At 36.6% G+C, this 72,089-nt stretch overlaps 3 protein-coding genes, 1 long non-coding RNA gene and 1 pseudogene across 5 annotated transcripts; 2 read left to right on the top strand and 3 right to left on the bottom strand.

The window, feature by feature from the left end:
* The first annotated feature begins 19,350 nt into the window (after positions 1-19,350).
* LOC120143527 (calmodulin-like protein 3) lies at positions 19,351-19,831 on the top strand. Its single transcript, XM_039157831.1, has one exon. The coding sequence runs from the start codon at positions 19,351-19,353 to the stop codon at positions 19,810-19,812; it is 462 nt and encodes a 153-aa protein (XP_039013762.1). The 3' UTR covers positions 19,813-19,831.
* A 6,135-nt stretch (positions 19,832-25,966) lies between these two features.
* LOC120143489 lies at positions 25,967-29,098 on the top strand (annotated as a pseudogene).
* Positions 29,099-29,431: 333 nt separating this feature from the next.
* Positions 29,432-31,251, bottom strand: LOC120143509 (protein FAR1-RELATED SEQUENCE 5-like). 2 transcript variants are annotated; one of them, XM_039157816.1, is made up of 3 exons: positions 31,198-31,251; positions 30,029-30,623; positions 29,432-29,755 (listed from the first exon to the last, which is right to left on the bottom strand). In XM_039157816.1, the coding sequence occupies exons 2-3, from the start codon at positions 30,581-30,583 to the stop codon at positions 29,564-29,566; spliced, it is 747 nt and encodes a 248-aa protein (XP_039013747.1). In that variant the 5' UTR covers positions 30,584-30,623; positions 31,198-31,251; the 3' UTR covers positions 29,432-29,563. The 2 variants fall into 2 exon arrangements, with proteins under 2 accessions (XP_039013747.1, XP_039013748.1); XM_039157817.1 differs by lacking the exon at positions 31,198-31,251 and having other exon boundaries at positions 30,029-30,640.
* Positions 31,252-58,890: 27,639 nt separating this feature from the next.
* On the bottom strand, positions 58,891-62,759 carry LOC120143546. Its single transcript, XR_005517952.1, has 3 exons — positions 62,678-62,759; positions 61,270-61,274; positions 58,891-59,094 (listed from the first exon to the last, which is right to left on the bottom strand). It is a non-coding gene; the product is annotated as an uncharacterized LOC120143546 (long non-coding RNA).
* Positions 62,760-63,083: 324 nt separating this feature from the next.
* LOC120143498 (putative pentatricopeptide repeat-containing protein At5g59200, chloroplastic) lies at positions 63,084-64,993 on the bottom strand. Its single transcript, XM_039157803.1, has one exon. It carries the CDS (start codon positions 64,991-64,993, stop codon positions 63,092-63,094), a length of 1,902 nt encoding a protein of 633 aa, XP_039013734.1. The 3' UTR covers positions 63,084-63,091.
* Between the last annotated feature and the right edge of the window lie 7,096 nt (positions 64,994-72,089).

Here is a 72,089-nt window from a genome sequence, read left to right as displayed (position 1 = left end):
TTCCTTAGCAAACTTAGTTGATGTATAATTGGTTATATTGAACAATGTTTTAGGTAGTGTCGTAACCGTCTTTCGGTTGGACCCGAAATTGGGCTTCGACTTAAAAAATGTGGATTGGAGTCGCCACCGATAATTTATTTAAAAATAAATGGGTTGATCGGATACCCTATTTCTTACCTGATCTACGTCTTTCCAAAGATGTGTCGGGTTCGGGAGTCGGTTACGGTTAAGGAAGGATTAACACCCTTGAACCGTCCTTTCGGTACTACGTACTTTCCAGTTGTCTTTGATTAAGAAAATTGCATTTTAAATTAAAAGGTAAAATAGCGATCCAAAACTTACCTTTTGACAGATTTAAATCATGCCTTTTAAAGAAAATCAGAAAATGTTAGATGAAAAGTAAGGAATAAATGAATAAAATAAATAAACCCAAGCAAGAAGGAAGATAGAATTAGTAAAAAAAAAGCTAAGATAAATAAATAAATAAGATAATAAATAAAATAAAAGCAAACACATAATCAATAAATTAATAAAACAAGTTAGAAAAACTAAGCGAAAGTAAAAAATACGAATACAAATACAGAAAAAGAAAAAAATGGATAGAATAAAAAAATAGTAATAAAATATGAGAAACTAAAAATGATAATATATATAACTATTAAGTAATAATAATAATAAATAGGAAAAAAACGCCACTCCACCGAAAATAGAAAAAGGGATACGAACTTAAAAAAAGGATACAGATTAAAAAAGGATAAATGTTTGGTCATCTAAAAGAGGGGGTAGGGCCTAAAGGAGTGATAATTCAAAATGTTAGGTTATATATATAATATAATATGTACATAATAATAATAAGATATGGTTTTTTAATACAAAGCAAATGAGAATGATGAAACGTGTATACATATAATACTAGAGAAACAATAAAAGCATATATATATATATATATATATATATATATATAGTTAAAATAAAATAAAACTAGAAAGCTAATGATTTAAAAAGTTTATATATATATTAATGTATATAAAAAGAATAGAATAAAATATAATAAAAGAAAATAATAGTATATAAATAAATAAAATATAAAAAAATATACATATAAATAAAATAAAACAAATAGATGAAACAATAACAATTAAAACTTAAATACATGGGACCGAATTGAATGAAAAACAGAAGTGTGTATCGATTTTAGGAGAAAATGGGGGCGACAATAGAAGAACTAAAGAACGGAGGACCAAAACTGTGGTTTACCCTATTTAAACGAAAACACGTGGGTCGTATGGCGCTGGGTCGGTTCAGTTGGCTCCACGGTTTGGTTAAATGGGAATTATAAAAGTTAATTAAAAAATTTTTTAATTTTAGAAGGCTTCATTTCTTCTTCTCTCTCGCGAAGAGCTTCCCCGTCCCTTTGAAAACACTCTCAAGTGTTCATCAACCAGATGAACAACGGCCGTGGATCCCAGAGTTCGGCCGCCTTGTCTTGTCGACGCTGCCGTCCACTGGAAGTGGAAAAAAAAAGTTTCCATTTTTCTAAAAGATCTCCCCCCATGTTCTGAAAATCCAGGTTGGTTCCTTTTTTTTTTTAAAATCGCCTCGGGGAGCCGTGGATCTAAAGGAGAAGATCTTGGCTTATCCCCTATTTTCATCAGCCAGGAACCCTTTTCTGGGTTTTATTCGAATCAAAATCAGTGGAATAACTATGCATGCAAGACGAAAAAAAGAAAGGTATGATTTTTGTACCCTTTTATTTCTTCACAAAATGATTACAAAATGCTTGTGTTTACCCCGAATGGCTTCTGATCTCTCTCGATGTTCCCGTGTGAAAGCTGTGTAATTGTCTATCTGTCTCTCGTATGATTTTGTGGGTAATCTCCCTCTGTAAAAACCTCCCCCTTATCGTGAGAATTACATGTTTATTTATAATCAAAAACTACACTTAGAATCCTATTTTAACTAGAATCCCAATCCTTGTTGTCTTCTCTTGTGATTTGTTATTGCTTTCTGCGTGACGTTGGTGAGGTTGAGGAATTCACGGCGCTGAGAAAACCGGATGAGGGAAACGTGGGTGGCGAGGACTCGTGAGGCAAGGATTGCGCCGCTAAAGAGGGAAGCTGCTAGGGTTTCTGGAAACCCTAGCTCCAGCTGGGTTGCGTGCGTGGGCTTGCTATTGTATTTGGGCACCAATTGGGCCTGAAAAATGTAAATAAATGTATTAGATATAAATGGATATATAATATAATTTATAATATAAATCTATATTATATAATATAATGAATGATGAAATTTAGTGTCTTCAGCTGCCCCTCTTTGCTCATTATCGTGTAACGAAAATAAAGCAAAGATTAAAAGACATAAATTTCGTCCCTATCGAATATCCTTTGTCGTAGAGTTGAAATTCGATGTTAAGACTGGTTTTTTAAAACACGAGATGACTCCCTCGTCGTGAGGTTGAGTTAAAACTGGAAGATTCTAAGCCTGAATCCTTCGTCGTGAAATTGAAATCGAACTCGTGAAGTTGAAATCGAACTCAGAGTTCTGGAGGTAGCTCATGGATCGTCTTCTAGCCAAAGATACTTCGTTGTGAAGCTGAAATTGGGAAATTGTTTATTGACAACCAGCGGTCCCTTCGTTGTGAAGTTGAACTTGCGTTGTTTGGAGTCCAATATCCTTCGTTGTGAAGTTGAAATTGGCTCTGAAATTGAGAAGTTGACAGTCAGCGGTCCCTTCGTCGTGAAGTTGAACTTGTACTGTCTTGAGTCCAATATCCTTCGTTGTGAAGTTGAAATCAAACTTGTTTATTGACAACCAGCGGTCCCTTCGTCGTAAAGTTGAACTTGCGTTGTCTGGAGTCCAATATCCTTCGTTGTGAAGTTGAGATTGGCTCCGAATTTGAGAAATGTTTGTTGACAACCAGCGGTCCCTTCGTCGTGAAGTTGAACTTGCGTTGTCTGGAGTCCAATATCCTTCGTTGTGAAGTTGAAATTGGTTCTGAATTTGAGAAATGTTTGTTGACAACCAGCGGTCCCTTCGTCGTGAAGTTGAACTTGCGTTGTCTGGAGTCCAATATCCTTCGTTGTGAAGTTGAAATTGGCTCTGAATTTGAGCAATGTTTGTTGACAACCAGCGGTCCCTTCGTCGTGAAGTTGAACTTGCGTTGTCTGGAGTCCAATATCCTTCGTTGTGAAGTTGAAATTGGCTCTGAATTTGAGCAATGTTTGTTGACAACCAGCGGTCCCTTCGTCGTGAAGTTGAACTTGCATTGTCTGGAGTCCAATATCCTTCGTTGTGAAGTTGAAATTGACTCTGAATCTGAGAAATGTTTGTTGACAACCAGCGGTCCCTTCGTCGTGAAGTTGAACTTGCGTTGTCTGGAGTCCAATATCCTTCGTTGTGAAGTTGAAATTGGCTCTGAAATTGAGAAATGTTTGTTGACAACCAGCGGTCCCTTCGTCGTGAAGTTGAACTTGCGTTGTCTGGAGTCCAATATCCTTCGTTGTGAAGTTGAAATTGGCTATGGGTATAACCTGCAAAAATATGCACATATGTGATGTTATGGATGTCATGCTCTTAGGTATGCCTAAAATGCATATGCAACATATGTTATTCTGAGCTCTGGAGAGTAATCTCGATCTCCGGTGGCCTGTCGTTATTGACTCTTGATTTTTGAAAGCTTGAAGTTCCAATCTTTGATCTTGAATTCTTCAAATGTTTGATGATTTTTTTTTTGAAGATGCTTCTCAACTATCTCAAGCATGTGCATGAGCCTTGATCGGCTTCTGGGTACCTGTACTTTTCAATCAATCTTTGTACAGTAATATGCGATTATCTTTCATAAAAAATAAACAAACCATTAGGTTTAAATCTAATTCAAGATGCTCAAAAGGAATTGGAGGAAAGATGGTCTTTATTCATATGGGAGGAGAAGAACAAATAACACATGGCAAACATTCTAGAAAACGAATACGCGATGATGTGTAAATGAACATCTTAGATCTTGATAATGTGGGCACTTCTGAGCTGAAAAGCCGTTTGATGATTTTGAATGCAGCCTTTGCCGAAGGATTTTTGAAAATGCGACAACGTTTGGGAGAGTGCGACATTTCTCCGATTTGTTGAGTTCGTAGAAGATTCATGTGCCGGGATGTTTCCACCGTTAATATCCAAATCGCCCTTTCCGGGTTTTCGACTTGGACCCATCCTTGGTTGCAAGACGCCCTTTGCGGGTTTTCATCTTGAACCCACCTTATTTTCTCCCTAAACGTTTTTCTCTTTTTGTTTTTTTTTGTTTTTGTTTTTTTTGTTTTTTTTGTTTTTTTTTCAACTTAGGACGCCCTCTCAGGTTTTCATCCTAAGCGAAGTATTTCTTGACTGCGTCCGAGTTAATGGGATGTGGCAGCTCAGGTTCGTCCATTTCAGCCAGGATAAGGGCTCCTCCGGAGAAAGCCTTCTTCACGACATAAGGTCCTTCCCAATTTGGCGTCCATTTTCCTCGGAAATCTTTCTGGACTGGCCAAATTCTTTTTAGCACTAGATCCCCTTCACGGAATATTCTCGGGCGCACCTTTTTGTCATGTGCTCGGATCATTCGTTTCTGATAGATTTGACCATGATGAATGGCTTTCAGTCTTTTTTCATCTATCAGATTAAGCTGATCATATCTGGATTGTGCCCACTCTGCATCATCCAGTTTGACTTCTGACAAGACCCTGAGAGACGGAATTTCGACTTCAATGGGTAGCACTGCTTCCATTCCATAGGCTAGTGAAAATGGAGTTGCCCCAGTTGAAGTTCGTACCGAGGTTCGATAAGCGAACAAAGCAAAAGACAACTTCTCATGCCAGTCTTTGTAAGTTTCAGTTGTTTTTTTCCACTATCTTCTTAATATTTTTGTTTGCTGCTTCTACTGCTCCGTTCATCTTTGGTCTGTAAGCAGTGGAATTGTGATGTTTTATGTTGAACTGTTCGCAAGCAGCACTCATCATCTTGTTGTTTAAGTTTGTTGCGTTATCGGTGATAATCCTTTCAGGTAGACCATACCGACATATAATTTCTTTCTTTAGAAACTTACAAATGGTGGATTGAGTGACACTGGCGTATGACGCAGCCTCTACCCATTTCGTGAAATAGTCAATTGCTACGAGAATGAAACGGTGACCATTCGAAGCCTTCGGATGGATTTGCCCGATAACGTCCATGCCCCACACAGAGAAAGGCCATGGAGACGTCATTACATGAAGCGGATGGGGTGGAACATTTATCTTGTCTCCATAAATCTGACATTTATGACATCTCCTAGCATAGTTGATGCAATCACTTTCCAGTGTGGACCAAAAATATCCGCATCTCATTATTTGTCTTGACATCATATGCCCATTTGCATGTGCTCCACAAACCCCATCATGTACTTCTTCCACTATCATTTTTGCCTCTTCAGCATCGACGCACCTTAACAGAACTTGGTTATGGCTTTTCTTGTGTAAAACCTCTCTGTCAAGGACATATCCAGCTGCCAACCTTCTAAGGGTTCTCTTCTCGATTTCAGTGGTTTTTTCTGGATAACTCCGATGCTTGATATACTGCAGAATGTCGTAGTACCAAGGCTTAGTGTCTTTCACTTCTTCAATTTGGTAACAATGAGCTGGGTACTCATACGACTGCATGTTAATTGGCATCATTTCAGACTCCCCGCCAGCCTTGAATGTGGCTGCCAAGGTAGCTAGAGCGTCAGCCATTTGATTTTCTTCTCTAGGCACGTAGTGGAAGGTGACTTTGTCGAACTCTTCGAGCAGATCCAACACTAGTTTTCGGTACTCTAACAGCTTTATATCCTTGGTTTCCCACTCTCCTCGGAGCTGATAGATTACTAAGGCTGAGTCTCCATACACCCGTAAAGTCTTTATATTTTTCCCCAGTGCAGCCCGAATTCCCAAGACACAGGCTTCATATTCTGCCATGTTATTGGTACAATCAAAGTTCAGTCTGCTGGTAAATGGGTAGTGACTCCCTTCTGGGGAGACTAGAATTGCCCCGATGCCATGTCCTAGTGCATTTGATGCCCCATCGAAGTGCATTCTCCAGGAACCGTCCGTTGAAATGCTTGCTTCCTCTAAAGATATGGCCATTAAGTCCTCGTCTGGGAAATCAAATTCCAGCGGCTCATAGCTCTCATCAGTTCTGCTTGCCAAAAAATCGGATATGGCGCTGCCTTTTACCGCTTTTTGGCTCACGTATTCGATGTCAAATTCAGACAAAAGCATCTGCCATCGGGCTAACCTTCCGGATAGAGCAGGTACACCCATCATGTATTTTAGTGGGTCTAACTTGGAAATCAGCCAAGTGGTGTGGTACAACATCTATTGTTGAAGTCTTTTTGTAGCCCATACCAGGGCACAACAAACCTTCTCAATAGGAGGATATCGGACCTCGCAATCGGTAAACTTCTTGCTTAAGTAGTAGATGGCTCTTTCCTTCTTCCCAGACTCGTCGTGTTGACCCAGAACACACCCCATGGAGTTCTCGAATATGGAGAGATACAAAAACAGAGGTTTTCCTGGGATAGGGGACATCAGGACAGGAGTGTGAGACAAGTACTCTTTTACCTTCTCAAATACAATGTGACAGTTTTTATCCCATGCTCCAGGGCTATTCTTTCGGAGGAGACGAAAGATGGGGTCACATTTGTCGGTTAACTGAGAGATGAACCGAGCTATGTAGTTTAGTCTGCCCAGAAAACCTCGGACTTCTTTTTGGGTTCGTGGTGGAGGTAGATTCTGGATAGCCTTAACCTTATCAGGATCGACCTGTATGCCTCTCCTGCTGACTATAAAGCCTAGTAGTTTTCCAGATGTTACCCCGAAGGTGCACTTGCTAGGGTTTAGTCTCAGTTGGAACTTTCTCAATCTCTGGAAGAGCTTCCTCAGATTCTTGACATGTTCACTCTCGGTCTGTGCCTTGACAATCATGTCGTCGACATAAACCTCGATTTCTTTGTGCATCATGTCGTGGAACAGGGTCACTATAGCTCTCTGATATGTTGCCCCAGCATTCTTTAATCCGAAAGGCATCACTTTGTAACAGAAAGTTCCCCACATTGTGACGAAAGTGGTCTTTTCCATGTCTTCGGGATGCATCTTGATCTGATTGTACCCCGAAAATCCATCCATGAATGAAAAGTAGGCGTTCCCGGTCGTGTTGTCCACCAGAGTGTCTATGTGTGGCAGAGGAAAGTTGTCCTTGGGACTGGCCTTATTAAGGTCCCGGTAATCGACACGCATGCGTATTTTCCCGTCATTCTTCGGCACAGGCACTATGTTGGCCACCCACTCAGGGTATTTGGCCACTTGGAGAAAACCGACGTCAAATTGCTTATTGACTTCTTCCTTGATCTTAAGGAGCATTTCTGGTCGCATTCTTCTCAGTTTTTGCTGCACAGGTTTGAATTCTGGTTTGATTGGCAGTTTGTGAACTACCACATCTGTGTCTAGTCCCGACATGTCTTGATACGACCAAGCAAACACATCTTCGTACTCCTGAAGTAAGGCTATCAGGTTTTTTCTTGCTTCAGTCGAAAGAGTTGTGCCGATTTTAACCTCCTTTCGATCTTCCTCAGTGCCCAAATTTAAGATTTCGATCGCCTCCTCATGTGGCAGTATTTGCTTTTCTTCTTTTTCTATCATTCTCAACAATTCGGTAGGCAAGTTGTACTCTTCTTCATTATCGCATTCTTCAAATTCCCCAAGACAAATGGTTGATTCAAAATCCACCTCCGGATCAGGGTCATTAGTGCCCACACTATCGTTATCTGGGAACCTGAAAGGAGGAAGATGTGTATGTGTGAGAGGATAATATCCCACACGGAATGGTCAAGAACTAACTTTGAGAGTAACTGGAAATGAAGTACTGGAATGAAGGAGATAGATAATGAATAAAAGAAAACTTTGTTTGCCATGGAAAAGAAAAATGCATCCTTTATTAAATTTAAACAAAACATTTATTCACCCTTACAAAAGATCACCTATTGCCCCGGGTATAGGCAAATAGGGATAGTTCGAATATTACTCTGAAAGATTCTTGTAAACCACAGGTAGTTCTTCCACCGACCAACTGCTAGGCACGAACCCATGCGGCAGAAGGCATATCCCGGATCTATCTCTGTTGTCAACATCTTCTGTGGTCACGGCATTAACGTTCAGATCTTCCAGAGCCGTTTCTAACTCGGATATGGTGGTCTCAAACACGTAACCACCTGACTTGAATGTTCTGAAAAGCGGCGGGAATGTCATGGGCTTCCATTGAAATTCGTTCCCAGTCAATCTGGCCAATCTTCTCTCCCGGTTCTTTTGGATCTCCTTTCTCTTTTCCTGATAACTGGGCTGAAAACCGAGCCCAAATTGGTCTAGTTTTGGGATAGGACGGGCAGGATTGATCATTCCTTGCAAATATTTCCCAAAACCTCTCCCGGTTCTGGCACCTCGGCCTAGGGTTTGCTTGATCTCCATCCTTGTACATTTGGAGAGTCGAGGTCTTGGGATTCTCTTTCCTTCCGCCACAAATGTGGCATTCACAAACTCCAAAGAGCGGAACGAACATTCTACCGCTTCCTCGTCTACTTCGATGTATGGAGCCTCCGTGGTCACGCTTGCCACGATATCTTCCTCAGCGTTGATAGTTACTAAGGCTCCGTCAATAACAAATTTAACCTTTTGGTGCAACGTGGAGGGTACTGCACCTGCTTGATGAATCCATGGCCTTCCCAAAAGACAGCTATAAGACGGCATGATATCCATCACAAGGAACTCAACATCATAGGTGGTTGGTCCGATGGTCAATGGTACCTCGATCTTTCCGATTACCTCTCTTTTGGTCCCATCAAATGCCCGGACCACATTCTGACAAGTTCTTATATGAGAGGTATCGATTGGTAGCCTCTTCAATGTAATTGAAGGCATCACGTTCAGGGCTGAACCATTATCGATTAAGACACTTGGTAAAGCGTGCCTCTTACAGTAGGTAGTAATGTGTAACGCCTTTGTTCGGCCTCTTCCTCCGGATGGAATCTCATCATCTGAAAACGAGATGAGATTATCAGCTTGAATATTGTTCACCAGTCGATCCATCTTGCTGACTGGTATGTCTTGTGGTACGAATGTTTGATTAAGGACATTCAACAGCGCTTCTCGGTGTGCTTCCGAACTTAAAAATAGTGCTAGCATTGAAGTACGTGTAGGTAAGTTGTGGAGCTGTTCTACAATTTTGTACTCGCTGTGCTTCAAGATCTTGAGGAACTCTTTAGCTTCTTCCTCCTTTATAGGTTCATTGACAACTAGTACATCTCCTTTGAACGGCTCCAGTGGTCTTTGCCCCACTTTACTATTACCTCCTCCGGAAGTACTCACCTGACACTCGTACTTCCATGGCACTTGCCGATTGTCCTTATATTGAAAAGGCCGAGGTGTGGAGATTACCACCTTGGCTGGTGTTGTCACTGTCATGCTTGCCTTAGGGGTAATTATCAAAGGACTACCCCTACCAAATTTTCTATCTGATGATTCTCCGGTGGCACCAACATCTGCTTCCAAAGAATCTTGAATTTCTTCGTAAAACTCCAGCTCTTTCTGGTTCATCATGAGTTGGACTAACGATCTGAACTCTGGGCAATCTTGTACTTTATGTCATTCTTTGTTGTGGTAACAACAATGGTTACCCTCTTCATTTTCTGTCGTATCTAGATATGGTGCAAGAAGCCCTGCCTTCACCATTTGGCTCCATACCCAGGCCAAAGGAGATTTGATCTCTGAAACACTCGATTTAACCTTCCTGTCCCCTTCGGTAGTAACAGCATTGATTCCTGTCTCCTGATGATGGGGCAAGGGATTCTGGGCAACGTTTGGTGCTCCGGAGTTAAAAGTGATCCAATTTTTGTTTCGCATTCGTTGCACAAGTCTTTTGAATGCGAGACAACTTTCAATCGAATGCCCCTGCACACCGCCATGGTATTCGCAGTGAGCGCTCTCGTCATACCATTTCGGGTAAGGGGGATTTATTGGATTCATAGGATAAGGCGACACTGCATGAGTGTCGAAGAGCTGTTGGTATAATTCTTTATACGACATGGGAATGGGGTCAAACTGCTCCCTTTCCCTTTCTCTTCTTGGTTCTCTCTGGTTCTGTCTAGAAGTACCGGATGGTACAGCTGCTGTGGAATTTGAGCTTGAGATCGTAACCCCCTTGCTGACACTGTAGGTGTTTACATTGTTGATCTCTCGCTCTTTGTTCTTCATGGGAGGTTTTTTACTGGAGTCTCCTCCCTCAATCTTTCCTTGTTTAATGGCCAACTCGATCATTTCGCCGGCCATGACTAAATCTGAGAAACTTCCCGACGTTATTGCTACCAAGTGCCCGAAGTAAGGTGCCTTCAAGGTCTGTACAAACAGCTTTCTTGTTTCCTTTTCATCCAAGGGTGGATGAACTTGCACAGATAAATCCCTCCATCTCTGTGCGTACTGTCGGAAACTCTCATTGTGTTTCTTCTCTAGGCTTTGTAACATGACCCGGTCTGGTCTCATATCGTTGATATGCTTATACTGCTCCAAGAAAGACTTGGCTAAGTCTTTCCACGTCTTGATATGAGTTCGACTAAGCTGGTTGTACCACCGAATAGCTGAACCGGACAAGCTCTCTTGAAAACAATGGATCAGGAGTTGGTCATTCCCGCCATATCCTGTCATCTTTCGACAGAACATAGTAATATGGGCTGAAGGGCAACTGTTCCCGTCGAACTTCTCAAACTCAGGAACTTTAAACTTTGGTGGAAGCACCAAGTCTGGAACTAGGCTTAGCTCCATTGCGTCCACTCCATAATAATCATGGTCTCCCTGGACCATCTTTATTTGATCTTCTAATATTTTTATCTTTTCTTCCATCTTTTTAGCTTTATCTTCCTCGTCAAAGTCTGGGACATGATAATCATCCGGATGATCATCAGGTATGATTGTAGAAGTTTGTATTTTCACAGCAGGTGCAACTTTCGCTTTGGTAACGAATGAGTCCCCGGGTAGTGCTGCTTTCCCTTTAGTAGCAGATGCGTCCCCGGGTAATATTCCGGGTGAGAGAACCACTTGCGGGGTTGGTGGTATGGCCACCCCCTCGGAAGAGATGCCCCCTGATGCACTAGCTTGCTGTAGACCCGACAACTTGCCTACGATTTGGTCGACCAAGGACTCCTGATTTTTCTTGATGGACTCAAGAGTACTTTCACTGTTCTGAGCCATCTTATCTTCTAGTTCCTTTTGAAGTCTTGCCATGTGCTCTTCGATTTTCTCCATTCTGGCTTCCATTTGTCTCTTTTTTGCTCGAGTATTGTGCGGGTGATGTGTATCTGATGCTTGTGGTGGTAAGCTCGGTGTCTGAGACATGTTCTGTTAGTTAATACGAATGTAAAAACATGGAAAAACATAAAATAAACAGACATGAAATATAAAATGCAAGACATGCAATGCATGATGTATGCAATTGGAGGCATTGATCCAGAAAAGTGTTCATTATTATAAATAACCCTTGTTCAGACAAAAATGTCTTATCTTTTAAGAGACATTAAAAACAGATTAAAGGTACATTTGGACTAAATCCTCTAGACCCCGAACAGCTTCCAGCAGGTTGACAAGTCTTCTGCCTTCATCTGTCACTGGTTGAATGCCTTGTCGAACCACACCCGCTTCCCTTGCTAGGCCGTGAAGATGACGGGCTGCTTTTTGCACTTGATCCAGGAAATCTCGGATGGTTGCGTCTCGGGCCCTCACCCTTCGCTGTGCTTGTTCCCAACGGAAACGCCATTGTAATCCTCCGTCGAAAGGCACAATCTGAAGCTCGTTTGCTTGCCTCTTGAACCCATCTACAATAGCCTCTAACTCAGCTATTGTCTTGCTATCTTTCTCATGTTGTTTTTTTAAGTCAGCTACCCGAACTCTCAAGCGCTGGTTCTGATATTGACTATCTGCCAAACGTCTTTGGGCAGTCTTCATCTGTTCCTTCCAAGCTTTCTCATCAGGCCCTTCAAACTTCCTTTTCAGGCTATGAGCCTCGTCTTTCCAGTATTCAGAGGTTACCTTCAACTTGGAGTTATCCTTGACCTTATCTTGATACCCCTTTCTCAAGTCTTCGAGCTCAAAACGGACTTTTTTTTGTTCTTTTTCCAATCTTTCTGCCCGATCTTTCTGAGAGTCAGCATCAAGCTTCCACTGATAACGTTCAGCTTCAAGTTCTTTTATCCTTTGCTTCAGCTCATTATTCACGGCTTCAAACTCGGTCTTGGCTATCTCGAGTTCAGAAGGGACATGCCTGAGATGTTCTTCCATGGTTCGGGTGTCATCACAGTTTGGCACAGGGATGTTGTCATTCTTTCTCAATCTTCGCCACTCCACATAATCCGGAGTGAGTATGCTTCTGGCAGCTACAACATCCATCCGGAATACTTTCCTCCACGAATCGGCTGTTTCTTTGATCATCTTCTTATAGCTGTCGCCGTGGTACTCAAACTCTGACCTAGCCAACCCGCATGTTGCTGGGACAAACTGACGTGCTCCATACTGTCTAAGTGCTAATAACGGAGCATACCCGACTGCTCCCCAAAGTCCAAGTAAGGTCACAGTGTCAGAGTCACCACATCGGAAAAGAACGTCACTGAGAAATAGCCAGGGGGCTCTCCAGACAATATCCTGGTTCTGAAGATGCGTAAAGACCTTCATCCATTTTTCCTTCGAGGCGCCTTCATGCCATTTTAAGGTGATAAATTCACCTAAAGGTGAATAGGTGGTGCTGAAACGGCGGTAGGCAACCCCGTTAGTCTTCCAGAAGTGGCTGTGAATCCAAACCTGAAGGAGCTGAATGCACCCGGTAAATCTTCCTCCGCCAGTTCTTCGGCAATGGTTGAGAGATCGAAAGGTCTCGGCCAAGATGGCTGGTGCTGGGTTAACTCGTTTAGAAAGTTGCTCAAATAGTTCCACCACGACAGCGTCAATGCACCCCAAAGCATTCGGAAATATGATCAAACCGTACAGACCCAGTGCAAAAAGGTCTATAGTCTTCCACTCATCAGGGTGGTTTTTCATTAGTTGCTTTATGTGAATCCATTCAATTCCCTCTCCATTGCCTCTACGCTGAGTCCGATCGATTACCCATTTCTCATCTACTCCCGCAACTTTGGCCAGTGCATTCTTGAAGGGCTGACTTTTGATGTGTTTAATGTAGGCTCGCTCAAGCTTGATGCTTTCACAATGCAGCAGTGTAGTGTATTCTTCGATGGTGGGCACCATGTCCTCTTGGTTAAAAGTGAAGCAACTATATCCCGGGTTCCAGAATTGAATCATAGCTCTGATTAAGGGCTCATCAGTCTTAACATGAAGCAAGAGTGCAATGTCACCGTACCGTTGGCTGAACTTCTGTCTCCGATCATTCTTCCAACTATCCCAGATATCTCGAAGCTCTTGTACATTGTTCTGTTTTAGGCTGATAGGGGTGTAACGAACCAACTCTGACACATAGCTTCCTTGAAGACTGTCTCCCTTTTCACTTTGAGTCTTCTCGGACCATAGTCGTGCCTCAGCGTTTTCAATCTCTTGTATTACAACACCTTTGTCCATGAATTCAGATTATTTGAGTTTTAATAAACACCTTTTTAGGGATCAATGGCCTCTTATTACGATGCAAATGCTAAAAACAAACACAAAGGCAAAAAGGTTAGTAAAATAGAGAAAAAAATAAAAATAAATAAAAAATAAATGGTAACAGAAAAAATCATAAGGATACGAAAAAAGGTTAGGAAAGAAATGTCCTAGGTTTTGGAATGTGGTTTTGGGGTAGGCTCTATTTATTCAAAGTCTCCCAGTTTAGGTTCTAAAAACGGTACTCGAGTTCTCCTTGCTGGCGCCCCCTTGGACCGACCAGACCCTTAGTCCGAAACCCATCACAGGCTTGTGTGGACTAAGTTAAACTCGAGAGGACACATTCCCTTATGCCCATACGGAGAATAAATTCACACGAAGGCATAAGGTATATGAATCCCGAAGGTTACTTGCTAGGCCCATACGGTGAATAAATTCACACGAAGGCGTCGCTTTCACCCCTACTTAAATAGGGTTCGGAGCTCGGGTATAGAGCCTTAGATGAAAAAAGACTTTAAGGGCTGAAATCATTGAGAAAACGGTTAGTACAACTATTTACTCGAAAAAATATAATCAAAAGTAAGCAATAAGGATCGAAAGGTTACCTTAAAATTTAAACTTACCCTTTTCGTTAAAAAGACAACTGGAAATTACCTTAGCCTGACTCACTTACCTGTGTCCCCAGCAGAGTCGCCAAGCTGTCGTAACCGTCTTTCGGTTGGACCCGGAATTGGGCTTCGACTTAAAAAATGTGGATTGGAGTCGCCACCGATCATTTATTTAAAAAATAAATGGGTTGATCGGATACCCTATTTCTTACCTGATCTACGTCTTTCCAAAGATGTGTCGGGTTCGGGAGTCGGTTACGGTTAAGGAAGGATTAACACCCTTGAACCGTCCTTTCGGTACTACGTACTTTCCAGTTGTCTTTGATTAAGAAAATTGCATTTTAAATTAAAAGGTAAAATAGCGATCCAAAACTTACCTTTTGACAGATTTAAATCATGCCTTTTAAAGAAAATCAGAAAATGTTAGATGAAAAGTAAGGAATAAATGAATAAAATAAATAAACCCAAGCAAGAAGGAAGATAGAATTAGTAAAAAAAAAAAGCTAAGATAAATAAATAAATAAGATAATAAATAAAATAAAAGCAAACACATAATCAATAAATTAATAAAACAAGTTAGAAAAACTAAGCGAAAGTAAAAAATACGAATACAAATACAGAAAAAGAAAAAAATGGATAGAATAAAAAAATAGTAATAAAATATGAGAAACTAAAAATGATAATATATATAACTATTAAGTAATAATAATAATAAATAGGAAAAAAACGCAACTCCACCGAAAATAGAAAAAGGGATACGAACTTAAAAAAAAGGATACATATTAAAAAAGGATAAAGGTTTGGTCATCTAAAAGAGGGGGTAGGGCCTAAAGGAGTGATAATTCAAAATGTTAGGTTATATATATAATATAATATGTACATAATAATAATAAGATATGGTTTTTTAATACAAAGCAAATGAGAATGATGAAACGTGTATACATATAATACTAGAGAAACAATAAAAACATATATATATATATATATAGTTAAAATAAAATAAAACTAGAAAAGCTAATGATTTAAAAAGTTTATATATATATATTAATGTATATAAAAAGAATAGAAATAAAATATAAATAAAAGAAAATAATAGTAATATAAATAAATAAAATATAAAAAAAATATACATATAAATAAAATAAAACAAATAGATGAAACAATAACAATTAAAACTTAAATACATGGGACCGAATTGAATGAAAAACAGAAGTGTGTATCGATTTTAGGAGAAAATGGGGGCGACAATAGAAGAACTAAAGAACGGAGGACCAAAACTGTGGTTTACCCTATTTAAACGAAAACACGTGGGTCGTATGGCGCTGGGTCGGTTCAGTTGGCTCCACGGTTTGGTTAAATGGGAATTATAAAAGTTAATTAAAAATTTTTTAATTTTAGAAGGCTTCATTTCTTCTTCTCTCTCGCAAAGAGCTTCCCCGTCCCTTTGAAAACACTCTCAAGTGTTCATCAACCAGATGAACAACGGCCGTGGATCCCAGAGTTCGGCCGCCTTGTCTTGTCGACGCTGCCGTCCACTGGAAGTGGAAAAAAAAAAGTTTCCATTTTTCTAAAAGATCTCCCCCCATGTTCTGAAAATCCAAGTTGGTTCCTTTTTTTTTTTAAATCGCCTCGGGGAGCCGTGGATCTAAAGGAGAAGATCTTGGCTTACCCCCTATTTTCATCGGCCAGGAACCCTTTTCTGGGTTTTATTCGAATCAAAATCAGTGGAATAACTATGCATGCAAGACGAAAAAAGAAAGGTATGATTTTTGTACCCTTTTATTTCTTCACAAAATGATTACAAAATGCTTGTGTTTACCCCGAATGGCTTCTGATCTCTCTCGATGTTCCCGTGTGAAAGCTGTGTAATTGTCTATCTGTCTCTCGTATGATTTTGTGGGTAATCTCCCTCTGTAAAATCCTCCCCCTTATCGTGAGAATTACATGTTTATTTATAATCAAAAACTACACTTAGAATCCTATTTTAACTAGAATCATAATCCTTGTTGTCTTCTCTTGTGATTTGTTATTGCTTTCTGCGTGACGTTGGTGAGGTTGAGGAATTCACGGCGCTGAGAAAACCGGATGAGGGAAACGTGGGTGGCGAGGACTCGTGAGGCAAGGATTGCGCCGCTAAAGAGGGAAGCTGCTAGGGTTTCTGGAAACCCTAGCTCCAGCTGGGTTGCGTGCGTGGGCTTGCTATTGTATTTGGGCACCAATTGGGCCTGAAAAATGTAAATAAATGTATTAGATATAAATGGATATATAATATAATTTATAATATAAATCTATATTATATAATATAATGAATGATGAAATTTAGTGTCTTCAGGCAGTCCAGTGAGCAAAGGGAGTGTTTTTATGTAGTTGGTAAATACATCGGATCAGTACAGAATGGAGTGCTGAAATTATGACTTTTTTGAGCTAATACAAAGATCACGTTGTCAGTAATTGCATTTTGATTTTACTTGATGGGATATTGGATTTCTTAGGAACATAGATTATAGGGTATTCTTCCAAAACAGTTTGTCTGATGCTAATCTTAATTAAGTTGTTCACAATTAGTTTAAGCCACAAAGATACAGGGAATAGCTTAATTATATCTGATGGGTTCAAATAGTATAACTTACAAACAAAAGCTCCTAAATAAGTTGAATTGCTTGGACATTCCAAGTTGAAGACCATTTAGATGCACTTTAATTCCAATTCATACTTTGTACTTGTAATGTTAATATGGATTTCTATTCCCTGTAAAAGTGGATTATCTTTTACAAGTTACATTAGGTTTAATTTCTTTAGTTAATTTAGTGGATGCTATACTGACTTTGTCCCCAAATTAGACTCATGCTTTAACGAATGTATACCTTTCCTGTGATTGTGAAGTGCATCTTAACATGCCTTTCATTATGTGATGACAAAGTCGTATCCTTCAGTATTGTCTCGATTCTAGTGTGTTAGCTTTGACTATAATATATGGTTTAATCTTATAGTCGATAAAAATAATGGAGGAAAATTGTTTTTCTTAGGCAATAATGGTTTGGAACTTTGGAGTTAGAATGTGTCTCATTCATAACTTTCTTGATACATTTTATGGGAAGTAAAAAGTGTGAAATGATGGAGCATAATCATATACTTTGGTTCCAGAAAGCTTTGTTTACAATAATGAAATTGTTGAAATCCACTCATAGTAGTATAGTACACAAGAATCTCATGTTATTATCTCCTATATTCAGTAATTATATTAGTCATTTACATTGTTGGCTGAGTGATGCCTGCACCACAGGAGTTCCACATTTGCTGATTTCTGATGTTCTAATGGTATATAAATTTTGCATAAATCTTGAATATCATTAACCATTCAATTTGTGGAGGAGCTTTAGTACAAAGTTAGAGAAGTTGGAGCATGGACTGAATGCCCTCCCATATTATTATCATGATTATATTTCAGATGGGAAATCAATTAATTTTCCCCTTGTTAGAAAAACACAGTGGTTTTACTAGTGTCATTTTTATTGTACCTTAGTGGAGCATTTCAATTCAACCTGTATTCCTTGACCTTGTGTTCACTCTACTACCATACTGTAGTTGGCCGAGCCTAAGCTATAAGAAATTCGATCCACCCACGTTTTTAATGCTCAGTTTGAGATAAAATCTGACCATCTTATTCTATTCTTACACATTCATTGATAACCAAGTATATTATTAAATATATTAGTAACAGCATACCCAGATTAAATGTGCTACTACCGAATCAATGTTCAACTTCCCTTAACCTCCTTAATTGGTGAATCAAATATATTTCTCTTTGCATAAACTATAATATGAACAAATATTATCTTATAATCATCTCATATTATCAAAAAAGAAGAAGAGGAAGAAAACTAAAATCATTCGGTATAATATAAGCTATAATATTAATTAATATTACATCATTAATTAATGTTATAATTATTATATTTTCATAAAATAAATGTAACTAAATATTAATGTCAATTTAACCTTAAAATTATTTATTCTCAATTATGTAACAAACACCTAATTGTTGAAAAAATACACATCTAATAAGTATTTACATAAATAACATCCAAAAAAAAGTTTATTTAGGAAAATAGCAACACCCTTTTGATAAATACATATCATGTAGGTTATGTGTTTTTTTTTAAAAAAAAAAAGGGATTTGTAGGACACATCTTTACTAACATGACATGTATTTGCATGAGCACGAGCCAATCAGACAACAACAACGACGTTAGCATATAGGTCTTGTCTTCAATTACTCATGAGTGTATGTTTAAAAAAACTACATTAAATACTTAAAAAATACATATATAAACAATATGATATTTGTGAATCTCATGACTAAAACTTACTGATTTTGAGTTGTGCATGTCTTGAACTTGATCAAACTTATATCAATACGACAATCAAAGAAAGTTGTTGTCTTCTGAAAATATCCAAAACTATCTTTGGCTATGGTACTGATAGGAGTCTGATCAAGTTCAAGACACGTACTCATTCAGTGATTGAAAACATAGATATAACTTTTGATTATGAGAATTTCATATCTCACATTATTTTAATATAAGTTTGTTTAAGCGTTTAAATATAATCTTTTAAACATGTATTCATTCCGTTATTAAAAGCATATGTCGTTGTTGTATGTCCCATTTGTATTCATGCAAATACATGTCTTCGACACGTACCACTTGTATTTCTTCTTTTTAAACATAATTCACACACACGTTAATTTACCTTTTTGTTTATAAGTTATAATTTAATATATTTTAATTTATAAAAAATAGTTATATATATTAAGTACTATAATATTCTGTTAAATTCTTAGCCGATAAACAACGTACTTACCCCAACAAGACTCTAATTTTAGATCTAAACTAATAACCATTAATTATTATTCAACGTTTTTTTTTTTTACTTTTTCTAGTGTGGAATTTGAATGCTTAAAATCCCATTTCTTTTACCTCCACCGCCAACTTATTCTTGTTTTTGCTCATATCATTATTTTTCAATTTTCTCCTCCTAATTTGCAAACTTTTTTTATAATCAAAATTAATTCTTCCATGGAAGGACCAGAACCAACTGAAATTGTTCGTATGTTTCAAATGTTTGATAAGAATGGAGACGGAAAGATCACAAAAAAGGAGCTTAGCGATTCATTATCAACTCTGGGTATTTTTATCGACGATAAAGAATTAAATCAAATGGTTGATAAAATCGATGTGAACGGAGATGGTTTTGTAGATATCGAAGAATTCGGGGCGTTGTATCAAACAATAATGAACGAGAGGGACGAGGAAGAGGACATGAAAGAGGCATTTAACGTGTTCGATCAAAACATAGACGGGTTCATAACGGAAGAGGAGTTGAGATCAGTGCTGGCATCGTTGGGGCTAAAGCAAGGAAGAACAATCGAAGATTGCAAGCAGATGATAAAGAAAGTGGATGTGGATGGAGATGGAATGGTTAATTTCAAGGAATTTAAGCAGATGATGAAAGGTGGTGGATTTGCCGCTTTGAGTTAAGTTGATAGATGATGGAAAACAAAATTTTTAAGGGGAAAAACAAAAGAAGATGATGGAAAATTGCAATGTTTTCTCTCTATATTATTATTGGTTTTATTTTGTAATTTGATCACAATTTTTTATTCCATTTGTTTGATTAAATGCTCATGTAAATATTTGTAGCACTTTTCATTGGATGTCTGTGAAGATAACGTGTCTCGTTAAAATCTTACTAAGATAAAAATCTTATGGAGAAAAAAATCTTAATTGATGAAAAATAGTACGCATATCTCTAATACGCATAACATGTTGTCTCATTAACAATCTTACTAGAAAATCTAGTGGGACAAAACTTTGGTTAAGGAGAAAAAAATACATTTACTCCTTCATAATAATATCACATAAGGCCCTTGAGTCTTTACAATCCAACCCTGAATATAATCTTCAAATTTTGAAATAGATTATGCACTGGAGAAACTTTAGGGAAATATGTTTCCTTTGATTTATATTATTTATTGAGTTATATATTCTGCATTATCTTTGTACAAGATAATTGACATCTTATCACCTGGAAGCGAATCACATATCTTCTGAATATTTATCTTAAGAGCATTCTCGATTTACCTCAAGCATAGTAATAATTTCTACATGATTTGTATAGACATCAAATAATGTTTGAAGATATAAAGATAATAATCTTGTAGCACTTAGATAGTACCTTCTGGACCAACTAAGATGTGGTGCTTTTGAACCAACTAAGATACAATGGTTATGGACTAACAAATATATGGTGCTTCCAGAACAAGAATTTCTTTTCTTTCTTTAAAGATAAAAATTATCTTTATCACATTTTTGCAATCTTACATTTTTCTTATATTAATTATGCCATGAGATATATAAAATATATTGAAATCAATCTAACAGATTTTTTTTTGAAACTAATGGGCCTCATTAAAACCCCTTCTAAACTTAGTAAGGGGAAAAGAGTGCCCAAATTATATTAATCAAAGATCAATGACATCTTTTTTAACATTCTGAACAATGATGTTGGGAAAACCGACTCAAAAACAAAGAATCACCTGAATTTAAAGCCCAGTTGGCTTATGCATGAGCAGTCTGATTACACTCTCTAGGAGTATACAAAATACAAAAACGAGGATGATCCTGAAAAATAGTACGAGCCTCTTGAACATACACCATGAGGGTGGAAATATCTGTAGAAGTTCGTGTAATCTTATGGACAAGCATCAAGGAATCAATTTCAAACTGAACATCAGATCATCTCATATCACAAGCCATTCTAAGACCAACGAGTAAAGCAGATAGTTCCACAAAACCCGCCTCAAAACATCCAACAGAAGACTGGGCCAAACCACCACAAACCTGTCCACACTTATCACCGGCAACAACTCTAATTACAGACAGTCGACACTTCGCAACAAAGGCACCATCAACATTCACTTTGATAACTCACTCCAAAGGTGGAGTCCATCGTATAGTTGTATTTGTAGACCGTTGTTTATTCATCCCCACAATAATATCCCTTAAATAGTCCTGATGTAGTATCTTTGCATTAGTCACCAAGAGCCACGTCAGTTGCAACCTGTCAGAATGAACAAAGGAGTTTCGATTATTCTAGACATTCCACAGAATTATAAAAAAAACAACAAAAACATCAATTCCTAGAATATAGAATACTTCCTCCATCCATAATAAAGGACTATCCATAGTACTTAAAAATATAGAAGGAGGCAGATATGCTAGACGTAAAGTCTCCAAAGTTACATGACAATCCCTCATGGCATGTATAATCGTCTCCTCCCCATTAGAACACATAGGACAAATTCCATCACCAAAACCAGTACTTTTAAGCTGACTACCCACAAGTAATGCATTCCGGGCAACCCGTCAAGCAAACACACGTATCTTAGGAAGAATTTTCAATTTAACCATAACTGACCACAATTTAGACTTTCTCTTATCATCATGATGCCGTTTCTGTAACCACAAATAACTAGATCTAACTGAGTAGATACCTGAATCATGGTTAGCCCAAACAATAACATCTTCAGCACAAGGTATAATAGGATCCGAAAGAATCTGCATAGTATCTTCCTTAGAAAACAACCTATAAATCAAAGATTCATTCCAAACATTAAAACCATCAATCATAAGATCAGAATAATAAAGAGTATTAAGATCAGAGTTAGAATAACTCCCTATGAGAGAAACAACATTTGAACCACCCCAGATATCATGGTGAACCCGTTTATTACTTCGTATACCAATACGCCAAAAAAGACCCCCACACATCTCTTGCAATGTATGGTATAAACCTTTCCAAACAAAAGAACTTCTATCATTTAGAGTAGCATGCAACAGATCACCATGGGGAAAATATTTAGCACGAAATACTCGAGCTACCAAACTCTCTGGATCCTTAATAAAGCACCATAATTGTTTGCCTAATAAAGCCAAATTGAAACTATACAAATCCCAAAATCCCATCCCATCTTCTCTTTTGGGTTTGCACATTGTTTTCCAAGCAACCATTGGCCAACCACGCCTATTAGCATCACCTGACCACCAGAAAATGACTCATATTACTCACTAAATCCTGAACTAAACAATCAGGAATCCGATAGCAAGACATAATATATTGTGGAAGAGCTTGGGCTACAGCTTTAAGAAATACCTCACGACCTCCAAATGAAAAAAGATGTTTCATCCACCCGTCAATTCTATTAGAAACCTTCTCTTTCAAATAACCAAATGTATTTGTCTTATTCTTTCCAATGTGAAGAGGCATACCAAGGTAGTGTCCCAAATCAGACACTTCACTAATACCCAAGATACTCGAAATCTGATCACGACATTCTTGTCTCGTAATTGGACTAAAATATAATGTTGATTTCTCAAGATTCACCTTTTAACCAGAAGCGGCTTCATAAGCACCAAGAGCATCGTGAATAATAGAAGCCTCCTGTAAAGAGTTCTTAATGAAGATAAGGCTATCATCAACAAAAAATAAATGAGTTACCTTAGGCCCATTCTGACTTGCCTCTATTCCACGAATCTTTCTTTGAGCCTATAAACGGTTAAAATAGAGCGGATAACCCCTGAGTGCAGAAAAAAATAAAAATAGAGATAAAGGATTGCCTTGTCGTAACCATCGATTTGACCTAAACTCCTTAGTGAGACTACCATTGATACGAACAGAGAAAGAGACGGTTTCCACACATCTCATAATAAGATTAACCCAATCAGTACAAAAACCTAGCTTTAACATAACCTTTCTCAGAAAAGACCATTCTACTCTATCTTACGCTTTCTCCATATCCAATTTAATAGCAGCACCCTTATTCGGACCATTTTTTGAAGAGTTAATATAATGAATAAGCTCATGTGCTACCAATATGTTATCCGAGATTTGGCGTCCAAGAAGAAAGGCAGCTTGTGTTTCATGACTGCAACTCGCCATAAGCCCCTTAAGTCGTCGAACCAGAACCTTGGAAACAATTTTATAAATTACAGTACAAAGACTGATTGGGCGAAGATGCTTCATCTGTTGAGGATCAGATATTTTTGGAATAAGAACAATCACTGTCTTATTAACCAAACTCATGTCTAACGTACCTTGTAACAATTGTAAGCACAAATGGACCACATCTGCCCCAACAATATCCCAATGCAATCAATAGAAACTCGCCGGAAGACCATCAATGCTAGGTGCCTTCCGCAGATGAATATCAAGAAAAGCTACAATGATTTCATCAGTAGTAAAATCCGCACAAAGTGCACCATTCATTTCATCAGTAATGACCATATCAATAGCACCAATAATAGAATCATCAAAGACAGTACTCGCAGAAGAAAATAAATCCTTAAAATAGTTAACCGCAATATCCTTAATATCCTGCTTACCTTCCTTACAGATGCCATTTTTATCCAATAAGCCCTGAACATAATTTTTCTTACGACAACGCATGAGCATGAAAATAAGAAGTATTTCTATCTCCATTAGCCAACCATTGAACTCGAGACCTTTGCATCCAATACACCTCCTCCTTATTAAGCAGAAGATGCAATTCCTCTTTATCTCTTTTGAGATTCTGCAATTCTGCCTCCGAAGTATGACGGCTGAAAGAAGAATTAATTTTATTTCGAAGAACTTGAATTCTGCCACGAGAGGTAGCCAAACGAACCTTTTGCCAAGAACTAAGTTTTGACCCAACCTTAGCAATTTTATCCAGAATATCATAATAAGGTAGATCCTAAGCGGCCTTAACTAATATTCTACAAGCTTCCTCAGAAGCCCAACATTGTTCGGAACGAAAATAATCATCACCTCGATCCCTGGATAAAGGTTGAACCCAAGCAGTATCTATTAATAAATAACAATGATCAGAAGTTTCAGCAAACTCAGTAAATACCTTACCATTTGGAAATGCTTGTAGCCAACTTTGGGAAGCAACAAAATGATCAATATGTTCCTTAGTAGCATGATTCGCCCACGTAAACCAACCTCTAGCAGGCTTAACATCAAATAAACCATTATTGGCAAGCACCATACGAAACTCATCAATTTGAACTCTTGATTTCCTTCGCCCACCTTATTTTCAGAATCATGAAGGATTGCATTAAGATCCCCACCCAATAACCATGGAAAATTAGAAGCATTTCGTAAAGAATAAATTGTGGACCAAACCTCAATCTTAAGATTATCATGGTGACTTGCATATAAACCTGAGAAATGAAATTTGCTAATGTCATTATCAATGATAGAATCAATATGAAACCGGGAGTACGATAAAATCGAGGCATTAATATTATTATTCCACAAGAGCATTAGCCCAGTACAATCATTGTTTTTGTCTACAACGAAACAATTATCCATACCAAGCTTGCAACGTATATAGTTACTCTTGTTTAGTCTCGCTTAAGAAAACAACATTTGCACTCTTAAGACCGATATATCGGCCAATCGCACGAACTATCGTAGCGTTGTTTAGACCACGACAGTTCCAACACAAGACAATCATTGATCACGGTGGGGTTAAGCCTCAACCGCTGCCACAAAGTTTTTAGAGCCGCTCATCCCATCATCATTTGTTGAAGTATGTGCAAGTCTTGTTCGCTTAGACAGAATTGGGTTAATAACCTCGTATTTGCCCTGTAAACCACGCTTAGACAAATGATTTGTTAAAATATATGGACCAACATTACCAATTTTAACCATTATAACTTGAGTATTTGAATATTCAGTATCCTCCAAAACTACAGTTTTATTGGACATATCTCCTGCTGAAGGTTTGTCGACCACCACATCTGTACTTGTATTCTCCACAATTTGACTAGTTTCGGTCGGCGATAATGGACTCAATCCATTATTTTCAATGGGAACCACAACTTCGACCTCCTTGTTAACTTGTGCACCATCAACAACATGTGAGGAACCTTCCACCAAATTTGGTCGCTTACCACGATCAACCATAAGAGCACCTGGACAAGTCAATGGAGTTGATTCCATAACAGAAATATATTCAACACCCTTCTTCACACTAGTAGGCCGAGTAGTTTTTGGAAGTGGCATACATATTATCATTTGAATGAATGATTAAATTTATTAAAATAATTTAGAATCAGGAACAATTTGATAGAATATATAAGTAATAAGAATTGAATGTGTAGTTATACCAATTTTTTAACTACGATGTCAGCTATTCCGTTAAGTATCAACGATATGTGATTTGATTGATATTATTTAAATAATTAAGTAGTCTAATAGACAAAATTAAATTAGTATAAAATAATTAAAATAATATTTTTAAAAGACACAAATCGTAATCTACGTCTTCCTCTTTCATCCAACAAAAAGGATTAACCTAACAAATCACGTCGCGTAGGATAAAAACTTTTCCTATTAAAAACGAAATGATTTTAACTGAAAACACCTTTACCTTTATACTATAAGGTTAAAATAAATATCATATATATTGATAATCTTTTTAAAGTGTTATTTCTATAATTAATTTTTAAAAGATATATTCACCTAACAATTCTATAGCAACAGTGAATCTTGGACTCTTTGGTTATCCTGCCGTGCGTGTGGGCCGGTATTAAACCGGTTCATAGCTTATAAAGGCGAATACCGAATTCGAGCCTAAACGAGGATGAAAAATATTGAAATGGCGGGTAGGGTTCTATTTTCAGCTTCAGTGGGTCTCCGAAAATCTCATAGGCTCAATATTCTTTACCCTAATTCATTCATTTCCATCACAAATTCCAAAACCAGGTACGTCTCTCTGTATTTGTTCTTCTCTATGTTTTATGGTATAATGGAGCTGAATCTGTTTGTTTTTTCTTTGGCTATGAATTTGTGCCTTAAAATGGTTTCTAAGCTGGCACTGTTTTACCATTGCGATAATAGGGTTCTTTTTTATGTCCCAGTGTCATTCTGTTTGAATAGCTAATGTGTTAATTCAGTGAAGCAAATTACTTTTTATCATGTAAAGAGCTTGGCTTTTGGCAATTTGGGATGATTTTAACATGAAATGAGTAATCTTTGGGACTGCCATTTCATGGATTGCTTTCATCTCCATTGGTGTTACAGTTTATGTTCACAAAACTTGATGCAATATTGATCTTCTGTTTGCTTTAGAAATAATGCCTCTTAGAAGCTGTAGTAGGAACTTGAGGTCCCTGATATTATTTTATTTTATTGTAAAAATCTAACAAATTTAATTGGGGTTCACTATTTGTTTTTTATTCAACAAAGAACCCTTTGATTTTGGTTTCATGGAAAACGATATTAATGTTTTCCTTCTTTGCTTTCATAGAATGGAAAAAGGCTTCATGATCTCCATTTTTATCAAATGATCTTATTGGCATTAACGTACGAAATATGAATCCTGTTTTTTTCTTTTATATTCTTTTTCTCCCCTTGTTTTCAAAACCCATTGCCTGTTTTCTAGGTGACATGCTGGTAAAAGCTTATCAGATGATTGAGTTAATCCATATAGGCTTGAGGCCTATTGGGAAAAGTGTTGAATGTATCATATGTGTGCATATATTTTTAAATCTGAAAATTTCACTTGAAAAATAACAAATCCTTAAACAATTTGCATGTACTAACTATGAAGTAGTTTGAGTGGTGTTATATGCAAGGTTTTTGGACGACAGCAGACTTTTCCTCCAATCTATGACATAAAGAGGCTTCTGTTTGAGGGGCGTGGCTGGACTCATTCAACCCCATATCTGAATCCTTCTGAAAAAGTTGTTAGAACACCCAACCATTCCGAGGGATGTGCTAGCACTGATGATGCATGTAGTGGTAACTTTAAGGCGAAGAGGAAGAAACTGAAGGGTAAACGAGCTGTAGTAAGGTGGTTGAAATTCTTCAGGTGGAAGAAGAAGAAAGATTATGAAAGAATGACAGCTGAAGAAAAAATTCTTTACAAACTTAGAAAGGTTATTCTCAGTTTTTCTGCAAAAATGATTGCATGTTGATTAGGGTAATTCAAGCCACTGCTCTCTTTCGATTGTGAGTGAATGATTTTGAAGTTACAGCTGCTTATTTAGTCATGTATACGCTAGTACCTGTAAATTCTTCTGTTTCCAACTCTTTTCATGTGCATTTCCTCCATTTGTTCTTCAGGCTCGAAAAAAAGAAGAAAGACTTCTAACAGCTTTAAATAAGATTGAACCTGCTGAATCATCGGAAACAACCCATGATCCAGAAATATTGACTCCAGAGGAGCACTTTTTCTTTTTGAAGATGGGCCTCAAGTGCAAAAACTATGTGCCGGTTGGAAGACGAGGAATTTACCAAGGTGTAATATTGAATATGCACCTTCACTGGAAGAAGCATCAGACTTTGAAGGTGGTGGTTAAGACATTCTCGCTGGAGGAAGTCAAGGAGATTGCTGCTGAGCTCGCAAGACTGACCGGTGGTATTGTGCTCGACGTTCATGAAGATAATACAATAATTATGTACAGAGGGAAGAATTATTCTCAGCCACCAACAGAGATTATGTCACCTCGGGTCACTCTTTCTAGAAAGAAGGTCTTTATTCTTTCCTTATCATTTCTTGGTTCTGTTTTTCACCCTAACATTAAAAATCTAAAGAATGAAATTGTGGGTTTCAATTTGCTGAGCTCTGGACTGTGGCACACTAAGTTCAAACATTTCCTTCATCTGACAAACTCTTCTAATTTGTCCCATAAAGAAGACATGTCGTGATGGTTTGTATCTTCAATTTGACTCTCAGCCATGCTTTGAGAATGTTCTCTTATATTTCAAGCATGTATTATTTAACCTCCGATTTGGTAGAACGTCAGAAATAGAGCTTTCAATGCCATTGATATTCTTACTTAATTGTCTAAATTTGCCTTCACATCTTCTGCTGTACAGGCTCTGGATAAATCCAAATACAGGGATGGCCTTAGAGCTGTTAGGAAGTATATTCCAAAGCTAGAGCAGGACCTCGAGTTGCTACGTGCTCGAGTTGCCACGTGCTCAAGTTGCAAATAACACCAACCCAACGCAACATGTGCCAAACACTGATAATCTCAATGTGGATTTTGAGAAGGTTTCAAGCTTGCAACTTGAAGGGTCAAATAAATTGAAAGAAATTTTGGATGAGAGCAAGGAACATTCTGAAAATGAATCCAAAACGGATTTGCTTATGGCTTCAGATTCTGAGGACTTGTCTGATATTTTCGAGACCGAGTCTAACTCAGAGACAGAAGAGCAACCACTTTTCTTGGATGATTTTGACAAATTTCCAGGAGAAAGTGATGGGGAACCCCAAGATTTTGAGGATCACCTACGTAAAATATCAATGAACTCAAGAGTTCCAACAGCATCTGAGGAAGATGCTAATACACCAAACTTTGATGAAGTATATCGGATATTTCTTCGTGCAGCTTCACTCCTAAAGAAAAGGAGGAGATAGGTGGATTCATGGTTAGTGTAATTCTCGAAATAGCTTTGTAGATGTTTATTTACTCTTACTTCCTGTTGGGGCTTGATTGCATAGTCCTTATGCATGGGATAAGTTGCAGTACTTAATGGGAATCATGGCGGTGCACAAGTTTTTGGTAACTTGGCTATCAAGAATCCATAAAACATCCATGTGCACGCATTTTTCTAGCAGGCAATTGTAAAAGCATGTCAAATTGCTCAAGTTGCTCGTTGGTACCACAAAATTTTCCATGTATTATTATTTGGGTTCAGCTAAAGCTACTTAACATTTCCAACATTATTGTGCAATTACTATTCTGATATACTTCCATTGAGGGGTTATATGAATTTACAAGTTTCAGGCACATCTGCGTGCTATTCTTGCTCGACTGCAGATTGTATGTCAGCTTTTTATAGACCCTTCAGCTTGCTTCTCTTTTGACTGCAATGGTTTGCCAAAAAGAGGCCATAATGTGGCACTTAGCTTGGCTATAATTCTAGCCAAGCCCAACAAGGGAACATTTGCATACAAGTACCATGGATAGGCTCAAGATTGCAATTGTAACAACAGTTAAGCTATATGAGACTAGTTCCAATGTTCACTCTTTTTTACATTTAGCACTACAATTTCAAGAAAAGCCTTGCAATTTCTATACCAAATATGCGGGGAATTATCCAAATTAACTGTTTTTTACATCAGTAAAATCATGGGTATATCAAAACAAGGGTGACAGGGGAATCATACAATGTACCATACATTTTTAGGCCTCGCGAGAATATAGAATAAAGAGAAGCTCAATCTCCCAGCTATGCTTCTTCAAGTTCTTTTATGTTGTTGACTATGTCTTCAACACTTCTTGACAATTGATCGGTATGTTCCTCAACAAATTTCAATATTGTGCGTAATTGTTCCTGGTAAGCAGCACATCGTCGCTTACATTTTTGTTTCTCATTGTTCAGTTCTTGGGTTAGTTCCTGTATTCTCCGATCCTTCTCATCCTACAAGAAAAAACATTATATCATCCTAAAAGAAAAAAAAAGCATTTAGAAGGAAAACACTAGGAGAAAAAGTAAGACGACACAAGGGGCATTATACTTGAGCATGCTTACAGCTCTATTCCTAGATGGTTGTGTGAAACCCAAAAGTGTGACGACTCACTAATCTTGATCTATACTTCTCATCATCTTATCTATATTGAATATGATAGCATGAACTAGAAACCTAATCTCATATGGACCTTGATTTATATTTTAAAAAAGAATGTAGCGTACCTCACTGTTCAAATTTTTTGCAGAACCTCGCCATGGTACTTTTCCAGGTGACATCAATGAGTGATTATGCTCCTTGACAAATTTGGTAACAACCCATTTTACCCCATCCCTTAAAGCCAACCTCAGCATTGCAGGGCAACCTTCTCGAGTGATTGGTGGGGGAGGCAGAACCCTGTCTTTTCTATACATATATTTCTTTTCACGGAAACCTTCTTTTGAGCAAACAAAGTCTTGACCTATTACCGTATTGTTTATCCGTGAACGTCGATTATGATGGATTCGCACTGTAAAACCAATGTGTCTGCCATAAGCAACATAGAATTCCTTTGCAGTATCTCTTGACTGAAACTCCATGCCAATATACGGTTCTGCAACATTGCCTAACAAAGGTAAACTCTCAGTAGACCCATCTATAATTTTGTTGACTTCTCCCAAGCATAAATCAATGTTGTCTGAAATCTCATGATCGACCAGTTCCTGCTCATCAAAGTTTTCAACTTCCAAACACTTTATTCTTTCATCTGAATCTATCCCTCGATTAGATTTACTCTCCATTATGCTTTTTCTTTGACCAAATAGTTCATTTATGCAAAGGCAACTGAAATAACTTCATTTTCTGATTTCTTTCACACAAAATTTGCATCTAACTGAAATTGAAAAGAAAGTAAACAGATAAATGAGATAGAAGAAGCAAAAGAAGAATTATCCAAAGAAGATGAATCATCCTTGCATCAAACAAAGCAAATTTATTATCCAAAGAATGATCAATTTTTTTTGGAATTAAACTACAAATGATTAGGTATAATTCTTATATCAACTGCAGTAGATTCCACCTTCATTTTTAACGTCTTGGAACCCATATTACGAAAGCAACTTCCTTTTTTCGGTGTTGGCCACTCTGCATTACTTTTTTGGGAAATAAGTTCAGCATAGAGCTACCGAGGGGGGAAAGGAAGTTAGCAGGAACTAACGGCCAATAAATCATCAGAAAAACATTGAATTTACTAAAATAAAACACCCATAAATGAAATATTATAAACCTATCATAAATTAATCCATAAGGTCACTATCTTCAGTGCAGAGATACAATGGAAGTGCATGAATAACAATTAAATAGAAAATGAACGATGGAGAAAAGTAAAGGATCAAGCGACGAGTTAGGGCCTTACATGAACTAATTGGAGTGACTCGATGTATAAACCAAGTCAATGTGGCGTAGCTAGCTTTTCAATAAAAAAAATTTCTTATGGTTTGCCGGAAACCAAACAGAAAACAATGATTATTTTGTAAAAATTGAAAAAAAAAAGAATAAAACAATAAAAACCGTCTTCAGATGATTCGCTACTTACTGGGAAGAAGAGAAAGGGAAAAGAAACCCTAGGATTGAAAAGATTGATATTGTTACGGCTCTGGTGAAGCGTACATTGAAACATGATGGAGGGGAGCTGCATCTTATCACTTGAGGCAAGGAAACCCTAGGATTGAAATCATTGATATTCGCTACGCTTATTGTGAAGCGTACGATGGAATGTGATGGAGAGAAGCAGTTGCTTATCGCCTCTAACGCAAAACGGCGCCGTTTTCTTTTAGGATAAAGTAAAAAAAAAAAGGAAGCAATAGAAAATGAAGGTTACCAAAGTTGTTAGAAGACCAATCGACCAAACTGGGTAAAATAAAAAAAAAAATTGTTATGGGCAAGTCATTATAAAATCAAGAGAAAATCGCCTCAGTGACCAAAATTCTCATATAATATACGATTTTAACAAATTTTTTTCGGATTTGCCAAAATGACCAACAAAATCGCAATGCGATCGCTAATTCGCAACGCGATCTCCATTATCGCAAATTCGCGTTGCATTTCGCGTTGCGATAGTTGAAAATCGCGTTGAGATGGTCTACAGTGTCGTTGCGATTTTCCCAATTCGCAATGCGAATAAGTAAATCGCAACGCGAATTGGGAAAATCGCAATGCGATACTGACTATCGCAATGCGATACTTACTATCGCAATGCGATAATACAAAATCGCAACGAGATACTGACTTTCGCAACGCGATTCTGACTTTCGCAACGCGATAATACATAATCGCAATGCGATTTTCAAAACGCCATTAGTATCCTGGCCAAGTATTTTATTTTTAAATTCCAAACACGAATATTAATATATTGGAACACTGAACCGTCCACAGTATATCCCGTAATCGCAACTCATAACCTAAAACCTAAAATCACAACTCAGTCCCATCTCTATCTCTCACTCTCTCACCCATCTCCTACGAAATCCGTCCCCATCTCCGGCAAAATCCGTCTATCTCCATCTCTCAGAGCCACCCTCACAATCAGAAATGGAAAATCAACCAAATCAACCAACGAGGGTTAGTTTTTTTAATTATTTCCTTTTTGAAATTTTTGCATTATTATTAGGTTTTTCATATTGAAATTGATGATAAGTTTACTGGTAATTTCAATAATAGATTAACCATTTCACTTAGATTGTTTATTAAATCAACCGAGAATCGCAACGCGAAATGCAAATCGCAACGCGATTTTAGTTTCTCGTTGCGATTCTCTCGTTGCGATAGTCAAATTCGCGTTGCGATAGTCATTTTCGTGTTGCGATTTTCATTTTCAGAAACTATTCTTCTTCTGCAAATTGAAACTTGAATGAATTGCATTACTTCAACCAAAAAACAAAGACAAATACGAAATTCACAGTGTTGCAAATTTAAGTTTGAAGAATAAACTACTACTCTTTATGTTTATTATTGTTTTTGGTATATCTTCACAGTGTAGTTTTTGGTATATCTAACTTAGTATGTTTATTGTTTTTGTAGAACTTTTATTCGGCTCAATTGACCTTAAGAAATAAAGTCAGCCTGGCCAAAACAATCGTGTCGAAGCTTTTACCTGCACAAAGAAAAATGTTTGAGGATACATGCTTCGGGCCATGGCTGAAAGTACAACATCCCGGTGGAGATGCGATGTTGACACACCTGTTTCTTCAAACCATGACTAGCGATCTACCAGAGACTATACAACGTTGTGATGAAGAGATATGGTTTGATTTTCCACCGGCGTATACGTGTTTTGGGCGGGAGGAGTTTTGCTTAATCACCGGTCTACGCTTCGGACACGATGATGTAGGTCGGTACACTAGACACATTACCCGCCCATCATGGCTATCCCGGGTTTTTCTTGAGCTGGAGAGGCCGAATATACACGTAGAAGACCTGACAAGATTGTTGAATAAGAAAGATGGTTTTACTCGGATGGATGACGTCGACATTGTCCGAGTATGCCTTCTAATTCTTTTGCATGCTGGCTTTTTAGGCAGAGAGGCCAGACAACCTATTCCAAATGATCTAATCAAATTGGTAGAAGACCTAAATACGTGGAACCTGTTTCCGTGGGGCTCGTATTTATGGAAAGCTACATGGAATAAGTTATCGTCTGCCTTGGATGATCGAAAAAGTTTGCATGGCGATGGTTCCAAATACACTTTGACAGGCTTTATTTGGGCCTTTAAGGTAAGAATTTTTATATAATGTTTCCAAAATTATAAGTAATTATTTAACAATTACTAATGTTTGTTATTATATTGTTTGTAGATTTGGATATTTGAGGCATTTCCCGCCATGAAGACATATGCAATAAAAACTTCAAATGATATTCCCAGGGCTATTTCCTGGAAGAGGAAACGGACCTTGCAATGGGAAGATTTACTACGGTATACGACAATAAATAATGTAAGTTAACATAAATACTACCATATGTTTATAAACAAGTTATTACTAGTACACGTTTAACTTTGTTTGAGCTTTTATATTGTTAGGAGGCCAACACTCCTCTACAGAGGCTGACACCCACGGAAGCTGAGCTTGCCACTGATTGGTGGCAAGCTAGTAAGTGTTTTTTTTGATGGAACGGTTGATGAGCAGCCTCCACTTCGGGAGCCATCACCTCGCCCAGAGCTATCACCTCACCCAGAGCCATCATCTGATCGACCCGACTATACACCTCCACAACGACAGCCATCACCTATTCTGTCACATCATCGAGCCTCTTCTCCACCATCACCGCAAGATAGGCGACCGACAAAGATGCCACGACGTTTATCTCCCTGTTCTCCACCTCCACCTCAACGGGATGAGTTAGGGGAGTTACGTGATGAGGTCAATGCCTTGCGTGAGGAGGTCGATACTTTACGCAAAGACGATGGTGCATGGCGTGTTGAGGTGTCTACATTACGCGGTGAGGTAGCCGCTCTACGTAAGATGGTAGCATCGTTGCATAATGAGGTTCATACTCTACGCAACGAGGTAAGTTTAAGATTTTTTCATACTCGTAATTCATTCAGTTGCTGCCAATACTGCTAAACTGTTTTTGTTAGTATTTGTTTTTGGTTTTGTTTTTGTCTTTTGGTTGAAGTAATGCAATCCATTCAAGTTTCAATTTGCAGAAGAAGAATAGTTTACTTTCGCAACACGAAAATGACTATCGCAACGCGGAAATGGCTATCGCAATGCCAAATGAAAATCGCAACGACAAAATCGCAATGCGAAATGAAATCGCAACGACAAAATCGCAACGCGAAATGAAAATCGCAATGCGATTTGTGTTTCGCGTTGCGATTTTGTCGTTGCGATTTCATTTCGCATTGCGATTTTGTCATTGCGATTTTCATTTCGTATTGCGATTTTGTCGTTGCGATTTTCATTTCGCATTGCGATAGCCATTTCCGCGTTGCGATAGCCATTTCCGCGTTGCGATAGTCATTTTCGCGTTGCGATTTTAAGTTTCGTGTTGCGAAAGTAAACTATTCTTCTTCTGGAATGTTTATATATGTTGTCCTTTTAAATGTTTATATAAGTGCTTACTTCTGGAATGTTATCTGAGCATTTTGTGAACTATGATAGAATAATGACTTGGGTGAATACAATGCTAGTTTGAAACATATTTGTCTTTGTTTAATATCATGTCTGTTTATTTACTGATTTATGTATTAATTTTTTTTAGCGGCCCAATAAGGTGGATGCTTTACGTCGGGTTTTCCTTGCACAACGGAGTTCACGCATCAGACGGCGTGGACGTGCTATTACGTCTCCGTTCACCCCAATGGTGCGAAGACTCTGCAAGAAAAAGCCCGACTCACCTGTCATCCCTCAAGAGTCCCCTCCAATCGTTCAAGAGGCCCCTATCCTCCCTCAAGAGTCCCCCCTCCACCGTTCAAGAGGCCACTGTCATCGTTGAAGAGGTCTCCTACCATTCCAGAGTCCGATTCACATGGGGTAATATATCGAAGTATTGAGAAACCCCCACCGGTTCCAGACATGATGGATGAGAGTTGGCTCTCGTATGAGTTACCGGCTAGTACCCTTCCGGTATCTGAAGTGGAGAGGAGACAACTACCGGAAACAATTGTGGATAATACCCTTTGGGCTAAGACCGCAGTTGATTTTTATCTACATGAGCGGAGCCAAGGGTGTTACACTGACATAAGCAAACTCAACGATGAAATGTTTTTGTTGCTTGATCGGTCTTGGTGGGGTGTGCTATTAGGGATTGAAGACAGTGGCTATTTCGATGGGGAGGTAAGTCTTATATTTGTCTTATATATGATTTTGATTAATTTTTTTAAAAATTAATGTAATTCACTAATATATGTATCTTTTTGTAAAACAGCATATCGATGCGTGGGTGTCACGTCTACTAATAATAAGGAAGCTTAGGAAAAATAAAAAAAATTCGTGATATACAATAATATCGGCGGCTTTTCACGCAGTTCACTTGAAGAATCAACGAGATGAATCATTTTCGTTGGGCAATGGACAAGCTAAACTTTATCCTGCATGGTGGGAGGTCGATAAGGTTAGTGTTTATTTTTTAAATTTTTTAAAGGTGTTCATAAATAAGTGCGCAAATAAATGAATTATTACTTATGATTGCAGGTGTTTATCCCTGTTTTGGAACGTCGTCATTGGCTTCTCGTCCAACTTCAGCTCCCATCCCTGAAGATAATAGTGTATGACAGCATGATAAATTACATATCACTGTCTGATTTGAGAGATATGATCAAGGGATGGAGCTCTCATTTGGCTAAATTCTTGGATGGGATTAATTATTGGACTCATTCTGGACACAAGAAGCCAAAGAAGTTCAATGTCACAGTTGTGAGAGACGAGACCGCGCCACAACAATCGCCGGGAGCCAGAGGGGATTGTGGTCCTCTCGTATGCTTGTGCTTGGCGCGTTTGACGACGGGAAACACAGAGTTTCTACCTCCCACCGATAGAGATAGAGCTGCAGTAGGCTTGTGGTTTCGGCATTATATGGCTAGAGCAATATATTCGAGACGCTGCCTACCTGCATCCGCCTTATGAAAGTGTCCATTGTTAATTGGCAAGTCAAATGCAAGTTTTGTTAACATATATACTCCTTTTGGTTTGAAAATGTTTGGTTAAGTACCTAGAATTCAATAATTTGCTGTTTGTAGGTTTTAGATGTGTAGGAAGTCTTGTTTGAGCAAATGTTTGGTTTCTGTAGGTTAATCCTTAAGTGAGCTGCGTGAAATGAATGTACGGGGTCACAAAGTTGTTGATTCATTGATTCAATTATTTATGAAGAAATAAGAATTATTATTATTTTTTGATTGTTTAATTGATTTGTAAAAGATGATTTGTAAATGTTGATTTGTTTAATTGATGTGTACATAATTCTTATTTGTGCTTGTTTAATTGATTGAAATGTAATAGTTGATTTGTTGATTTTCAATCTGCATTATGTTGAAGGCAAAACAGACTATCGCAACACGAAACTGACTATCGCAACGAGAAAATCGCAATGCGAAATGAAAATCACAATGCGAAATGAAAATCGTAACGAGAAAATCGCAATGCGATTTTCATTTCGCATTGCAATTTTCTAGTTGCGATAGCCATTTTCGCGTTGCGATTTTTCATTTCGAATTGCGATAGCCATTTTCGCGTTGCGATTTCCCCGTTGCGATAGTCAAATGAATGTCTAATAAGTGATAACAACTGAACATATCATAGCAATGTTCAAACTCAAGTTACTAATACATGCCTAACTGAAAATGTTAAAAGTGCACACATAAAATACACATAATACAACATTTGCATTTAAAAATCACCTAAGTTAACAGTCCCAAAAGGTGAAGCCGGTTGTGATTGGGATTTTGAAGATGATTGCGATTTTCAGAATCTCGTTGCGAAAGTCAGAATCTCGTTACGATTTTGTATTATCTCGTTGCGATAGTCAGTATCGCATTGCGATTTTCCAAATTCGCATTGCGAATTAGGAAAATCGCAACGCGATACTTACTTTCGCAACGAGATAATACAGAATCGCAATGCGATTTTCAAAGTTCGCAATAGGTTTTAGTTTCGCAATACAAATTTTTTGTGTATATATCTACGCAGAAGCAACAACTCATAACCTAAATCCCTAAATCGCAACTCATTCCATCTCCATCTATCACTCTCTCCGGCGACATCTATTCCTATATCCGTTCCTACATCCTTCCCCATCCGGCAACAGGTCTTAGTTTCGCAGCTCGTTTGTTTAGTAAATTAATTTACAACCATGAAATCATCTAATGTTGATCATGTTTGGATAGATTTGTGTTTTGGAGGGTCATGGGAGAATGTTCATGGTGTTTTACAATATATGCCTTTACCCATGAATCTTCAACTAAAACTGTCATTAAAAAAGTTAACTTATGAAACTCTAATGTTACGTGTTTCAAAGAAATTGAATTTAGAGCCCCTAAGTGGATTTAGGCTATCTTATCAAAGGAATGGTAAAGTTTATTTGTTAACCAACAATGAAGATGTTGAACGATTCATTGCTTATATTAGTGTTTCAAGTGATGATGTTACATTGTATGTTGTTGAACCTAGAAGTAGTATTGTTGGGTCAGTAGCGGGTAGTAATCAACTAAGTTTTTCTCTAAACCCACAACATTTCTCTAATCCAAATCCCAATAAACTTTCAGCACCAAATTCCGGTTTTCATATTGACCAATTAGACGATGATGAGCCAAGATAAAAAATTGTGAGTACTAGTCAGTATTCAAAATTTGATCTTGGTCAATACTCGGACTTTGATATTGGTCAATACTCGGATTTTGATGATGTTTCAGAAGAAGAAACAGACCCTGCGTGTAATGATTTTGATATTGGTCAATACCCGAATTTTGATGATGAAACAACCATTGCCGAGGAAGATGTTGTTGATGATAATGAGGAGGAAGTGGAGGCTGTGAATGAACATGTTGAACATCCATTCTGTAATTCATATAATCCTGAAGAAGAAAAAGAAGAAGAAAAAGAAGAAGAAAAAGAAGAAGAAAAAGTCCCCGAAGAAAAGAAAATGCCACGGGAGTATAACTGGCATATGCCAGATTACTTCAGATACCAGAAGAAGAGTTGGTAAAGAAAGCAGTTGATTGTTACACAAAAGTTATTCGTATCAAGAAAGATGATTGTTTTGATACAAAGGAAGACTTGAAGATAGCTTTGTATACGAAATGTGTGGAAGATGGCTATCAACTAAAAGTTAACAAATCAAGCAAAGATCATTTCGAAACAAGGTGTATGATTGACAAAAACTGTACGTGGCGTATGATTGCAAAGAGGATAAAAGATTACAAAATGTTTCAAGTTAGGAATTTTATTGATAAACATACATGTTCAAGAACCCAAGTTTTTCCTAACCATAGACAGGCAAACAAAAAGGTGTTGGGTGGTTTTCTGGCTGAGTTAATGTTTTTGAATGACAGGGTATATCGGGGACATGAAATTATGACTGACATGAATGCTCGGTTCAAGATTAGTATATCATATTCTCAAGCTTGGAGAGCCAAATGTTATGCCTTGGAATTGTTGAGGGGGTCGCCAGAAGCATCGTTTGCCCAACTGCCGGCTTATTATCACAATTTAAAGCTAAAAAATCCTGGGTCGGTAACTCATATCAAAACAGATAGAGATGGATGCTTTGAGTTACATGCATTTCACATTTAAATGATTATATTTCTTGTGTATATTATTTTGTAGATTCGTTCGTTTATTACTTGCATGCGCCCAGTTATTATAGTTGACGGAGCACATTTGAAAGGTTGATACCTTGGAGTAAACTTATTAGCAGTAGCCATGGATGCTAACAATGGGATATTGCCAATAGCTTACGTGGTTGGCAAATCTGAAACCTCTGATTCATGGGTCCATGGTTTATGGGGCATCTTAGGGATTGCATAGGTCCTATTAGCAATCTGACAATCATATCCGATAGGGCAAACTCAATTGATAACGCTGTTAGAAGGTGTTTCCCAGATGCTTTTCATGGACTTTATGGTGTTCATTTGTATAGAAATCTAAAATCAAGGTCTGCTGGTATAAAAAAGCACAAATGGACATACTGGAATGCTGTAAAAGCTTATCGGGAAGTGGATTTCAATAAGCATATAAACTGTTTAAGACGTGTTTTGCCTCAGTGTGCTCAAACACTAGAAGATGTCGGGTTTGAAAGATGGTCAAGAGTACATCAACTTGGAGCCAGATATGGTTTCATGACGTCTAATAGTGTAGAATCAATCAACGCTCTAAGTCGTCATTCCCGGAAATTACCCATTACTATGTTAATGGAGTTTTTTTCGAGCCTCTATTCAACAGTGGTACTACAAGAAAAGAAACCATGTAGGTATTATTTCTTTGAATTCGTAACTTATCATATATATTTTACTAAGTATTATTTATTTAAATTTACAGGAACATTGGAACATCGTGTTACACCATGGACTGAAAAAAAGATAACGAAACGTGTTGTGAAGTCAACGTCATGGAGAGTTGAACCATGTTCAAACACTTTGTTTGAAGTACTGGATAATAACTTAAATGGGCTTGTCGATCTAAATGCTAGGACGTGTAGTTGTATGAAATGGCAAACATCTGGTTATCCGTGTGGCCATGTTATAAAAGTTGCTCTTCATCTAAACCAAGATTATTCAAGCACATACGCTATGGATTGCTACACTACAGAAGTATATCGACAGACTTATGTCGAGATTGTCTACCCTATTCCACATCCTTCTGAGTGGGACATACTAGATGACTTACAAACAGTTTTGCCACCAGCCATGGACAGAAGGCTACCTGGCCGACTAAAAAGTCACGATCGTATACCGTCTAAGGGTGAAGAGAAGAAGAGATCGACATGTAGTCGGTGCAAGGAAAGTGGTCATACAAGGTTGACATGTGGATCACCAGTGCCATCACAATCATCTTTTCCTCAACCAAAATATGGATCATCATCAAAATCCAAAGCTCATATGGTGTCAAGAAAAAGGCAATCAAAATCGCAATCATCTTTAAAATCCCAATCACAACCGGCTTCACCTTTTGGGACTGTTAACTTAGGTGATTTTTAAATGCAAACGTTGTATTATGTTGATTTTATGTGTGAACTTTTAACATTTTCAGTTAGGCATGTATTAGTAACTTGAGTTTGAAAATTGCAATGCGAAATGAAAATCGCAACTAGAGAATTGTAATGCGAAATGAAAATCGCAACGCTAATTGCGCAATGCGAAATGAAAATCACAACGAGGGAATCGCAATGCGAAATGAAAATCGCAACGCGAATTTAATTTCGCGTTGCGATTCTCTCATTGTGATTTTCATTTCGCGTTGCGATTCTCTCGTTGCGATTTTCATTTCGCATTGCGATAGTACTTTTTGCCTTCAACATAATGCAGATTGAAATCAAAAAAATCAACCATTACATTTCAATCAATTAAATAAGCACAAATAAGAATTATGTTAACATCAATTAAACAAATCAACTTTTACAAATCACCTTTTACAAATCAATTAAACAATCAAAAAATAAGCAATAATTATTAGAGAAAATAACACTTCTACTATTGAATCAACTTTTGCAGCCATACATCATTTTCACGCAGCTCACTTCTGAGATTAACCTGCATAAACCAAACATTTGCTCAAACAACACTTTCTACACATCTAAAACCTACAAACAGCAAATTATTGAATTCTAGGTACTTAACCAAACATTTTCAAACCACAAGCCTATAAACATACCAATTGTTTATGGACATTTTTATAACGCGGATGCAGGTAGGCAGCGTCTCGTATATATCGATTTAGCCATATAATGTCAAAACCACAAGCCTACTGTAGCTCTATCTATATCGGGGGGAGGTAGATACTTTATACTTCCTGTGATCAAACGGTCCAACGTCAAGCATACGAGAGGACCACAATCCCCTCTGGGTCCTTTCGTTTGTTGTGGTGCGGTCTCGTCTCTGCTAACTGTAATATTGAGCTTCTTTGGCTTCTTGTTTCCAGAACGAGTCTAATAATTTATCGCATCCAAGAATTTAGCCAAATAAGAGCTCCATCCCTTAATAATATCTCTTAAATCAGCCAATGATATGTAATTTATCATGCTGTCATATACGATTGCCTTAAGGGATGGGATCTGAAGCTCGACGAGAAGCCAATGGTTACGTTCCAAAACAGGGATAAACACTTGCAATCATAAGTAATAATTCATTCATTTGCGCACTTATTTATGAATACCTTTAAACTCAATCTAAAATAAACACTAACCTTATCGACCTCCCACCATGCAGGATAAAGTTTAGCTTGTCCATTGCCCAACGCAAATGATTCATCTCGTTGATTCTTCAAGTGAACGACGTTAAAAGACGTCGGCATAATTGTATATCATGTATTTCTTTTATTTTCCTTAAGTTTCCTAATTATTAGAAGACGTGACACCCACGCATCGATATGTTGTTTTACAAAAAAAGACATATATTAGTAACTTACATAAATTTACAAAAAAAATAATCAAATTAAAATATAAGAAAAATATAAGACTTACCCCTCCATCGAAATAGCCATTTTCTTCGACCCCTAATAATACGCCCCACCAAGACCGATCAAGCAACAAATAGATATCATCATTGAGCTTGCATATGTCAGTGAAACACCCCTGGCTTCGCTCATGTAGATAAAAATCAACTGCGGTCTTAGCCCAAAGGGTGTTATCCAGAATTGTGTCCAGTAGTTGTTTTCTCTCCACTTCAGATATCGGTATGGTACTGGCCGGTAACTCATACGAGAGCCAACTTGAATCCATCATGTCCGGCACGTCAGAGGGTTTCTCAAGAATCCTACATATGACGCCATGTGAATCAGGCTCTTGAATGGTGGGAGGTACCTCTTCAACGATGACAGTGGCCTCTTGAACGGTGGGAGGGGACTCTCGAGGAATGATAGGGGCCTCTTCAACGATAGGAGTGGACTCTTGAGGGATGACAGTGGCCTCTTGAACGGTGGGAGGGGACTCTCGAGGAATGATAGGGACCTCTTCAACGAGAGGAGTGGACTCTTGAGGGATGACAAGCGAGTCGGGCTTCTTCTTGCGGTGTCTTTGCACTATTGGGGCATACGGAGACTTAATAGCACGTGCACGCCGTCTGATGCGTGAACTCTGTCGTGCAAGAAAAACCCGACGTAAAGCATCCACCTTATCGGTCCGCTAAATAATTAAATACAAATATCAGTAAATAAACAGACATGATATTTAAACAGTGAAAACAAAGACAAATATATTTCAAACTTTCAACCAAAAGATAAAACAAAGACAAATACTAACTTCACAGTGTTAAAGAATACACAGTTTAGCAGAATTGGCAGCAACCGAATAAATTTACTTCAACCGAAAGACAAAACAAAAAGACAAATACTAACTTCACAGTGTTAATAAACAGTTTAGCAGTATTGGCAGCAACCGAATAAATTTACTAAGCAATCTAAGTGAAATGGTTAATTTAAGTGAAATTACGAGTAAATTTATCATCAAGTTAAATACGGAAAATCTTAAACTTACCTCGTTTCGTAGAGTATTAACCTCATTCTGCAACGATACTACCATCTCACGTAGAGCGGCAACCTCACCACGTAAAGTAGACACCTCCACACGCCATGCACCATCGTTATCGAGTAGAGTACCGATCTCCTCACGCAAGGCATTGACCTCATCACGTAACTCCCTTGACTCATCCCGTGGAGGTTGAGAACATGGAGATAGAAGTCGTGGCATCTTTGCCGGTCGCCTATCATGAGGTGATGGTGGAGAAGAGGCTCGATGATGTGACGGGATAGGTGCTAGCTCTCGTTGTAGAGGTGTATAGTCGGGTCGATCAGGTGATGGCTCTGGGTGAGGTGATGGCTCTCGAAGTGGAGGAAGTGGAGGCTGCTCATCATTCGTTCCATCAACAAAACGCTGACTAGCTTGCCACCAATCAGTGGCAAGCTCAGCCTCCGTGGGTGTCAGTCTAATTAATGGAATGTTGGCCTCCTAAAAATATAAAAACTCAAACAAAGTTAAACGTCTACTATTAATAACTTGTTTATATATGATAGTATTTGTGTTAGCTTACATTATTTATTGTCGCATATGGTATTAAGTCTTCCCAATCCAACAGACGTTTCCTCTTCCAGGAAATAACCCTGGGAATATCATTTGAAGTTTTTATTGCATATGTCTTCATGGCGGGAAATGCCTTGAATATCCAAATCTACAAACAATATAATAACAAACATTAGTAATTGTTAAATAATTAATTATAATTTTGAAAACATTATATAGAAATTCTTACCTTAAAGGCCCAAACAAAGCCTGACAAAGTGTATTTCGACCCATCGCCCCATAAACTTTTGCGGTCATCAAAGGCAGACGACAACTTAGTCCAGGTAGCTTTCCATATATACGAACCCCACGGAAACAGATTCCATGCATTTAGGTTCTCTACCAATAATATTAGCTCCTGAGGAATAGGTTGTTTGGCCTCTCTGCCTAAAAAGCCGGCATACAAAAGTAGTAGAAGGCATACTCGGACAACATCGACGTCATTCATCCGAGTAAAACCATCTTTTTTATTAAACAATTTCTTCATGTCGTCGACGTGTAAGTTCGGCTTCTCTATTGACTCATCAGGAAAAACCCTGGATAACCATGATGGGCGGGTGATATGACGAGTGTACCGGCCTACATCATCATGTCCGAATCGTAGACCAGTGATTAAGCAGAACTCCTTCCGCCCAAAACAAGTATACGCCGGTGGAAAATGAAACCATATCTCTTCCTCACCACGTTGTATACTGTCGGGTAGATCGCTGGTCATGGTCTGAAGCCACAAATGGGTCAAATTAGCATCTCCACCCGGATGCTGTACTCTCAGCCATGGCCCGAAACAGGTTTCTTCAAACAATTTTCTTTGTGCAGGTGAAAGCTTCGAAGCAATTGTAGTGGCTAGGCTAACTTTATTCTTTAATGTCAATGAAGCCGAAAAAAAATTCTACAAAAACAATAAACATACCAAGTTAGATATACCAAAAACTACACCGTCAAGATATACCAAAAACAATAAACATAAATAGTAGGTTATTCTTGAAACTAAAATTTGCAACACTGTTTTGTCTTTTGGTTGAAATGAAAATCGCAACGAGATAATGAGAATCGCAACGCGGAAATGACTATCGCAACGAGAGAATCGCAACGCGAAATGACTATCGCGACGAGAGAATCGCAACGCGAAATGAAAATCGCAACGCGAAATGAAAATCGCAATGCGATTTTGGTTTCGCGTGCGATTTTTATTTCGCGTTGCGATTCTCTCGTTGTGATAGTTATTTCCTCATTGTGATTTTCATTCTCGAAACTATTCTTCTTCTGCATTACTTCAACCAAAAGACAAAACAAAGACAAATACTAACTTCACAGGCTAAACAGTTTAGCAGTATTGGCAGCAATCGAATGAATTTAATAAGAAATCTAAGTGAAATGGTTAATCTATTATTGAAATTACCAGTAAACTTATCATCAATCTCAATATGAAAAACCTAAAATAATGCAAAATTTTCAAAATAAAAATAAAAAAAACTAACCCTCGGAGGTTGATTTTCCATTTCTAAATGATTGTGAGGGATTTTTGACTGTGAATGGTTGTGAGGGATTTCGCCGGCGATGGGGACGAAAATCTTCAAAGATGGGGACGAATTTCGCCGTAGAGAGTGAGAGATGGAGATGGGACTGAGTGTTATGATTTTGGGTTTGAGGTTATGAGTTGCGATTACTGTGGACGGTTCAGTTTCCGATTTATTAAGAAAAAATTCGTGTTTGGAATTTGAAAAAAAAATACGCGTTAATACGAATGGCGCTATGTAAATCGCGTTGCGAAAGTCAGAATCGCGTTGCGAAAGTCAGTATCTCGTTGCGATTTTGTATTATCGCATTGCGATAGTAAGTATCGCATTGCGATAGTCAGTATCGCATTGCGATTTTCCCAATTCGCGTTGCGATTTACTTATTCGCATTGCGAATTGGGAAAATCGCAACGACACTGTAGACCATCGCAACGCGATTTCCAACTATCACAACGCGAAATGCAACGCGAATTTGCGATAATGGAGATCGCGTTGCGAATTAGCGATCGCATTGCGATTTTGTTGGTCATTTTGGCAAATCCGAAAAAAGTTGGTTAAAATCGTATATTATAAGGCATTTTTGGTCACTGAGACGATTTTCTCTAAAATCAATACAATTATTCAATCGATAAATGCCTTTCTAAAAACAATATTATTTTATTACGTATTAAATAAATTTTACATTCGTCTCATAAATCGTTGGATATCTATATTTTGTAGGAATCAATAAATTTTAATAGTAAAAAAATTGTTATTATTCTTTGAGGTTCTAAGTTTGACCATAAAATGAATGTCTTTATTGACAAAAGATTAAAATTTATCTTTAAATATTTACCTTTAAATGCAACAAAAGTACGATATTATAATATGAAAAAATTATATCACTGGACCTATTCGCGAATGAGTTTTATAACGCAATTGTACGTCGATTTCACTTGAAGTCTTTTCATGTTAATTACGTTTCAACATGATACTGATCGTCATTATATCCAACATTTTAACAAGTTTCATCTCCGACGTTGTTGATTTACAATATTTATTTACCAAAGCTGATAATAGTGAAGTTTCGTTGAAATTCAATGTGTTGTAATCGTCTTTCGGTTAGGCTTCGGAATTGAGTTTCAACTTGAAAAATGTGGATTGAGAGTCGTCATCGATCATTTATTTAAAACAAATGGGTAGATCGGATACCCTATTTCTTACCTGATCTGCGTATTTCCAAAGATGTGTCGGGTTCGGAAGTCGGTTATGGTCAAGGAAGGATTAGCACCCTTAAACCGCCCTTTCGGTACTACGTAATTTCCAGTTGTCTTTGATTAAGAAAATTACAAGTTAAATTAAAAGGTAAATTTTGATCCGAATTACTTACCCTTAATGAGTTTACAGAAATACTCTTAAAAAATTAAAATAAGATGTTAAAAGAAAATAATAATAATAAAAGAAAGTAACAAAACTAAAGAGTAAACCAAGGAAATAAATGAAACCAATAATAATAAACATAAAATAATTGGATGAAACAAATATCAAAAAAATGAAATTGAATAAAATAAAATAAATGAAGAAAAAATATATATATATATATACAAAAAAGAATAAAAAAGTAAAGTGTTTAAAGAAAATTAAAAATAATAATAATAGTAAAGAAACTAAAAACATAATAAAAATAAATAAATAGTATAAATAAAATAAAAAATAAAAAATATATATAAAAATATAAAAATGTATGTATAATATAATAAAATACTAAATAATTACAATAATAATAAATAAATGAAAAATAAATATACATATAATATTAACTAAAAAAACAGTAATCATAGAAATATAAAATAAATGAAGTAAGAATATATATATATAACGTTAGGAAATATAGTAAAAAACATAGTAAATAAGTAACATAGATAAAAAATAATAATATATATATATATATATATAATAATAGAAAAATAATATAATATAACGCAAAGAAAAATAAAAAAAATTATAATAAATAAATAAATAAAATATAAAAATATATATATATATATATATATAATAAGGGTTAAATTAAAATAAAAAATGAATTAGGGGTCAAAATTAAAAGCCAATCGAAGAAAAAAATGACAAAACACACGGATCCACACGACCCGTTTATAAAAATCCGAATAATTTTTCAAAAACACAAGCCTCAGAGACTAGATCTATAAAAATAGATCTCGAAAACGCCCCCGTTCATCGGCCAAAAACACTTCTCTCATTTTTATTTCGAATCAAAACACAGCAAGGGTAAAGAAAAATAACATGCGAAGGTATGAACTTTACCTTTCAAAATATAAATGCTTCGAAAAATGGCTACGAGTTGCTTGTAATTTTTTGCTTGGTATTTCGTATATCCTCTTCCGAATGTGTTACAATAGTGAGTTACAATGACTATTTATAATGCTTATGGATCTTATCTTTAGGAGTTTAAATAATAGTAGAACTCTATCATATTTTTAGGAGTTTGAATCCTAGTAGGACGAAAAGGTGTGTTGACAGCTGCCCCTCTTTGCTCATAGTCGTGTAACGGGGATAGGGCAAAGATTAAAAGACACACTTTTCGTTCAGTGGAGTTAAAAATTGACTCTGATGTTTCAATAACTCCCTGTCGAATTGAGTTACAGATGACTCCTCCATCGTGAAGTCGAGTTCATCTTGAAATGATATGAAATTGAAGCCCTAGTTCGGAATTTGAATCAGTACGTGGCTTCCCGTTGCCCTTCGGTCTTCTTCTCGGTTTAAAGACCTTGGATCGGAATTTAACTAAAAAATCTTCATTGACAGATAGATTTTTCTTGACTTAAGCTATGCTGCTTGAAAATGGTTGCTTGTCACTCAGGCACGGCTAACCCAGGTCCTCTTCTCGACTTGAAAACCTCGACTGCAACCGGAAAGTAGTGCGATTAATGTGTCATCGAGCTGAATGGAATCGAACTCGATAATTTTGATGGCATATAACCCTTCTAGCCTTGAGTTATGCTGTAAATGATGTGCCTTGGAGCTGAGCGTAGTCAAACTCGAAGGTCTTTGTTGACAGATAATCCTTCTTTGAGTTGAATATCCATCGTCGTGAAGTTGAAATCCAATCTAAAGATGGATGATGCTTGTGTGCACGATTCCCTTCGTCGTGAAGTTGAAACCGCGGGTGACCCCTTCGTCGTGAAGTTGAGCCTGGAATTGGATATCCTTCGTCGTGAAGTTGAAATCCAAGTAAGTAGTATTGTTCCGAGTCCAATATCCTCCGTCGTGAAGTTAAAATTGGCTATGGAATCGGGAAATTGTTTGTTGACAACCAGCCGTCCCTTCATTGTGAAGTTGAACTTGTGTTGTCTCGAGTCCAATATCCTTTGTTGTGAAGTTGAAATTGGCTCCAAAATTGGGAAATTGTTTGTTGACAACCAGCGGTCCCTTCATCGTGAAGTTGAACTTGCGTTGTCTCGAGTTCAATATCCTTCGCTGTGAAGTTGAAATTGGCTCTGAAATTGGGAAGTTGTTTGTTGACAACCAGCGGTCCCTTCATCATGAAGTTGAACTTGCGTTGTCTGGAGTCCAATATCCTTCGTTGTGAACTTGAAATTGGCTCTGAAATTGAGAAGTTGTTTGTTGACAACCAACGGTCCCTTCGTCGTGAAGTTGAACTTGCGTTGTCTGGAGTCCAATATCCTTCGCTGTGAAGTTGAAATTGGCTCCGAAATTGGGAAATTGTTTGTTGACAACCAGCGGTCCCTTCGTCGTGAAGTTGAACTTGCGTTGTCTGGAGTCCAATATCTTTCGCTGTGGAGTTGAAATTGGCTCCGAAATTGGGAAATTGTTTGTTGACAACCAGCAGTCCCTTCGTCGTGAAGTTGAACTTGCGTTGTCTCGAGTCCAATATCCTTCGCTGTGAAGTTGAAATTGGCTCTGAAATTGGGAAGTTGTTTGTTGACAACCAGCGGTCCCTTCGTCGTGAAGTTGAACTTGCGTTGTCTGGAGTCCAATATCCTTCGTTGTGAAGTTGAAATTGGCTCTGAAATTGAGAAGTTGTTTGTTGACAACCAGCGGTCCCTTCTTCGTGAAGTTGAACTTGCATTGTCTGGAGTCCAATATCCTTCGTTGTGAAGTTGAAATTGGCTCTGAAATTGGGAAGTTGTTTATTGACAACCAGCGGCCCTTCGTCATGAAGTTGAACTTGCGTTGTCTTGAGTCCAATATCCTTCGCTGTGAAGTTGAAATTGGCTCTGAAATTGGGAAATTATTTATTGACAACCAGCGGTCCCTTCATCGTGAAGTTGAACTTGCGTTGTCTGGAGTCCAATATCCTTCGTTGTGAAGTTGAAATTGGCTCTGAAATTGAGAAGTTGTTTGTTGACAACCAGCGGTCCCTTCGTCGTGAAGTTGAACTTGTCTTGTCTGGAGTCCAATATCCTTCGTTGTGAAGTTGAAATTGGCTCTGAAATTGGGAAGTTGTTTGTTGATAACCAGTCGTCCCTTCGTTGTGAAGTTGAACTTGTGTTGTCTCGAGTGGCACGATATCCTCCGTCGTGGAGTTGAAATCACAGATGGCCACTTCGTTGTGAAGTTGAGCCTTGACTTGAATATCCTTCGTCGTGAAGTTGAAATCTAAGTATTGTATGTTGCGGGTGGACACAATTCCCTTCGCCGTGAAGTTGAAACCATGGAAACCCCTTTATTGTGAAGTTTGGCTTCGAGCTAGATATCCTTCGTCGTGAAGTTGAAATCCACTCTCGAACAAATTGTGTTGTTTCAAGAAAAACTTTCAATCTGTCGAGTTGGTCGAAGTGTAGCTTCTTGCTGGTGAGTTAAGCAACCAACATGAATATTTAAAGGTGCTTTTGAATCGAGTATCCTTCGTCTTGAAGTTGAAACTTGACTCTAAAAGCTGCAAAAAATTATGTATGTGGAAAATGATAAATATGATGCTCTAAAATGTATGCATAAGATACATGTAACATGAATTGGTTATATTTTATCTCCTGAAAAATGTCTGATAATTTGCATTAGGATGTTGAATCCCTAAATGATGCCCCAATATCCAAAAATACCCTAATTTTTGATGTTGAATCTTCAAAGATGCCCCAAATGTTCCTCATTTCTTACTTCAGTATTGATTCTGAGCATGAGTTTTGTGTCTAAGAGTCACATGTCATTTACCAAGATCCACTCTAGAGAGACTGTCTTGTTTGAAAAAAAAAAGTTTTTCTTTCTATTTTATTTTCAAAGTTCTGAAAATATCAATTAAGAGTTTCGAAAAATGTTTAATCAAAAGTTTTGAAAATATTGTCTCTTTCACGGTTTTACAATTGAGACGAATCATAAAACTAGAGTTCATTGGATATCAAATGTTTAAGTACAATGTTAATCCTTCAATAAATTATAGCTATTTGACACGTGCCAAGATCAAAGCTATCATTGGGAAATGGTTAAGTAAGGAAATGATAAAAAGGTCTCAGGTTATTGTGTTTGGTCAAAGGTTTGGCATTTGATGCTCAAAAGTTTGGCATTTGATGCTCAAAGGTTTGATGGGGTAGCTTGCATGCTCCTCTACTGGAAGTGTTCTCCGACTCTCAACTTTCATAGTCACATTTGGATTGTGCGATGCCTTATCAAAGAATTTGTGTGATCGCCTCAGTTGCACAATTTTTATATTCGAGCCGCCTTTTTAGGTTTTCAACTCGAATCCTCCTTTGGTTTCAAGACGTTATTCAGGATTTACGTCTTGAACCCCCCTTTGTTATTTTTCTCTACCATGCATTAATTACATTGTTTTTTTTGCAAACAAAGATTAATCCTGATGGGCGGGATGAAATATGAAGATATTCACTTTTGTTTAGAAATCCATGTATGATTAGAAGGGACTTTTAAGGCACGTAATGTAGGCCAGTGTTCATGGTTATGAAAGAAAATGATAAATAGGCCCAAACAAGTGTTTCAGGGTGTTGAACCAAGGATCAATTCATTCTGATGCCTTCAATCTTGCTCAAAATATTTCTCTCTCTTGATACTCTATGATCTTCGAGTGAAGTGATTCAGAGATTCGAGAATGATTGTGCTTGATCAATCTCATAGTTTGAAGCTTGATGTGCCATTTGTCTTTAGGGAATCTTTGCATGTGCTTTTTGTCCCTTTTTCTTTCGATTTTTGTTCTTTCTTTTTGTTCTTTTGTTTTTTTCTTTTTTGCTTATTTTCTTTTTTATTTTTGCCTTTTTTGTTCTGATTGAATCTTTGCACTTGGCGTTTGGTTCACCTTTCGGTACCTCATCTGAATCAATGTCTTCACTCATACGAGCATATTTTCTCCACATTGCCCCTCAGTGTGGAGGGTGATCTTTGGTTAGGGTTGAATCAGAAGAAAATACTACAGGCTCAAAAGGGGACACAAGGGATATATTTTTTCTCCTGTTGTGAAGGGATAAAGAAAGAAAGCTGTTCATCATTTCATACATGTAAATCTTCACATAAGAGGTATCCCCAGGAGGATAGATTTTCAAGATTAATTCTATTCACATGAAAACAGTGTAATTAATGTATGATAGAATTATTTCGAATGAATTCTTCTTCTTTTTTCCTAGATGTCTCAATGTTCAGGCTCTCCGCGAGATGCCCCAAATTGGTTCTTTAGAAGAATGCTCATGTTAAAATGAACAACTCAATGCCTTGGGTTTTAATGGTAAGAAAGGTTATTTTTGAGTCTAAAAAAGATAGTGGTGTGATCTAAAAGATAAAGGCAATGCTCAAGAATTTCAAAATAAGGTAATGTCAAAATTTCGTCTTTTGGTAATGACCACGAGTTGTTTTGGGCAAAGAATCAAGGTATTTTATTCTGGGGTTTGAGACAGGGTAAGAAAGGTCTAGTCTTTCCATATGTCAAAAATCTATAATTCTTGAAGAATTAAAAGAATCATTAATTCATTTAATATTCGAAGAACTAAATATTAAAATTTGTTCAATTGCTCCACCTTATAAAGCATCATAAATTCAATCATTTAAAAGATTATGCAAACATGAAAGATCAAAGACGTGATCAAACAAAACAATCCTCTAAGTGCAAATGGTATATGCCATGCCCCCTTCTTCGGCAAGCGCCTTACAGTTTTCAGAGGAATGTTTGGGGCTTCTTATGTGGTAACAGCTAACAGCTTCAACATCGTAGCCCTTAGGATATGGGGATTCTTTTCTTAGATCATCCTGGCAGGCTTTGTCCTACAATCAGCTGATCAGGCTCCCACTGTATTGTTTTCAGTTTTTTTCTTTTGATGTTACAATCTTGCTTCCATGTGATGTCATGTGGTTAAAACCACTTCATCGAATCCTCCATGAAGAAATTTCATGTTTATGAAAATGCTTAAAAATGAAATGTAGATGCAAAATGCAAAAAAAATGCATGAGATGTTTGAGGCATTGATTCGAAAACATGTCTGTTATTATGAATAATCCTTATTGGGGACAAAAGTGTTTTATCTTTTAAGATACATAAAATCAATCAAAGGTACATTCGGACTAAATCCTCTAGACCCCAAACAGCTTCCAACAGGTTGACAAGTCTTTTGTTTTCATCTGTCACTGGTTGTATGCCTTGTTGGACCACTCCAGCTTCCCTTGCCAGGCCGTGTAGATGGCGAGCTGCCTTCTGTACTTGATCCAGGAAGTCTCGGATGACTGCGTCTCTGGCCTTCACCCTTTGTTGTGCTTGCTCCCAACGGAAACGCCACTGTAAACATCCGTCGAAGGGCACTATCTGAAGCTTGCTTGCTTGCTTCTTGAACCCATCTACAATAGCTTCTAACTCAGCTATTGTTTTGCCATCTCTCTCATGTTGTTTCTCCAGATCAGCCATCCGGATTCTCAAGCATTGGTTTTGATGCTGACTGCCTGCTAAGTGCCTCTGGGCAGTCTTCATATGTTCCTTCCAAGCTCTCTCATTCCAGTATTTAGAAGCCACTTTCAACTTGGAGTTATTCTTGACTTTATCTTGATACCATTTTCTCAAGTCTTCGATCTCTAAATGTACTCTTTTTTGTTCTTTTTCTAGTTTGTCTGCTCGATCTTTCTGAGAGTCGGCATCTAGATTCCACTGATAGTGCTCAGCCTCAAGTTCCTTTATCCTCTTCCCCAGCTCATTGTTCACAGCTTCAAACTCTGTTTTGGCTATCTCAAGTCTAGAAGGGACGGGCCTGAGATGTTCCTCCATGGTCCGGGTGTCTTCACAGTCTGGCACCGGAATATTGTCATTTTTCCTCAATCTTCGCCACTTCACATAGTCCGGAGCAAGCATGTTTCTGGCAGCTACCACATCCATCCAGAATACTTTCTTCCATGAATCGAATGCTTCCTTGATCATCTTCTTATAATTGTCACCGTGATACTCAAACTCTGATTTAGCTAGTCCGCATGTTGCTGGGACAAACTGACGTGCCCCATAATGTCTAAGTGCTAACAATGGAGCATACCCAACTGCATCCCAAAGTTCAAGTAAGGTCATAGTGTCAGAGTCCCCACATTGGAAAAGAACGTCACTGAGGAACAACCAGGGGGCTCTCCAAGTAATATCTCGGTCTTGATAGATGAGTGAAGACTTTCATCCACTTCTCTTTTGAAGTTCCTTCATGCCATTTCATGGTGATGAACTCTCTCAAAGGTGAATACGTAGTGCTAAATCGGCGGTAGGCAACCCAATTAGTCTTCCAGAAGTGGCTGTTAATCCAGACTTGAAGGAGCTGAACACATCTAATGAATCTACCTCCGCCAACTCTTTGGCAATGATTGAGAGACCGAAAGGTCTCGGCTAAGATGGTTGGTGCTGGGTTGACTCGTTTCGGAAGTTGTTCAAACAGTTCCACCACGGCTGCGTCAATGCATCCCAAAATCTTCGGAAAGATGATCAAGCCATACAGACCTAGTGCAAAAAAGGTCTATAGTCTTCCATTCATCAGGGTGGTCATTCATTAGTTTCCTTATGTGGATCCACTGAATTCTTTGCCCGTTACCTTTGTTTCGAAGTCGGTCAGTCACTCACTTTTCATCAACTCCTGCAAACTTAGCCAGTCTGTTCTTGAAAAGCTGACTCTTGATGTGTTTGATGTAGGCTCGCTCCAATTTAATGCTTTCACAGTGCAATAGTATAGTATACTCCTCGATGGTAGATACCGTGTCCTCTTGGTTAAAAATGAAGCAATTGTATCCCGGGTTCCAGAATTGAACCAAGGCTCTGATTAAGGGCTCACCGGTCTTAACATGAAGCAAAAGTGCAATGTCACCATACCGCTGACTGAACTTCTATTTTTGATCATTCTTCCAACTGTCCCAGATGTCTCGAAGTTCTTGCACATTGTTCTGTTTTAGGCTGATAGAGGCATAGCTAACAAGCTCTGACACATAACTTCCTTGAAGACTATCTCCTTTTTCTTTCTGAGTTTTCTCGGACCATAGTCGTACCTCGGGGTTTTTAATCTCCTGTATTACAACACCTTTGTCCATTAATTTAGATTATTTATGGTTAACGAACACATTTTTTTGGTGGATCAACACATCTTTTGAATGATGCAGATGATGGAAATAAAATAAAAGAGAAGAAAAAAATGAAAAGAGTTAGTAAGGTAAAGATAATAATCAAAGCAATCATGAAAATAAAAGTCCTACCCCATATGATATCTACCCCACATGCTTATTATTCCTACCCGGACATGATCTCTATCCCGCAAGTTGATTTTGAACAAGTCATAACCGCATAAATTTCTAGTTCACATATATTTTGAACAGAAAGTAAAGCAGAAAATAATTTTGGTATCCTAGGGTTTAAAACGAGGTTTTGGGGTGGGCCCTAACTCCTTGTAGTCTCCGGGTTTAGGTTCTAAAAAAAGGTACTCGAGTTCTCCTTGCCGGTGCCCCCTTGGGCTTACCAGACCCTTAGTCCTAAACCCATCACAGGCTTCTGTGGACTAAGTTAAACTCGAGAGGAAACATTCCCTTAAGCCCATACGGAGAATAAATTCACACGAAGGCATAAGGTATATGAATCCCGAAGGTTACTTGCTAGGCCCATACGATGAATAAATTCACACGAAGGTGTCGCTTTCACCCCCACTTAAAACGGGTTCGGAGCTCAGGTAGCCTTTGGATGAAAAATCTTTAAGGGCTGAAATCATTAAAAAAACGGCCAATACAACTATTTACTCGAAAGTATAATCAAAAGTAAGTAATAAGGATCGAAATATTACCTTAAAATTTAAACTTATCATTTTCATTAAAAAGATAACTGGAAATTACCTTAGCCTAACTCACTTACCTGTGTCCCCAGCAGAGCCGCCAAGCTGTCGTAACCGTCTTTCGGTTAGGCCCCGGAATTGGGTTTCGACTTGAAAAATGTGGATTTGAGAGTCACCACCGATCATTTATTTAAAATAAATGGGTTGATCGGATACCCTATTTCTTACCTGATCTGCGTCTTTCTAAAGATGTGTCGGGTTCGGGAGTCGGTTACGGTCAAGGAAGGATTAGCACCCTTGAACCGCCCTTTCGGTACTACGTAATTTCCAGTTGTCTTTGATTAAGAAAATTGCAAGTTAAATTAAAAGGTAAAATTTGATCCGAATTACTTACCCTTAATGAGTTTACGGAAATACTCTTAAAAATTAAAATAAGATGTTAAAAGAAAATAATAATAATAAAAGAAAATAACAAAACTAAAGAGTAAACCAAGGAAATAAATGAAACCAATAATAATAAACATAAAATAATTGGATGAAATAAATATAAAAAAATGAAATTGAATAAAATAAAATAAATGAAGAAAAATATATACAAAAAGAATAAAAAGGTAAAGTGTTTTTAAAAAAAGAAAATAATAATAGAAATATAAATAAAATAAAAATATATATATAAAAATATAAAAAAGTATGTAATATAATAAAATATTAAATAGTAACAATAATAATAAATAAATAAAAATATACATATAATATTAACTAAAAAATATAATCATAGAAATATAAAATAAAATGAAGTAAGAATATATATATATAACGTTAGGAAAATATAGTAAAAAAATATAGTAAATAAGTAAACATAGATAAAAAATAATAATAATATATATATATATATTATAATAAGAAAATAATATAATATAACGTAAAGAAAAATAAAAAAATTTATAATAAATAAATAAATAAAATATAATAAAAATATATATATATATACATATAAATAATAAGGGTTAAATTAAAATAAAAAATGAGTTAGGGGTCAAAATTTAAAGTCAATCGAAGAAAAAAATAACAAAACACGTGGATCCACGCGACACGTTTATAAAAATTCGAATATTTTTCTAAAACACAAGCCTCGGCGACTAGATCTACAAAAATAGATCTCGAAAACGCCTCCGTTCATCGGCCAAAAACACTTCTCTCATTTTTCTTTCGAATCAAAACACAGCAAGGGTAAAGAAAAATAACATGCGAATGTATGAACTTTACCTTTCAAAATATAAATGCTTCGAAAAATGGTTACGAGTTGCTTGTAATTTTTTGTTTGGTATTTCGTATATCCTCTTCCGAATGTATTACAATAGTGAGTTACAATGACTATTTATAATGCTTGTGGATCTTATCTTTAGGAGTTTAAATAATAGTAAAACTTTATCCTATTTTTAGGAGTTTGAATCCTAGTAAAATTCTATCATATTTTTAGGAATTTGAATCTTAATAGGACGAAAAGGTGTGTTGACACAATACAAGAAAGCATAAACTGCAGTGGAAATGTAAACCAAGAGAGCATAAGAAACCAGGATGACCACACCCGCCACCGCTTGAATAGCGGACTTACTGCCGCAGGACAACATCCCCAGCCGTATCTCGATCACGTTCACCATCGAGAGCATCAAAAACAATCACCCCATGACGGATCCCACGGCGGAGCCCATGAAGAGAAAAACAAATGGAACTTTTCAACGTGGGAGACGTTGAAAGAATCAACCAAAGCTTTTAATTAAGGGGAAAAAAACTTTACTCTTCCATTATTGAAATCCTGCAACCTTCGATCGTGTGTCTTCAAGGACTCTGCTTCATGGAACAGAAGAGGAAAGTTAAGAGCAGCTTATTCAATTGTCGGGTTTATGTTCAGATTTTATATAGAAAATGTTTGGCCCTTCTGTTTTCGGATTGGTTTAGGGAAAATTATTTGTTCCAAATAAAGTTTGAAACTTTGAAGCTTGTGAGTTTGTTTCAACTTTTTTATTAAAATAAAAAGGTTCGAATCATTGTCTCGGAGGATGAAGTGGAATGACAATAAGGCCTCTACTGTTAATTGATTTTTGTAAGGAAAGACAGGCCACTTTCATGTTTGTTAAGACCTGCTTTTGGGTACCCAAAAGTGTTGTCCTAAAGCAAATTACTTCAATTTCCTGGCCAATATATATGCAGCCATGCGTGAATCAGGAAGATTTCTAATATATCATTTCTTTTTATTGAAATTATGTTGCATACTATTTTTAAAAACAATACTTTTTAATTCATAAATTATTATTTTTATAATTTAATTAATTATAGTACTAATTAAACGATCTTAAAAGTATGATCACTATTTGTAAAAGTTTCAGGTTCGAACATGATATCTGTAAGGGTATTTAGATATCTAATATAAAATAATTAAAAATATTTTAAATAAATATTATCTTATAATCATATCATCGTAACAAAAAGAATTAAGTATATAATGTAAAGGGAATATATATGCTTCATATGATTTTTTCTCTGCGTGAAGTTGGGTTCGACTGGAAAGTGGAAACCAAAGAGTTGGTCATAATTGTTGTTGAGTCATGCAGATAACAACATGTATCAGAATAGATATTAATTGAGATAATCAATTTTCAACTGATAATTAAATTAATTTTTTTATAAAATTAATTAATATAACCAAATTAAATTTAATTAATTAAATCAACCTTTCATTTCTGAAAATTTTAAAATCTTTTGACTCAAATAGCAATAATTAAACAAAACATTGCAATGGTTGAATCTAAACAAAAAATATGATAAAATAATGAGATATTAAACTGATGATACACATTTAAGAAATAAATGGATCAACACGAATCAAGTGTTCTTAGTGGTTAAAAGATTATTATTATCTATTGAGGTATTGAGTTTGAGCATCAAATATGTTGGAATATTAATTTTTTGTCAAATAAAAAATAAAATCTTTAAAAGAATAATATCTTATATTTATTCCAAAGGGTCATGTGCATGTTTGTTAAATGCTTTAAACTTTTGGGTAAATTACATTCCAGATCACTCAATTATTAGTCAAATTATAAATGAATCATGTTTGTTTTAAAAAGTATAATTTAGTCAATCAATTAAATGTTATTACAAATATATCATTGGACCATTAAATATTAGACATAATAGTTAAATGACCTTATATGAGTTTAGTCCTTACAAATAAAATAATCTATGTCATCATAGAGTGGCAAAAAAATTAATATATAAAGTTCAGATATTTTTTTGAAGTTCGGTGAGTAAAATAGGAGCGAGAGTAAAGTTCAGTTAATGTAAATTACCCATTTTAATAATGTCTTGAATTATTGTTAATTATTATGTGCTAAACTTTGTAGTATTATTAATGATGGTGTAGTTTATAGTATGAAACTTTAAAACTTCTATGCTGTGTTTGTCAAATTAAAATTTAGAAGGTAGAACATGACTACGCAAAATTAGCAATAAGACTAGTGCACAAATATTTCACTGCTTAGTCATATACACACGAAAGAACTTTGTTTGATATTTTCTAGTAGGAAACAAAGGGTTTAATCATTGCATCTCTTCCAAAGCCAATGCAAACTAACAATGAGATGAAACTAGAAGGCAATTGTCGGCTTCACATGCTTTTATCACTAACCTATTTATGGGACGGAGAGAGTATTCTTCCTAAAGATAGATTGTTTCGCTTCAAGTTCTGTAACAATCCATTTCCCTGATTTATACTTCCTCACCGTAATAATGGGCCAACAACCCTCCCTTGGCTTCCTCCTTCAAGCGTTTTATCTGTTGAAAGTCCAAGATGACAGCATAGATTGATGAAAACTTTCGATGCCTAACTTAGCCAAAATTTCAACAATAAGTTGACAGCATGAAAATGTTGATTTTTTTGGAAATGGTACAATCTCACATTTAGTCATTATACTCTAGGGTATTTTTAAGATTAGTCCTTTAGCTTCAACTATAAATACCCTATCTCATTTAGCTTCAAAACCATCCTAAAGCATTCTAGCTTTCTTCCAATACTAGAGAATTTAGAGAGTTTCTTGAGAGTTGTTTTCTTCTTTTTATCTAGAGATAATTATCATTGTTTTCTCCTTGGTAGATCGAGAGAAGTTGTAATTCCTATTTTCTCATAGTAAAATTCTTCTACCGTTGTCCGTGGTTTTTACCCTATATTATTTAGGGGTTTTCCACGTAAATTTTGTGTCTCTTTTATCTTCATTTTTATTTTCTCAAATTATCAGTTACGATTTTGCTCTATTCGATAGTCGTCTTCCGCAACAATTGGTATCAGAGCCAGATTTGAGTGTGTAATATCTGATTATTGTCTTTGTGGTTGCCACCAAAAGATGGATTCTCCAACATAAGAAAGTAAGAAGGTATTACCCATTCTTTGAAGGTTCCAGAGAACTATTCACGATAGTGAAATAGTGGGAGTTATCCGTAAAAGAAGTTATGGCAACGAAATTTGATATTGAAAAATTCAATGAGAGAAATTTCTCATTGTGGAAATTGAAGATGAAGGCCATCCTGAGGAAAGACGGTTGTCTAGCAGCTATCAGTGAAAGGCCGATAGATTTCACAGATGACAACAAATGGATCAAAATGGACGGGAATGCTATGACAAACTTTCATCTAGCATTAGCAGATGAAGTATTGTCAAGCATCAAGGAGAAGAAGACAACTACGAAGATATGTGATCATCTCACCAAACTGTACGAGGCCACATCGTTGCACAATAAAATTTTCCTTAAGAGAAATTGTACACTCTCCGTATGTCAGAATCTACTTCAGTGACGGAACACTTAAATACACTGAACACTTTATTTTCTCAGCTTACATCCTTAAGCTGTAAAATAGGAGAACAAGAACGTGCTGAACTTCTACTTCAAAGTCTACCGGATTCATATGATCAACTCATCATCAACTTGACAAACAGTCATGTCACCAGTTTAGTCTTCGATGATGTTGCATCTGATGTTTTACAAGAAGAAAATCAGCGCAAGAACAAGGAAGACAGACAAGTAAATCTGCAACAAGCAGAAGCGTTGACAACAATGAGAGGGAGATCAACAGAACGTGGCCAAAGTAGCAGTCACAAACATGGTAGATCAAAGTCGAAAAACAAGAAGAATTTAAAATGCTACGACTGTGGAAAGAAGGGTCACTTGAAGAAGGATTGTTGGAGTTTAAATAAAAACTCAAATCCACAAGGCAATACCACAAACACTTTAGATGATGGAGATGCTCTATGCTGTGAAGCGTCAACTACCGTGAAAGGCAGAAAGAGATATGCATATATATGACTCATTGATTCAAGAGCAACATATCACATGACCTCAAGAAGAGAATGGTTCCATCATTATGAACATGTCTTAGGAGGATCTGTGTATAGTTGCAATGATCATGCCTTATAGATCGTTGGCGTGAGAACCATCAAATTGAAGATGTATGATGAAACGATTAAAGTTGTTCAAGATGTGCGGCACGTGAAAGGTCTGAAGAAAAATTTATTATCCTACGGATTGTTGAATAATAATGCAAGCAAGATTGAAACACAGAAAGAAATCATGAAGGTGTTCCGTGGAGCGCTTGTGGTGTTGAAAGGCGAAAAGATACCAGCAAACTTGTACATGCTGAAGGGAGAAACTTTGCTAGAAGCAGAAGCCTCTGTTGCCTCATGTAGTTCAGATTCTGCAATGTTATGGCATCAGAAACTTAGACACATGTCAGAACAAGGAATGAAAGTCCTTGTGGAGCAAAAGCTACTTCCAGGCTTAACAAAGGTATCACTTACTTTGTGTGAGCATTGCATAACAAGTAAGCAGCACCGGTTGAAATTCAACACATCAAATTCTAGAGGCAAAAGTGTTCTAGAATTGGTTCACTCTGACGTATGGTAAGTACCAGTTACATCCCTAGGTGGAGCAAAATACTTTGTCTCATTTATTGATGACTACTCCAGGAGATATTGGGTGTATCCTATTAAGAAGAAGTCAGACGTGTTTTCAACTTTCAAAAACTTCAAGGCGCGGGTGGAACTTGATTCTGGAAATAAAATCAAGTGTTTCAGAACAGATAATGGAGGAGAATACACAAGCGAAGAATTTGATGACTTTTGTAGGAAAGAAGGCATCAAAAGACAGTTCACAGTGACGAACACTCCTCAACAAAATGGAGTGACAGAGCGGATGAACAGAACCTTGTTAGAAAGAACAAGAGCAATGTTGAGGGATGCAGGCCTAGAAAAATCATTCTGGGCAGAAGCAGTCAATACCGCCTGTTATATGGTGAATCGAGCTCCATCAACTGCAACAGAGCTGAAGACACCAATGGAGATGTGGACTGGTAAACCAGCTGATTATTCAAACCTTCATATATTTGGAAGTATTGTGTACGTGATGTACAACTCCCAAGAAATCTCAAAGCTGGATCCAAAATCCAGGAAATACAAATTCTTGGGGTATGCTGATAGAGTCAAAGGGTATCGCTTGTGGGATCCCATTGCCCATAAAGTAGTCATCAGCAGGGATGTTATCTTTGTAGAAGATAAGCTAAAAAGAAAAGAAGATGATGATAGCGCTGAAAAGTCAGAGACTACACAGATACATGTGGAAAAGGATTTTGAGCAAGGAGATTCTTCTGAAGTAGAACCAGCATATGATGAACAAGAACCAGAGAGTTCTAAAGCTCCAACAACTCGTCAATCAGATCGTGTGAGAAGACGTCCCAATTGGCACTCAGAGTAAGCAATATGAAGGTACAAGGTAGAAAGAATGGTGTGAAGATATGATTATTCTAATCAAATCTTCAAGTGGGAGATTGTTGAAAGTCCAAGATGACAACATTGAAAGTCCAAGATGGCAGCATAGATTGATGAAAACTTTCAGTGCCTAACTTAGCCAAAATTTCTACAATAAGTTGGCAGCATGAAAATGTTGATTTTTTGGAAATGGTACAATCTCACATTTAGTCATTATACTTTAGGGTATTTTTAAGATTAGTCATTTAGATTCAACTATAAATACCATAGCTCATTTAGCTTCAAAATCATCCCAAAACATTCTAGATTTCTTCCAATATTAGAGAGAATTTAGAGAGTTTCTTGAGAGTTGTTTTATCCTTTTTATCTAGAGAGAATTATCGTTGTTTTCTCCTTGATAGATCGAGAGAAGTTGTAATTCCTATTTTCTTATAGTGAAATTCTTCTACCGTTGTCTGTGGTTTTTACCCTATATTATTTAGGGGTTTTTCACGTAAATTTTGTATCTCTTTTATCTTCATTTTTATTTTCTCAAATTATCAGTAGCGATTTTACTCTATCCGATAGCCGTCTTCCGTAACATTATCTTCGTACTATTTACTTGATCCTTGTTACAAAGCAATCTAAGACTGATTACTGAACCATCAAGATCTGAATCAAGAAAATTACCCATATAAGGTTTGAAATTGCCATCTACTTCATGTTTTTTCGACCGTCCTCCATCGTAGAAGTCGAGCATTACTCCACCTTCACCCTAAGCAAACGTCCTTTTCAACAGAACTTTCAACATAAACCTTATTTACAGATTATTTGTATACATGATAGGCTTCCTCTGTTCAAAAGAGTTACTATAAGGAATAAAAACGATAGTTTTGCCATTTAGTTGAGACGCGACTGTTACAAGCAATGGTGGCCAGACTGTAACTTTACTCAACCTTCATGCTCGTAGATCTCTATATAAGGCTTAAGATTCTTTTCTTTTTCCCCATTTTAAATCACCAGTAATCTCCACAAGAGCATTTCCCGTTCTCAAAATGGTGGAATCTTTTGCGATCCCTCACCACAATTTTCCTTCCAGTAATCATAGCAAGGAGCTTGATCATCGAGTGGCAATCATCACAAACCCTCAAGTTCTTCACAACCCTTATTGTGGTACCTGGTTTAGTAGAGATTAAACCATAGCATATTGCAAGCCTCTCGCTGTGTATTGCTAAAGCCTGCTCTTTCTCCCAGTCTTCTATATCATGCAAAACAACATCTGTTGCTGGAGTATGTCCTGCTTTTAATATTTGGTTCAACTCCTCTAACTTCTTATATATTTTTCCTTTTTGAGGGTGCCTTAGCTCTCCCAGAAGAAACTCGTGTATCTCATTATTCACTTCAATGGAGCTGCAACCTGGTTCTTTTAGGATTCCACCTTCCTTCATCTTTGCCCTGATTTGAGCTGCTTCTTTCCATTTTCCTGATGAAGCATAGACATTTGATAGCAGAACGTAAGTGCCAGAATCTACACCCCCATGATTAATTAAAATTCTTGCAACCTGTTCTCCTAATTCAAGGTTTCCGTGAATTTTACAAGCACTCAGCAAGGCCACCAACATGACATGATCAGGTGCTATTTCCATATTCTGAATGAAATTATAAGCCTCCTTTAGACGACCTACACGACCAAGAAGATCAACGATACATCCATAGTGCTCTATTTGTGGTGGAATACCATAATCTTTACTCATAGAATGGAACATCTCAAACCCCAAATCGACCAAGCCTCCATGATTACAAGCATTCAAAACAGCAACAAAGGTAACACTAGTTGGCAAAATCCCTTGCTTAATCATTCCCCGAAAAATATCAACAGCTTCAATACTCTTTCCATGCATAGCAAGCCCTGAAATCATTAAATTGTATGTAATAACATTTCTCTCTTTCATCATTGCAAAAACTCGTTCAGCCTCATCAATATCACCACACCTCGAATACATATTGATCAGTGCACCCCCCACGAAATGATTAAGCTCTATCCTATGGTGTTTTCCAATGTACGAATGAACCCATCTTCCAAGCTCTAACGCCCCCAATTGTGAGCACGCGGACAAAACACAAACAACTGTAACTTCGTTAGGCTTCACATTGTCTTTTTGCATTTCCCTAAACAACTCCAAAGCCATGTTCATCTCCCCATTTCTAATCAACCCATCAATCATCGCGGTCCAGCAAACAGTATCCTTAACCCTTACCCGATCAAAAACCTGAACCGCCTGCTTGACCAACCCATGGTCTAGAAAACAGTTTATCATGATTGTTGAGGCAACAACATCTCTTTCCGTCAATTTATCAAACACTTTCCTCGCATTATCAAATTCACCACACTTCCCGTAGAATTCCATCAGCTTCATGGTTATCGATCTATTCGAGCATAACCCAAGTTTCAAAGCTTGGCAATGAACCTCTTTTCCCTCCCTCAAAGCAAAACGATACTCACAAGCTTTCAAAACGGAGGTGATAACATACTTATCCGGCACAATGAACCGATCAATCATTTGATAATAAAGGCGAATCCCATCAGAGTAGGAACCAACCAAGACAAATCCATCAATGAGAGCTGTGTAGAGGAAGACATTTGGGTTACGGACCTGTTGAAAAATGGTGGAGGCATAATTAACGGAGGATAGAGTGGAGCTGAGGCATAGAAGCTGGAAGAGGACGAAAGGGTCTTGGTCATGGCCGGTTCTGATGATTTTGGCATGTATTGGGAGGATTTGGTTGGCGTCTTTGCAATTTTTTAAGAGAGAAATGAATTCTTTTCTGCGTAGGGTGGCGTTGCAGAGTTTTGGATTTGGAGCTGAAGTTGACGGGTAAGTGAAGGATCCTACAACAGCTAACATGGAGTAACTCATTTCCTGGTGTTCTAACTTCTTATGCTTTGAAGGTGAAGGGATATTTATAATAGGACTTGATTAAAAAAATAAGTGATTAATCTATATTCTTTTCTCGTTTTAGGTGATTAAAATACTTTTAAGTATAATTTAACTGTTTAACAGTTTAAATATTATTTTTAAGTGTATAATATTGTCACAAACTATAAAAAAAATAATTTAAAACTTATCACATGTCATGTTTATAAAAAAATTTTAAAAAAATTAAATCATATTTTAAAAAAAATTAAATTTTTCTAAAATCACAAAAAACTCTAAAACCTTAAAACCTCATTATTAACTGTCATTAGCCACCATATATCATCGTTATCGTCTTCGAGCAATCATTCACACATTGACCGACTATTGTTCTTATCGTTACTCTAATCCATTAAATCCCTAAACTACTAAGGATGCGTTTGGTTCACGAAATATAAGATTACCAGTAGGAATAAAAGATTACTAGAGAATAAGATTACTGAGAATGTTGTATTTTGTGTTTGGTTAAAGGAATGTAAGATTACTGTGTTTGGTTAAAAGAATAAAAGATTATTGGAATGTATATTTGACCAAATTGTCCTTATTATATATTTGTATAATATTACAAGTTAGAAAATATTTATATATATTTTTTTAAAAAATCATAAAATTTATATAATTTTTTTATAATATAAAAAATGTTTAATAAAATGGTAAAATTTTATTTTAACCCCTGAACTTTATATAAAATTTTAATTAGATTTTTTTATAAATCTAAAATAGTTTAAAGATAAATTTGTAATTTAACCTTCGTAGAATTTTTACTATTCAATGACAGAAGAATGATATTTTTGAAAAAAAAAATTAAGGGCATTTTAGTCCAAAACGCAGATAATGTTACAATACCTAAAGGAAGGGAGGTAATGACATTCCCGATAATATACCCAAAAAAATTCACTATTGATAATAAAACATTATCGGGAATGACATTCCGACCAACTAAACGGGGGAATGTGGATTTCATTCCCAAAAAATCTCACGTTCCCCTATCCAAACGCCCCTAAATTCTCAAATTTTTAACCATGACGACACCTTAGCTGTATGCGTTGCTACACCCTACATTAATAGGAAAGAGCAAACTATTTCAACTCGTCATCAACAACACCTTTTAGAACAACACAACATGCATCATCTATGCAACCGACATAATATCAACATGTTATTTAGCATATGTTTCGAATTTGTCACAAAATTATTTTATACCTATAATATCAAACTTGATATTTGCTTCATACGCATCATATTTGACGAGCACTGCTCTTCCATCACAATCAATTTAGTTAGTCTAATTAACGAAGTTGTTTCTTTCTAATTTTTTTAATATTCAATGAACAGTGAGATTACTGATCATACAGCTCCAAATCCGTTGTTCAACGTATGTCATTCATCATCGTCCATGCGATAACACATTGATGTTAATAATATTAGACATAATATTTGTAATACCCCAACCCGTATTCGATCCGAATACGAGTCCGAGATGTCACATTGATATTTCAAAACCTTTATTCTTACAAAATATCAAAACATTTGAACCCATTTTAAGAAAATACGATCATATATTATTGAATTGTGTTTCGTATGAAATTTTGAGTCAAAAACATATTTATGAACAGTAAAATACGGCATGAACAATACTGTGAACAATAATGAACAGTACCGTTAACAGTATCCTGCTACAATACTCGAATGTTAAAATTTTCCAGATTATCAAAGAGGAACTGATTCCCCTGCTACAAGGAATCGATACCTGCTACAGTACTACTATAGTACTTCCGTAAAATATGTATAAATTCATAAAATTTAAAATATTCATCATCTTTCATTTACCATTTACAATTATACGTTTAAAACATTACAAAATTAAATCATATGATTTTACAAAACCGATTAAAACATATAGGATTCAAATCTTTGTTTACATGCCAACCACTATAAGTATTACAAAATACATACTATTAAATGCTTTTCTGATTTGATCTTTGGAAAGGAGAAACTGACATGTCTTGCATAACTTTTATCAATCTTCTCTTTTTTGCTTTCCAAACATACGTGTGAAACAATCACCCGCTAAGTCGATGAATTAGTGAGGCATATAAAACATATATCTTTTCATATAAACAAAAGGCATACATATGCAAATACTATCATTAATCCCTTTTACTTACCATATATTCATCATATAACACATATATCATTATCAAGTCGTTTAACATTTCACATTCATTATCATTAATTCTTATAATTTAATACCCTTATACATAACATATTATGCATTAATCAAGCAATACACCATTACATAAATCCGGTAATCTATTCCATATAACAAATCACATATACATATCATATTCAATATACTTATTAAATTATTTATTAGCCCATGTACACTGTTGAGAACTGAAGGTATGTGAGTACATTGAGGTTGTGCACAAATGCTGTCACCACAGCTCGTATAAATTTGTACCGAAGTGCCACGTAGAATTTGCACGGAAGTGTCACGTAGAAATGCACCGTAGTGCCATATAAGATTGTCCATAAGGACCACATATAAATTCCTTAAGAATCATATACATATACCAAAGATCAAGTAGGCGTCTCAAAATACCTCATACATGCTCCAATGAATACATATACATCCCGAAGGACCACGTAGAATTTGCCCCGAATGACCGCGTAGACCCTCTACTCTTGGCATGACAACTATACCTATAGCTCTTGTATTATATAACATGGGCATTTTTCTTATGCTTCATAAATTCATGTACTCATATCATTGCTCTTATGATCACATATTTCTTTTCTTCTGTCATATATCACATGTGCATATAATCACGTAGTTTACTTTCATGTAATTCATGTAACACCCTCAACCAGTATCCAACCCGGATCCGAGTCCTAGGTGTCACATTGACTTTTCAAAACATTTTCCTTTACAGGTGGATAAAAATTCAACTCACTATTCGATAAAATTAATATTTTTCATTAATTGACATAATTGGGTTTTACAAAACATATCAGAGCTTATACTATTCAAATATTTATACTACATGCCAACTACATTCTAATAAACATAATACATATATTTAATATGTTTCTGATCCGATATTCGTAAGGAAGATGCTAACCTGTCTTTCTCCTCTTAGCTTCTCTTCTCGCTTCTGTAACCTACGTGTGAAACAATCACACGCTAAGTCTATGACTTAGTGAGACTTATAAAACATATAATATAAACTAAACTTCTAACAATGCATATGAATAATTAATGCTATTATAACATACATCTTCATGTACACTTAATAAAATGAATACATACATACACAAACCTTATAATATCACATATAAGTTTTACTATTTTATATTCTTATAATCATTTACTTTAAACTACTTAGCTTATATCACATTCTACTATCTTCATTTAAATCGTTTACTTACCTTATTCTTAATCCTGTAATTTTGATCGCAATCCTACATATTTTATCTCTCCTTTCTCTATTTTTCTATTTAACATTTCACCCATAAATTCTCGTTACATATTCTAATATCCTAATTTCTTATATTCTCTTAATTCATTCCTCACCAAATCTTCATTTAATAAACATACATTTGCATAACTTATTGTCATTTGATTCCTTTGATATTCTCATATGATTTCTAGGATTCTTATACTAAATTTCATATCCCTTACTAATTTACCAAGGTTAGTTCACAGTTTTATTTTAAACGTATATACCTTCCTACGCAACTTATCTAATATCCTTTTATACTTATTTATATATTTTTTTCCTCAATTAATATACTATATGCTTTGTCTCAATTCTCATTAATCATATAGTTCACCACTTCATTATCTATGTATATATATGTATATAGCGTTCACTAGATTTCTCATGAAATTACTTCTAACATATCTTATAATTATATTATATTCACTTACATTCCCATATATCATATCAACATATTTCACATAGAACATATCATATATGCAATAAATGAAACTCATACATTCACATCCAAATGTTCAATCACATATGACAATCATGTTAAGTTTCTGTATATTATTTCTTTATTGGCCCATGTACATCTTGGAGAACTAAAGATATGTGAGTTCATTGAGGTTGTGCACTGATGCTGTCACCACAGCTCGAATAAATTCCCACTAGTGGCACTGTATATTTGTCCCAATTGACCACTATGTCCCGAAGGACCACTGATTTGTCCCGAAAGACCACTTTGTCCCGAAGGACCACTCCTTAAGAACCATACACATAATACAATGGACCAAATAAGTGTACCGAAGTACCACATATATGTTCCACAGAATTACATATATATCCCGAAGGACCACGTAGAACCCTCGACTCTTGGCATGCAACCTATACCACTAGCTCTCATATCACGTAACATGGGCATCATTATTATATTTACCCTATATTCACATAGCCATATCACATAAACATAGGTTCTTATCATATCACTCATATCATATGGCTTATCTCTTGAAATCTTGCAATCATATCACTTATACTCTCATAAATCATATCTACATGGGTTATCTTATATACATATGTTCACATACTTTAGCTTAATTTACCTTCCATATATCCATACAATTCATTATCACATGATTGATATCTTAATCACATGACAATAACATACATTCACTCAGATCATACTACATATACAATAATATATCACAATTATGCCCATATCAATAACATGCTTATATGTATGCTATTATAGGAAATAGACTTGTCACAAGTCTTATTTCCATTCATCATAATATACCAACTAATACGCACTCACCTTAGCCTTGCTTGCTTTGACTCGATCCTAATATTTCGATTGTTCCGAAACAAGATTACGTTCTAAATCTACATAGTAATACATTGATATATATCAGCATACGAATTAATATATTCTAAACTATTACTCCTTAGGCTAAAAAGAAAGCTATTTTCATCTTTTAATGAAGGTATGCATCGATGCACTACACCATGTATCGATGCATCCCTTGACGGGTGCATCGATGCACTATCTATACATCGGTACATGTTGAGTTAATCGATCGACGGAATCAGCCAAGAGGGGGGTGAATTGGCAATTAAAAATTTCGGTGGAAGCTTTGGCAGAAAATTGAAAAGATTTGCACAGTAATTTAGAGTGGTTCGACTTTCTCAATCAAAGTCTACGTCCACTACCTTAGCTATCCACACTAAGGATTTTCCACAAATTCACTAATTTGTCTTTCTCTTGAGGAAAAATAGTAACCTTACAAACCCTCAAGAATTATACCCCAAATTCTTGAGAAAAACTCTCTCCCAAAGAGAACAATACAAATTTGCAAACTTACAAGGAAATCCTCACAAGGTAGATTGTTTGCACAATTCTAGAACAAAGAAAAGAATACTTAAGAATAAATACAATTGAGTACAAAAGTGTTCTTGAAAGCAAAATGAATATTGAATGAAAAATAGGCTTTAAATGCTCAAACTTGAGGTTTGATGCTTTCTCTTTGATTCTTTCTTGATTCTAGTTGCTTGATGTTTCTTGTTGTTGATAAATGGCTTCTAAACTTGTTTAAATAATCCTTGAATCAATTCTGAACGTTGGTGATAATTAGTGGAGTCAATAGAGCCGTTATTGTGTGAAAACAATTAATTTTCTGGGTGGGAGCGTCTCATGCATCGATGCATGACCATTATGCATCGGTGCATCAATGTAAAATTTCAAATATTTTGACCGTTGTACTCCTAGTGCATCGGTGCACTAAGAGTGCATCGATGCATGAAGTGCATTCGATGTTTGAAAAATAGCCTGATGCATGGATTGTGCATCGATGCATCAAATACATTCAATGTTTTAATTAAATAAGAGTGCATCGATGCATGGAGAGTGCATCGGTGCATGGAATGCATTCGATGTTTCAATTTATTCATTGATGCATCGATGCATGGTATTGATGCATCGGTGCATGCCTTTGAAAAATTGATTTAAGGCTTGATTTTGGTTCAAAATACTTTGTGAAAATTGTTTCAAAAATAGTTTAAGTACAAATCACAATTTTACACATTTAGTAAGAATTAAAATTGATCTTCAAAGACTTGGAGTAATAATTTGATATTCGATAAATTGAATCGAATATAAATTGTAAAATCATTTGTAAAAATCTTAAAATTCATTTAACTTAATTTGTTATATCGAAATATCAAAAATGTTTTTAACAATCTCCCCCTTTTTGATATAACAAAACACTTGGGAAATTTTAAGATTTAAAAAATTATTTTTGAAATCAACTTTTGAAAAATTACTCCCCCTTACTATGACACACATCTTCTCCCCTTTTTTTTTAAATCAAAAAGACTCTATCAAATGTTTTAAACAAGAATGTTTTGAAAAACTTAAGCCAATTGATTTATTAATTATAAGCTACTAAGATCACAATCAAAAGAGAGGTTAGCCATTAGTTTCATAAATCAATATTCATATAACATGCAATGGATAATTGGTCATATATGTCTAATGATGCAAAAATAAAAAAATGTAACCAAACCAAATATATATATTAAGTTCAAGCATCCATAAATATAAAATAAGTCCAAACATTCAACAACCAATCAAAGTCAAAGTATCCAAAAACAAACAAACTAGAAATATCAAAATCAATCCAAGTTTTAAATTTAAGAAAGCATGACAAGAAATACAAATCTACTCCATCGGAGGATCAGGAGGAGAAGGATAATGAGCTCGAACTTCAAGAGTCAGAGCATCCATACGATCACGCATCTCCCTCTGAAACTCAGTAATCTAAGACTCCATGGAAGCAAATCGTAGATCAAATGCCTCTAAAAAAGATCGGAAATAAGGTAGTGTGTGATCTTCTTGCCGAGCGGGTTCTGGTTCATTAGCTGGATCGTCAATATCTTGAAATATCCCTTGAAGCTCGGGATCAACATCCGTAGCCGGAGGAGGAGGAGGAGCACGAGAAGAACTAGCTCCCGGAGTTTGTTTATTTGGTCGGAAGACCCAAAAACCGGTGCGT

The sequence above is a fragment of the Hibiscus syriacus genome, unplaced genomic scaffold, assembly GCF_006381635.1.
Source record: "Hibiscus syriacus cultivar Baekdansim isolate YM2019G1 unplaced genomic scaffold, ASM638163v2 tig00110858_pilon, whole genome shotgun sequence".
NCBI classification, from domain to species: domain Eukaryota; kingdom Viridiplantae; phylum Streptophyta; class Magnoliopsida; order Malvales; family Malvaceae; genus Hibiscus; species Hibiscus syriacus.
Note: the sequence above shows the minus strand (reverse complement) of the source record. Positions and strands in the feature narration are given on the sequence as shown.

Coding starts and splice junctions, on each gene's coding strand:
- LOC120143527 (XM_039157831.1), top strand. CDS start 19,351: ATGGAAGGACCAGAACCAACTGAAATTGTTCGTATGTTTCAAATGTTT.
- LOC120143509 (XM_039157816.1), bottom strand. CDS start 30,583: ATGGAGAGTAAATCTAATCGAGGGATAGATTCAGATGAAAGAATAAAG. Junction 29,756..30,028: donor CAAAAAATTTGAACAGTGAG/GTACGCTACATT, acceptor TTTTTCTTGTAG/GATGAGAAGGATCGGAGAAT.
- LOC120143498 (XM_039157803.1), bottom strand. CDS start 64,993: ATGAGTTACTCCATGTTAGCTGTTGTAGGATCCTTCACTTACCCGTCA.